Below are 72,089 nucleotides of genomic sequence, written 5' to 3'. Positions count from 1 at the left end.
ACAAGCTATAGCTTGAGCCCACATCCTCACTGACTCAGTATTTGAGAGTAGAGTACCTTATGCTCAGGGTAGGCAGACTTGACTCCTTTCTTTTAGTGAGTGCCAACTCTCCTGTCAAAACAGGGCTGGTCTCAGGAAGGCAGACACATATGCAGAGATTATAAATCATTTTTAAAGAGTATAACAAAAAGCCAGGTGTGGCATCACACACCTGTGACCATCAGTGGAGCAAGCAGAGGCAGGTATCAGTTCCAAGGCATCTGAGTTTGCAAAGCGAGTCCAGGAAATGCAAGCTCACACAGAGAAACTCTGTCTCCAAAAACAAGGGCTTGCACCCCTTGCCAGCTCTTCACACTCACATGTCTGGACATGCCCTAAGTTACATAGTATGACTTCAACCGGGCTATGAGAATGTCCTACCAAGTATGGTGGTAAAGACCTTTAATCCCAGCACTGGGGAGGCAGAGGCAGGAGGATCTCTGTGAGTTTGAGGTCAGCCTGGTCTACAGAGCAAGTCCAAGACAGCCAGGGTTACACAGAGAAACATGTCTAAAAAATCCAAAATAATAATAACAATAATAATAATAAACCAAACATCAGAGCTACACCTGCTGGCACTTTGCTGGGTTCCTTTCACAAGGAAGGCACACAGTAGAGTTTATAGAAAAATGGTAGATGGAAGAAAGATTTAAATCTTTATTTTATTTCAATTTTTAAATCTCCCTTACAAAAATTCTTAATGGGTTGAAAACAAAAAAAGTCAAAAATGGCAGGAGAAACTAGAGAAGACCCATGAGGCAAGGACTAGCTGGAGACACAGGTTTCTATTTTTATTTTGTATAGAGAACATGTAAGAACCTTCTACTGAAGATGAATTGTGTGAAACACTTGAGGAAATATTCTGCACGTCAAGGTCATATCATCACAGTGCTTCTCAGTTGCACATTGCTTCAAAATGTGCTTTCCTAGTTGTGATTGCATATTTACTTTTTAAAAGACACATATGTTGTGTGTGTGTGTGTGTGTGTGTCCATAGATGATAGAAGAGGATAGTGGATCCCTTAAAGTTGGAATTATAGTTGATTAGGGATTGCCTGACATCGATACATTTTAATATCTTATTAAATGTGTAAGATGCATTAAACATACCAAGTTTGGAATTCTTAAAAGGTGATAATTCCCACAAACAGATAAATGTACCATCTGCTTCAGTATTCTTACTTTAGCAGCCCAAGCCTAGAACCCCAGCATTCAGAAGGCTGAGACAGGAGGATCACAAGGTCAAGGCTGGCCTTCCCACCTCTCCATGAATAGGTGCAATTTACTCATCCATTCAGTTAGATCAGCTAAGGCAGCATATAGCCTCCTAGTAGTCATAAGAAACATCATCCTGAAAACACAATGATAAATTTAATTCACCACATGTTGACATAAGCCATTTAGATGAACTTGACAGTATTCATTCAAACTTATGTGTGACCATAGAAAAGAATTATTACATTCGTTAATCATGTTTTCATTTTCTTCCTTGAAAAACAATGCCTCCTTCTACAGATGTTCATAACACATTCATTTCTGTTTTTGAAAATTTGAGCAACATGAAGTAAGGAAAAGTGGGGCCAGTGCTAGAGAGGTAGCTCAGATGCTAAGAGCATTGGCTGCTCTTGTAAAGGTCCTGAGTTCAATTCCCCGCAATCACATAGTGGCTCACAACCACCTATAGTGAGCTCTCATGCCCTCGAATGGCTTGCAGTGGTACATGCAGGCAGAATACTGTATAATAAATAAATAAATAAACAAAAAATCAGAAGGAAGGAAAGAAGGAAGGGAGTGAGGGAGGAAGGAAGGAAGGAAGGAAAGAAGGAAGGAAAGAAGGAAGGAAGGAAGGAAGGAAGGAAGGAAGGAAGGAAGGGCCATGAACAAATTAATACCATAAATTCCTTCTTAAAAATGTTCTTGGATGAGACTGGAGAGGTGGCTCAGAGGTTAAGAGTACTACTCACTATTCTTCCATGAGTTCAATTCCCAGCAACCACATGGTAGTTCACAACCATCTATACTGAGATCTAGTGTGCAGGTAGAATGTTGAATAAATAATAAATAAATCTTTAAAAATTATTGGAAATGTGATCCTCCTGCCTCTGCCTCCTGAGGGCTTACCCTGCAGGTGTGTTCCCCACACCTAGCCTTACCAGGCCACAGAGGAATACACTGCAGCCACTCCTGATGAGTCCATATAGACTGGGATCAGAGGGAAGGGGAGGAGGACCTCCCTTATCAGTGGATTTGGGGAGGGGTACTGGTAGGGGAGAGGGAGTGATGGTGGGATTGGGAGGGGAGATGGGAGGGAGCTACAGGGAGGATACAAAGTGAATAAACTCTAATTAATTAAAATAAAAATAAATTTAAAATTTCAAAAAAGATGTAGCTTTGAAAAAGAAATGCTAATTAACAGACATAAAGAAGAAGAGACAAGTAAACAGATCAACTGTGCTTAGCCTACCTCAGAGAAATTGTATGAATAAAAAGAATGGGCAAGCTGGGTGTATTTTATCATGCCTTTAATTCCAACAACCCTCAGGAGGCAGAGGCAGGTATATCTCATAGAGCTGGACAGTAGTCTGGTCTATGCAATGAATTACAGAATAGTCAGGGGCACATAATATTCTGCAGGAATTAATCAAACAAACAAGAGATAGGAAGAACTGACAGATCTTTGCTTAAGTTTCTTCAAACTATTCATTCCCTCTAGTTATGTACACATCTTCTAGAAACCTGAAGTGCCTCACTTTCAATTGTAACATTGATATGATCTTCCTAAAATGAAATCTATATTTAAACAGTTACAAATAACAGATGAAAGCATCAGCAATGTAAATGTTGGTAAGAAATAGGCAACATAGGGTGTGAGAGTTGGCTCAGCAGTGAAGAGGTTTCGCTGGTCTTGCAAATAACTAGTCCTGATTGCCAGTACTTACATAAATATGGGAATCAGGAACCATCCGGAATTGGAGTGAGTGGCAACAGAGCCCACACAGAATCCTGGGAATCAAACACCACAGACAAGACTAAAAGGGGCAGATCTAACTTTATTATCCATTGTAACAGCATATAAATGACTGAAAGCCCAATCAGAACCTCCCATGCTATCCTCAAGAACCAGGAACAATCAATGCAGTTGGTTCAACTATAAGGAAAAGTGGGAGTTGCGTGGAGAGGCAAGGTCATGTTAGGAGACAGATTGGGAAAGAATCTTCACCAACCCTTTATCTGACAGAGGGCTAATATCCAGTATAAATAAAGAACTAAAGAAGCTGAAAAGTAACAAACCAAGTAATCCAATTAAAAAATGGGGAACATAGCTAAACAGACAACTCTCTATAGAGGAATATCGAATGGCAGAGAAACACAGAAATGCTCAACGTCATTAGCCTTTAGGGAAATGCAAATCAAAACAACCCTGAGATTTCACCTTACACCCAGCAGAATGGCCAAGATCAAAAACTCAAGTGACAACACCTGCTGGAGAGGTTGTGGAGAAAGGGGAACCCTCCTCCACTGCTGGTAGGAATGTAAACTTGTACAACTCTGGAAATCAATCTGGCGCTTTCTCAGACAACTAGGAATAGCGCTTCCTCAAGATCCAGCCATACCACTCCTAGTCACATATCCAAAAGAGGCTCAAGTATACAATAAGAACATTTGCTCAACTATGTTTGTAGCAGCTTTATTTGTAATAGCCAGAAGCTGGAAACATCCCAGATACCCCTCAACTGAAGAATAGATGCAGAAATTGTGGTACATCGACACAATGGAGTATTACTGTGCAATGAAAAATAAGGACATCATGAAATTTGAAGGTAAATGGTGGGACTTGGAAAGGATCATCCTGAGTGATCTTTCCCAGAAGTAGAAAGACACACATCATATATATTCACTCATATAGATATATAACATAGAATAAACCTACTAAAATCTGTACATCTAAAGAAACTAACTAAGAGAGAGGACCCTGAGTAAAATGCTCAATCCCCATCCTGAAAGGCAAAGAGGATGGATATTAGAAGAAGAAAACAGGAAACAACCTAGGAACCTGCCACAGAGGGCCTCTGAAAGGCTCTGCCCTGCAGACTATCAAAGCAGATGCTGAGACTTATGGCCAACTGTTGGGCAGAGTGCATGGAATCTTGTGTAAGAGGTGGGACACAGTAAGACCTGGAGAGGACAGGAACCCCACAAGGAGAGCAACAGAACTAGAAAATTTGAACACAGGGGTCTCCCCAGAGACTCATACTCCAACCAAATACCAGGTATGGAGATAACCTATAACCCCTGTACAGATGTAGCTCATGGCAGTTTAGTGTCCAAGTGGGTTCCATAGTAATGGAAAGAGGGACTGCCTCTGACATAATCTGATTGGCCTGCTCTTTGAACACCTCCCCCTGAGGGGGAAGCAGCCTTACCAGGCCACAGAAGATGACAATGCAGCCACTCCTGATGTGATCTGATAGACTAAGATCAGAAGGAAGGAGTGGAGAACCTCCCTTATGAGTGGACTTGGGGTGGAGCATGGGTTAAGGAGGAGGGAGGGTGGGACTGGGAGGAGAGTAGGGAGGGACTTATGGGGGATACAAAGTGAATAAAGTATTATTAATAAAATTAAATTAAATTAAAAAATCAGAGTTGGCATGAACACTCACTTTCTTTGTTTTTACCCATTCTGATGGAATAAAATTCCTATGAGATCTTTAGGAAGATGCGCTGCTATTCAGATGAATCAATTCCTGATTATATAATTCCTGATTTGATTCAAACAAATTTAGAAGTTAACTTGCTTAGAACTTCCAAAACAATTTTACATTTTTTGGCTGCAATAAATACTTTTGTGGTTCTCCATAAGCCTCACTAAGAGAAGGGCTTGAGATAGATGGTGGCTTCAGATAATCTCGGTCTAGGAATAGCTCCATTCACTCTTGTATACAGTTAAAATATAGGCAAGTTTACTCTTCCAAAAATGCAAATTATAATGGGGCAACCAAGAAATGACTAAATTAAATACAAACCTTGACGTCAATATATATAAATTGTTTCACTGTAATTCCTTATGCCTTGTCAGCATATGGCATAAAATACTGTCAGTCTAAATTCACTTTGTATGTTGGAATGAAAGACAGATAAAATTTTGGTCCTGAACTCACTACAAACTAAGAGATAGCTGGAGAATGTGTAGCCAGGTCAGTCCTAATTGGGCAGACATATATCTTCTTGTAATCTCTTGGACCCTGTTAACCTTTAACTCCTGTCAACCTTTGTCATTCTGAACTTGCCATGAAATTCTATAATGGATACACAAATAGAAAATATTTAGTTTTAATGAAAATACGTGTAACCTGTTAATTTTTTAATTCCTCTTTATCTGTAATCAATTACCTTTTTGACTACGAATTTACTCTTTTGTCTCAGAAATAAAAGAGCTAAGAACAGACCATAAGCAGGACTGAAGCCCGCTGGAAGTTGCTTCATCCATGAGTTGTAAATATGTAAATATGTGTATTGATGTGTTTGCATGAAATATGTCTGTTTTTGTACACGTTACATGAGTCATTTGCTGCCTGTTATGTGCTCCTTTTGCATTATCCATGGAATATGTATATAAATATGTACAGGTTTATATATCTGATCATTTGTCTATGTGATTGTATGTGGGAACCAGCCATAACCGGTGGACAGGGAAGTTGTTCTCCCAAAGGCAGCCTGAATTTGCTGCAGTTTATGCAGAGGAAGTGCTAGCTAAAACCAACATGATCATCATCATCATCATCATCATATGTAAGCTTATGGGAATTTGTTTGAAAAATTTGTTTCAGTGAGTGTGTATGCCTGAGACCTCTTTTCACTCCATTTCTCATTCATTCACAGAGGGCAATGGGACCCTAAATGTCTACCAGCCCTGGGAGCCTGCCTCAGAAAGAGGACAGAGGATGGCCAGTCAGCCCATAGTGGCCTGAAGAAAGTGTCTCAGTAAACAAGCCTGGAGCACTTTGTCAGTCTAATTAAGACCACCTGTTGTTAAGTAATAACAACATTAGGAAAAGAGTAATTTTGGTGGGAGAGCAAAAAGCCTTAAGTGGCTCAAATGGTAAAGCACCAGGCTCTAAGTAAGGAGACTGGGGGTTAGGGTTAATACCTAAATAAAACTACTTTTGACTTCCTCATCAAGATGCTCAAACTAAGTTTAGGTATACAGAAAGATACAAATATCAGTCTCTGACCCTGAATTCATGTGCCACAGTCTTTTCACCCTCAGTAATCACTTCTGGATATTAAAATTTATCAATTATGTTGAGTCTATAGTTTCATCACAAAATTTCTTCCTTCCTTTTTTCTCCTTCCAGGCCTTCCCACATACCCCTGACACACACATACTCACCTTCAAATCAAAAGCTTCTTTCTTCATTGTTACTTCATGTGTGATATATACATGGATTTTGAAATATAAACTGCTTATTTTTTACAATGTTAACTATATGTATGTTTCAAGGATGAACAACATTTCTTTATATGAGAAAACTAAATGTTCTAAGTGATTGTATTTAATTTATAGTTAAATATAGGAATGAAAGTAACCAATGATAATCAATTTTAAAAAACTAAGGAAACACCAAAATGAACAAAATAATGGGAATTTATAAACATCTTTCAGTAAAACCTTAGTATTAAGAGACCCAATCCTACAACAAAGTGACAAGATTGTTAGACAAAACATTTAGACAAAACAATTAGAGTTTTTGCTGCATTCAAAAAAGTTTAATACATCAATGACAGTGATTTTATTTGTTGTTTTTATTATTTCTTTATTTTTTCAATTATAATGTTATTTCAAGCATAATGTAATTTCATCATTACCCCCCTCATTCCTCCTTTGAAACACTCTCATACACTCCTCATTGTTCTTTTGCAAAATTGTGGTGTCTTTTATCATTGTCATTACACACACACACACACACATACACACACACAAACACAAACACACACACACCGTTTTTGAACATAGCATTAGAAACAATAACAAAGAAAAACTATCAGGCAGAAAAATGCTTGCTTAAAAACTACCCCACGCTCAAGAAAAACTGCCAGCACTCACAATTCCTGAATGAAACCTCAGAGGCAGAACTAAGTCCAGAAATTTATACACTGAAATCCCACAATATGTCCTCCAGCATATCAAGCCACTTAAAATCTCCAGCCCCTAGTACTACAGCACAGAATCTCCACATCCCCCCTCAAAAGACTAGCACATCAGTGTTCTGACTGAGAGAAAAATCCTGCTTCTGGAGATGCCTGTCTTCTCTCTATTAATTCCATGTCAACTGCATCATTTCTGATCTAATTCTAATTCCCCAGCGTGCATTGAGGAAAGCAAAGAATCATGAGTTCATATTTTAACTCTTCATTCAACTAAACATTCAAATATAAAATATAAATTGGTAGACTTCTACATGTATAAGATCTAACAAGATTAAATCAAGATGAAGTAAATTATTTAAGCAGACAAATAACAACCAAGACAGAAAAAGTAATTTAAATCTTTCAATTAAAAGAAAAAAATAAAAGAAAGCAAGCATAGGTTTAGATTCAGCATGAATTCTACAAAAGTCTCAAAGAACTCACTGCAATACTCCTTAAAGTATTCCACAGAAGGGAAAAGGAAGAAACACTTCTATATTTTGTTAAGACAACAGTATTATCTTGAAAACAAAAAAATCAACTCCTGAAAAGTAATAACTCAACCTAATACTGTGATAACTAATTAATAACTCAGGTTTTTAAGAACTTCTGTATAGGTATACAGTTATCTGAACAGGAGACATACTAACTTACCTAACATATTATGACCAGAAGCCATGATTATAGACTATGTCAATATCTATGTCAAATATTACTTATTCCCATAACAGTAACTTACATAGTACACTAAACATTCAGAGTTTATCTTGTATTTTCCTATCATTGACTGAATGAAGAGATCAATTGACTTGCTCAACAATATTCTTGATGCTACCCTATTTGAAGGTGATCTCCAAGGCTTATAAGTGTAAATGAGTCCTAAGTTTATATCGTTTGTTTAAAACCCTCCCATTGCATGTATCACCAATACATTGAGGTATGTTCCAGGCTAAGTGCACTGTCTGTGTTCTAAAATTTCATAATGGAAGCAGTTTTGGTTTCACCTTCATCTTACTTTATTAATACTAAATAATACTAAATTAAAAATTGAAAGCAAATTACTTTTCAGTTACTGTTGACTCTAGGACAGGGTATTTATTGTCCACAAAGGGATCTTCTTATGGTCTTGTGTCATAAATATAGATTGTAATTTTGGTGAAATGGCTACTTTGGATATGATCCCCTTGTCTATATCTTATGGTGTTGGACATATTCCATGAATTATAAAAATAAATTGTTACTGAACTTGCTATGTTTTTGCACTGATTAAACTTAAAACTTACAGAATTTTACCTCACATTAGGAAAACATTTGTTGAAATATAGTAAAATTTACTGTCTTCAAAACGGTGCTTTCAGTCCCAAAATCATGTAATTATAGACGTATATGCATATGTTGTAATAGTTCCCTTTTCCATTTTAACTTATACTTTTTATTATAAGATGAAAATGTTTTATTGGCTTGACCACAGTAAATTACTTAACAATAATGTTAGATCCTGGTGCTTCTCTTGCTTATAAGTGAGGCTTACCAGCCATGCTAGAAGTACACCCTTGTTTTTGTCTTGTTTAGATCCCTTTTCAGTTTTCCTCAACAGCATTTTATGGACGGTATAGGCCACTGCATTTGAGATAGAATAATTGGTCATTACAGCAATTCCTTCTGGATTAATCTTCATAGAAGTATATGCTAGGTATGGCTTACAATTTCTACATAGCAAAGCAGCATGCCAGCAATCGGACACACATGGTATATACTCACTCATATAGACATAAGACAAACCCACCAAAATCTATGCATCTAAAGAAACCAAGCAAGAGAGAGGACCCTAACTAAAATGTTCAATCCCCACCTGAAAGGTAAAGAGGATGGACATGAGAAGAAGAAGAAAATAGGAAACAAACTAGGAACATACCACAGAGGGCCTCTGAAAGCCTCTGCCCTGCAGACTATCAAAGCAGATGCTGTGCCTGGTGGCCAACTGTCGGACAGAGTGAATGGAATTTTATGTAAGAAGTGGGAAATAGTAAGAGCAGGAGAGGACAGGAACTCCACAAGGAGAGCAACAGAACAAGAAAATCTGAACACAGGGAACTACCTAGAGACTCATACTTCTACCAAGGACTATTCATGGAGATAACCTAGAACCCCTGCACAGATGTAGCCCATGGCAGGACAGTGTCCAAGTTGGTTACCTAGTAATGGGAAGAGGGACTGCCTCTGACATAATCTGATTGGCCTGCTCTTTGATCACCTCCCCCTGAGGGGGAGCAGCCTTACCAGGGCACAGAAGAGGACAATGCAGCCACTTTTGATGAGAACTGATAGACTAAGATCAGAAAGGAGAAGAGAACCTCCTCTATCAGTGGACTTGGGTAGGGGCATGCATGCAGAAACGGGAGGGAGGGTGGGATCGGGAGGGGAGGAGGGAGGAGCTTATGGGGGGATACAAAATTAATAAAGTGTAATTAATAAAAAAATTAAAAAAAGATAAAAAATGTCAACCCAGGATTTATGGAAGTAAGAATCTCCTGGGTACAGGGTGAATCTAGGTGCCTTGAGAAAATGTTTTAAGCAAGGGATGGTTCTTGACTTTGAATAGAGAAGCTTCCTCCAAAAAAGTTCATCAAATCATTCTAATTTGATACAGACTCTAAATATAATGTGCTGCTTTGCCATGTGTCACACTTCCTTCTAGTTGAAAATATGTTATTTGCCAAGTGGAAAAACATAAATTATTAATATCACTATAGAATACCTGTACATTTTCCTGTGTATGTTGGTTGAAGTTCTGCAAATCAACACCAAATAGTACCCACATTTTAATTAGCTGAGAGTTTTTCTGTAAAACCCACACAGACATTTGTCTTTCTTTCCTTCCTTTCCTCTTCCTTCTCCTCCACTTCTTACTTTTTCTCTTTGCCCAAATGTGTATGGTTCAGCCCAGCAAATGTGGCCAGATCCTTGTGTACTTAGTCCCCAGCACTCTAGCCACTAAGCACAGAGCACCTTAACTACTCAGCCCCCAGCACCCTAAACATTATGTTTAGTGTCCTGCCTGCTCGTGCAACTGCAAGACAGCAGAGGGCGCCAGAATACCCTTTACAAGGTCGTGTACAACCTCAGCCCGGGCAGGGGTAAACCCATCTCCCCAGGATGCGCGCAGGCTGAGTGGGCGAGGAGGCTTGTGCCTCTCTCTTCCTGCCATCCCCCTGCCTGCGGTCGGCCCCCCGCAAGAGCCACTCGAGGATTCCAGGCGGGCGGGCGGTGGACAGGCAACCCCCGCAGCCTCCCAGCGGATGATCAATAATGAGGAGTTCTGGCGAAGAGCTTGAATAAGAAGGATGCTGACCTGGGAAAACCCACAAAGGTACTGGCGCAACTATTGCGGAAGTCCCGCCCCTTCCAGCTTTGATTCCTAATTTGCCCTGCAGAGAGCAGAGACTTCGGGGCTTGGAGGCTCTCAGCCCCCTCCCCCACCTGCCTTTCCACTTCCCGCCATCTCCCAGGCCTCGGACACGGGTACGTAAATACAAAGCTTCTAGTCACAGACCGACCATTATCATTGGTTTCCCACTTGGGAGCGCTCGCTGGTCAGTGAAGTACCAACAGTCCCGAGATGCATGTGGCAAAGGCTCACCAGCCTGAGAACTACAAACATGGCTTCGGAGCAGGGTCTTCTGGGATTGTATCTGAGAACTACAAAAATGGCGTCCGGTACGCGCGATGCCTACCGGGATTGCTTGCAGTCAAGCATCAGCCTCTCTCCCCTTCTCCCCATACACCGTTGCCAGGGTACCGCCTACAAATCCCAGAATACCCCAAGTGCTATACCCACCATCACATGTTGGCGTTTCTAGGTTTAACTCAGGGGTGGTTAGGCGAGTAGCCTGGCAGTAGGTCTAGTAAGCCTTTTCACCATGCTGGTGGCCGCTGTGGCATAAAGTCATCCTCAGAGCCCACACAGCCTTTCCCCTGGTCGGGGTGTATGTAAATCTCCCTGCCAAACCATACTGACCTTGGCATCACAATTGGTCAGAAACTTTGTGATGTCTTCGCCCCGCCCCCTGTCCCAGAAGTTAACACACACTTAGCTGCTGTTTCTGCTGCTCCTGCTACTACAGTAAAAAAGGCCCAGGCTCTGGTAGCTGGAGAAGGAGTCCTTGGGTCTCCTTTAATTACGTCATTGGGAGTCAGACACAGATAATAATTCTCTTTCAAATATTAAAAAAATAACTAAATAAGAGATGTATGAGGCCTCACACGCCTCACGTCCCAGCATTCTTAACAGGCAGTGGGAGGAGCGTCTCTTTGAGTTTTATCCCCCTCCCCCAACAAATTTCACTATCTGATGAATTGTACCATTTTGTTTGATAGTGATTAATACTATAGTTTTAAAATTACATAACGAACAGTGGATAAAGCAGTGTCTACTCTTCAAGATGGACCTAGATTCAATCCCTAACACCTACCACTATCTGTGAATCCAGATCCAAGGTATATCACATCCTCACACACACAGGAAGGCTAAGAGATATTTTTCTAAAAATATAAAATAAAATTTCTTAGTCATGAGAATAAAAGCTCTGCTCTGAGAAGGACTGTGAGAAAGGCAGCAATGACTGATTTAACATCTATGCACCCACAGACACACACACTGATAATAATAATCAGAGGTCCCCTCATTCACACACTCAGAAACCTTATATAAAAGATTAGGATATATGAATCCCTCCCTTAAACAAATCCTTAAATGTCTAAGGTCCTGCCTGGTGTGCTTGCACAAGCCTTTAATACAGGCACATAAGAGGCAAACACAGACCAATCTCTGTGACTTGAATGTATGTCTGGTTGACAAAGAAAATCCAGGATAGACAGGCCTACACAATGAATCTCGGTCTTAAAAAACAAAGCAAAAATAAAATTAAAACAAAAAATCTGAGCCAGGCATGTTGGCACATGTCTCTAATCCCATCTCTCCAGGAAACACAAGCATGCTGCTATGTGAGTTCAATGTCACTGGGGTCCACAAAACAAGGCCAGGACATCACGGCTACCAAGAAAATCCTTGTCTAAAAAACAGGTTCCTTTGCACCCCCACGACTAGATATGTCTGAAATCACATAGTGTGCGTAGGCTATGAGAAAGTCTTGCCATGCATGGTGGCACACATCCTTAGTCCCAGCACATTGGTGGCAGATGAAGGTGGGTCTCTGTGAGTTCAAGGTCAGGCTGGTTTAAAAAGAGAGTCCTGGACTGGCAGCAATGCACTGAGACACTATGCCTCAAAATTAAATCACATTAAATTAAATATTAAATTAAAAGAAAAAAATCAAAGCCTGGACTGTTGGCAGATGCCTCTAATACCAGCATAATGACTGGCAGAGGGAGATGGATCTGTGTTAGTTCAAAGCCTGCCTGGTCTAGAAAGCAGGACAGGTCAGCCAAGGCCATACAGAGAATCTCTTTCTCAAAAAACAACATCCTGGGATATAAACAAAAACCTTCTAATAACGGAAAATCATTTCCTTTTTTTACTTTTTAAATTTTTATTTATATTTTTATAAATTACAGTTTATTCACATTGTATCACTGTAGCCCCATCCTTCATCCTCTCCTTTACCCTCCCTCCAAACTTCCTCCCATTCCCACTCCCAAGTCCATTGATAGGGCAGGTCCTCCTCCACTTCCATCTGACCCTAGCCTATCAGGTCTTATCCGAATTGGATCCATTGTCCTGCTCTGTGGCCTGCTCCCCCCTCAGGGGGGAGGTGATCAAAGAGCCAACCACTGAATTCATGTCAAAGACAGTTCCTGTTCACATTACTAGGGAACTCACTGGGCACGGGTTGTAGGGGTTCTAGATTATTTCCATGCATTGTCCTCGGTTGGAGTATCAGTCTCAGAAAAGAGCACTGTACCCAGTATTTTTTCATCTGTTGCTCTCCTTATGGAACTCCTGTCCACTCAAAAGTATTCCTTAATCGTCAGGGAAATGCAAATCAAAATGAACCCGAGATTTTACATTACACCCATTAGAATGGATAAGATCAAAAACTCAAGTGACAACACATGCTGGAGAAGATGTGCAGAAAGGGGAACACTTCTCACTGCTGGTGGGAATGTAAACTTGTACAACCACTTTGAAAATCAATTTGAACTTTCTCAGAAAATTAGGAATAGTGTTACCTCAAAATCCACTATACCACTCCTAGGCATATACTCAAAAGAGGCTCAAGTACACAATGAGGACATTTACTCAACCATGTTTGTAGCTGCTTTATTTGTAATAGCCAGAAGCTTGAAACAACCCAGGTCCCCCTCCATTGAGGAATGGATACAGGAATTGTGGTACATTTACACAATGGAATACTACTCAGCATTTAAAAAGGAAATCATGAAACTGGCAGGCAAATGGTGGGATCTAGAAAAGATCATTCTGAGTGAGGTATCCCAGAAGCAGAAAGACACATAAGTGGGTACTAGACATAATACAGGATAAAATATACTAATATCTGTATACCCTAAGAATCTAGTCACAAAATAAACATTTTAATCTGTTTTTCATCATAACCTTGGAGGAAGTAAATTATTTACCAGGTTCACTTATAATGTAATGGTCACCAATTGTGGTTGTGTTCTATATTTTGAAACATTGGAGTAGGTATTGAAGTTTGCTGTATGTGTATCTAATCCAATCACAGAAGTTTATTAGGTCATTCTGTTATTTTTTCTATGGCTTCTGTTGATCTAATGCATTTCCCCTTGGTGATAGGTATTTTTCTGCTGCAAAATATAGAATGGGATCTCCATCATCTATGTGATCCATTGCTTATTTATATCAGGTAGGGTGTGATCATGCTTTTCAATGAAGGGTCTCTGAGAAAGCACGGTGCTTTTGTTTTTCATTTTCACAAATACCTTTAAGATGTTTGTTTTCAAGCCTGATTTGGATGTCAGTAGTTAGGCGAAGCTACATTTGAAGTCTTGATTATCATATGTCAGCCTTCTCAGTACAAGTCCACGGGTGGAAGATGTTCCCCCAATGTGTTCTATTTTTACCAACATTATTGTTAAAATGCTTAATAGTGTGTATGTAGGTCTGTATGACTGTATGTATCTATATCTATATCTATATCTATATCTATATGTATGTATGTATTGTTTGATGTTCCATTCTTCATGGTTCCATTATGTACTACATGACACATAATGCTGAAGTACTGCCTTCTGAGAGAATTATCTAGAGGTGCTGAATAATGTAACAGCAATGATATTTATTTCAAAAAAGCATGTTGTGTGTGTGTAATGTTACTATGTGTTCTTAGGCCATGACAGATGTGTGAAGACTTGGTGATAGCTTTGTGGGGTTTATTTTGGTAATTTTTATATGATGTTCAATGTCATGTTGCCAGTTTTGCTTACCACAGACATTCACCACTGAGTTCATTGATACTCAAATAAACTTTATTGAAATATTACATCAGTAAAATATTGTCTTCTATCCAGATTATAAACCTATTGTCCTATAAGGATGGAAGAACATGAAATAATTTGAATAATACATACTATTTCCAAATTAAAATGATATAGTGCTGTCGATTTTTTTTGAATGTGTTAGTTCATTATTAGGAGTAAAGACTTGTTCATAACACTGTCTCAGATCTAAAAGTGAATGTCACAGAATTGTCTCAGTGAGCATAGTTGGTTGTTTAAGCCTGATGATTTGAGTTCAATTTCTGGGTAGCACATATTACTCCTATAGATTTTTCTAATATTTCTATACTTGGGCTATTGTATATACAAATTCACACACCAGCACATACAAAAACATATTTAAACCTAAATAAGGGCCAGTTTGTTCACTGGTCAAAAGACTCTTTAGGTTTCATGTTGAGAACTCATATATGGATATAAACAGATAGTAAACAGCAATAAGTTGTCCTCTCACTGGCACGTACATACTCAAAAATTTTTCAATGTATAAAATTAAAGCAAAGGAGAAAGCTCACTTATTGACAACAGAAATGATTTGCAATTGCCAATAAATGTAGATATTGAAGACTTATTACTGTTTCTTAAAAGAAAAATGGTACCTTTGTACATCTTATTTTATCCTTTCATTCCTTGATTCAAGAATAGGTCATTAAAATACCTTAGCTTGGCTCAACGGTGCATCCCTGTCATCCTAGACCTGGGAGTCCATGGTAAGCCACTCTTTCTGAGACTGTGGTCAGCTTGGTCAACAAAGTGAGTTCTCTTTTGTGTTTGTTCGTTCATTCATTCATTTGTTTGTTTTTTAGACAAAATGTCCTTGTGTAGCCTTGGCTGTCCTAGACTCACTTTGTAGACCTGGCTGGACTCAAATTCAGGCCTCTTCCTCCCTAAGTGCTGGGATTACAGGTGTGTGCCACCATGCCCAGCTCCAAAGATTGAGCTCTAAAACAGGTGTGCTATGTAGAAATATCATGTATTTAAATGATCCCCCAAAATGTACTCTATATCTCAAATTATAGGTTCCCCCCAGGGATAGTGTCCACAGAGCTGGATCCTGGTACTGTTCCTGGTGCTTGACCTCAGAGCCTAGCCCTAGGCTCAGCTGTGGCCCCAAAAGTCTGCTGTCAAATGCTGACTCTGTTGGACTTTCTCTCTGGGACTCAATGTATCCCAGTAGACCCCCTGGGCACCAACTACAACCTGGCAGCATCTTCTATAGAAGGATGCACATGTCCAACTCGCAGGAAACTCTTGACAAAAACAGGCTCCATACCTCTTAGCTCAGTCAGGAACACAGCCCAGGAGTGGCTCCACCCACTGTGGGCGGATGGGGAGGCCCCATCTCCAAATACATCACTTAAGATGAGTAAGCAATACCTTTTTTAAGCAATACCTTTTTTAAGCAATACCTTTTTAAGAATAATATGAAACCAATAACAATAATGCAACAGTGAAAAACAGCAATTTAAAAATACACAAAATGAATGGAATCTTTTCTTTAAGGGGAGCAGGCACTGGGTGCAGCTCAGCTGGCAATTGTACCAACTGTATGTCTACCTCTGGCAGCGAGGACATGGGATTGGGTGCCCCCAAGTACACCACAGTGAAGAGAAATAGTAGCTCATCTGCCAAGTCTACAAGGGCCTGTGTGTCCTCTGATACTAAAGCCAGAGGTTGCACTGGTCCAACTTCTGGCAAGACTGGATATCCCGCAGCTATGAGATTCAGGAGCTCAGCATCCTCTTGGGGCTTAGCATCTGACCCCGAAGCCAGGCTCCATTTCTCCTGTGCCACCAAGGCGTCTTGCATGGGCAGCTCTTCAGTTGAGGCCCCAAGTGGCTCAGAATCTGAGCAAAGAAAGGGGTGAGCCATCATCCGGGATAAAGGAGCAGCCTGAAGGCACAAAGAATGGGGTGAGGTAAATTAAGATGGCCTTTCCATGCCAGGGAATGCACAGTCCCCTCTCCTACCCGCAGGACAGTCGAGTTGACAGACGTCCTCCTCTGCTTCATTGGCCAGAGCTTCAGGAAACTTTCCCTGTGGGACACTGGGCTGGAATCAGCTGCTGCCTCACCAGGTGCCTCCCCCGAGTCTTCTTCCTCCTCCTAATCCTTCTTCTCCTTCTCGGGCTTCAGCTTATCCCAGGCTTATCCATTGCCCGGAGGATCTCCCCAGATTGGCAGTCCAACTCTGCAGTGGGCACATGGATCCTGGCATAGTCTAGCAGCCACCTCATGATGGCCAGGTCCGGGGCCCCACAGAAAAACTGGGGGAATTTCTGCAGCCACTGGGACAAGAATGATAACCTGGCCCTGTGGGTAAGAGCAGGGCAGAGGGACATGGGGTCGGGAGCCTGGCCTCACTTCAGGGCTGCGGGGCAGGGCATGGGTGTCCCCCAAGGCCCTACCTCTCCTGTCCCTCCCTCTGCTGCTCAAAACTCAGGATCCCTGTGGGAAACCTCTGTCCTCTACCAGCAGGCAAGGTCGCGGGGACAGTCCCTAGGGAGAGAACCCCAAAGGCGAGGCTCCTGGCCATTATTGGTCCTCAACCCTGGCCGCCCCAAACAACGCTCCCCTCTCACCTTTCCCTCCACCTCAAGCCCACTCATGTTTTCGTCTGCTAATCCTCCTCACAGTTGGGCCTGAAGGATCTACCTGTGACAGTCCACGGGGATGTCACCCCTAAGGCCCCGTGTCCCCAACCCACCCAGACATCTAGAAGGAACTATTAGAATCTTCCCAGGGAGGGGTTTGGGGGTGCTGGGGGCTCCATCCATAACAAACACTGCAGATGGGGTCCAGAACCTTTTACACAAACAGGGAAAGGACGCTCAGGGAGTGAGAAAGGGTAGTGTGTGACACTCGGTGGGGAAGGGGAATGTCACCTGTTAGAGTCCCACCCCTGCCCCAATCGCCCATGCTTGGCCATGTCACTTTAAGGGGCCAGGCCTTAAAGTCTGAGTCCGGGACTCAGATGTCCAGTTCTGTGAGGACACAGGGCACGGGCCCTGGGAAACAGCAGGAGAAGATCTGAGGGCTGGCTAGATCCCTGGCTGGTCTGTCCAGGCTGCTGTTGCTCTCCTACCTTTTCAGGATCAGGTCCAAAACCATCCAGATAATGGTAAACTTTGGATAAAGGGCCAAAAAGAAGCAGAGGGATACCCTGTTGTCCCTCTGCACAGCCGCGGGCAAACAGGGAATCATCTGCTCCACATAGTCCAAGCCATCATTGCTGAGCATGGGGATGCCATGCAGGAAGGCTCACTCCTTTTCGCTATGAGGTAGGACCAGGGCAGGAGGGAGGCTTTAAGTGTGCAAACCCCCAGGGGCACCAACGACCCCTTTCCCTACACCGAAGCGGGAAGCGGACATGATAAGCACCCCTCAGTGTCCCAACAGGAACACTCTCCCAGGCTGCGACCATGGTAGACGGGGTTGGGGTGGACCAGAAAGCTTCCCTGCTGCAGGGCGGCCCTGGTTACCTTGGTCTCCCAGGGAGGAACAGGCCAGAAATGTGTCAGGGTGAGCACCACGTGTCTCCAGCAGCTGCACAGGCGACCACCGCTGTCTTCTCTGAGACCTGAGCCCCTGGAGGTCTGGAAGCAGAACAGACTCATCTCTCCAGCTCCTCTGGACCGGCTGGTCTGTCCAGACTGCTGTTGCTGCTGCTGGCCTCCCGTTACCTGGCAACCGGGGTTCCGAGTTCCATCGGGAACCGGGCTGAGGAAGCATGGTCACTTCCTGGAGTCACCCTGACAGAGCCTCCCCATCCTGGGCTCTCCCTGGGGGCCACCAGCCCTGCAAGCTCTGCTGATCAACAGTTCCAGAGAGAAATGATGGAGAAGTTGCCTCTCATGACCACTAGAGGGCATAGAGGCACATGAGAGGGTGCAAGGATGAAAAGAACAGCAGCAGCAGAGAGGGATGGCTACCATCCCTCTTTAATCTTTTATTATTATTATTATTATTATTATTATTATTATCATCATCATCATCATCATCATCATCATCATTCCTTTCTTCTTCCCTAGTATACTGCAAACAAATTCACCTTCTTTCATTTACCATACTGAACTAAAATGTTCTCATCTCTCAGCCTTTGAATATGTAAGTTCTTTATCTTTTCTGGGGTGTTAGGTACCTCTTGCTTTCCGCTAGGTTTCATAGTAGAATTTATAATGATGTATACATTTCTTTGCATGGTCTATAGGTTTGTTTATGGTGGATTACCCCATAAGGCTGTAAGCTTATAGAGAAAGAATGGTGTTTTCATGAATCATTTTCTGTGTGTTCAGGATTTAGCACAGTATTGGGTATCTAATTCACAGATACCTAACTATCTGTGGAAGGACAAATAACCTTTTAAACAGTAAATTCCTTTAGTAAAGTCTTCATAATCTGATAGTAATAAAGAATTCCCACCTAAAGGATGGAAGCACATAGCATTTTATTTGTTAATGCCAGCCATTGTGATTTCTGTAAAAAAAAAAAAAAAAAAAAAAAAAAAAAAAAAAAAAAAAAAAAAAAAAAAAACTTTTCCTGAAGTCTTTTTATCTTGTTCTGTTACTGCTGTTACTAGGACAGCCTCATCTATGCCTGTTGCCTTCTCTGTGTTCTCTTTCATTTATCCCATAGCAAGATGCTTCCTTCAAGATTTAGTGAGCTTTAGCATCTGGCTTTATTATATCTAAAGACTATCTGTTTCTGCCTGTTTCGTACAAAAGCCAGGAATATAGCTCAGAGGTAGAACATTTGCTTCACATATAGGAGGTAAGGAAGGAGGAGGAAGGGGAGGAGAAAAAAAGCAACAGGAGAAGCAAAGCATTGCTTTTCTTTATGCAGATGCACTGCCTTAAATACAGGGGTTAACAGTCTTCCTGTCTCTGCCTTCCAAACAAGATAGAAATTTCAGATACAGCAACAGTGCCACTTATTTGGTGTTAGTTTTTAACCTGGTCACTCTCCTGACATTCACTCTGTAAGTGCTTTATATGTAGTTGGTTTTATGTACATATTCATTTCCTTGGAAGAATATATTTTATTAGGTTTTATGAGAGGTCATATCCTCAGAAAATGTCCTAGGCTTTGAATCCTACCATACTTATCCCTAGGAGACCATATCTGGAAAGCTGATTATGTCCTCTTTGTACATCATTTGATGTTATGACTTCAGGATGCATCTTGAACCTTGTTTTCAACAAAATGTTGTAAACATGCCTTAAGCTTAACAGGCATTTTGTGCCTCATGAAAAAAAATCATCATAAAATGTCCTGTCTGAAAAGAGCATCTGAGATCACTGTACAATGCATTCAGTAACTTTCATTTTAGTCACTAACATTATTAGTACTCTTTGTTGTTTTTCTTTACTTTTCTATAGATCCAAGCATGATGACCCTGGTGTAAGGGACTGTGCACACACTGTTAACTCAGAAAATAAAACCACACATTCAAAGCAATCAAAACCCCTAAATATTAATAAGAATTAAGTTTAGATTTAGGGCCCAAACATAATTCAGTTGAAATGTGAGGAAGACTATGAAAAACCATCATTCAGCAAGCTTTTAGAGTATATACTTATGTGTGTGTGTGTGTGTGTGTGTGTATAAATATGATGAAAAGATGCACACATAAACACAATTTAAGAATTCTTGGGCACACAGACAAAAGGTAGAACATCATTAAGCAGGATTTTTTTCCTTTCTGTTTTCTTGCCAGGGAGATTTTGAACATGTTCCTTCCCTTCCTCTCTTCCCCTTCCTTTCACTTTCTTCCTTGCTCAGTGTGAATTTACAAACATTGCACTTGAATGGATGCAATTCTGTGAAAGTATTGCCCAAAGGCCCTCTGTTGCCTCACTTCTAGACCTTGAACACAAAATGCATTCTAGCTATTTTTTTTCTTGAACTGGTGATTTTTCTTGGGGGTGGAGGGGTAGACACCCAGTCATGGTGAATTCCTCATCTATCCCTCCCTCCTACCCCAGCTTATGTCCTTTAGCACTTTTGGAAGCACACTGACAGGGGTTACCCACCCATGAAAACCACAATCATACATGTGCTTTCTAAGATTTTCTAACAAAATTCTTCTAGTTGCCAGACTGAGACCTCATTTAAAAATAATTGGCTTGGTTCTCAAGCAACAATCTCAAGTGCAGCCAGGCAATTAAGTCATGTGCCAAGGTGCTCTGATGGGTATTCTTGGCACAGTGCCAGTATACTGACACAGACCAGGAGATCAGTGGAGCCAAGACTCCTTTTGGGTTCAGTCCACTTCCTAGTTGAAGCCACCTATGGCTCAAAAAGAAGTTTGAGGTATAAGGATGTAGCTCAGTTGATTAGCGCTAGAGCAGAAGTATTAGAAACTCAGGGTCATCTTATAGCTATTTAGTTTCTGGCCAGGCTGGGCTACAGGGGACTATAAACAAATAATAATAATAGTAATAACTACAATACATTTCGGCTAGGAGCATATTTGATAATCATTGTTCCAATCTAGAGCTAACCTCATGTAATCAACTTTCCTCAAAGAGGAATCAAGGAGGCAACAAGGTCCAGCCCAGCAGGATTTTCTGCACACAGACCGCTCTCCAACTGAGAAATTCCAGCAAACAATGTGGAAATGTGTTCTCCTACTGGCAACCAGAGGTGCCCCAGCTTGTATCACTGGGAGCATGGGGCAGGCAAAGTCACCATGGAGCACAGCTGTTTGGTTACTGGCCCACTGAGACTAATACAAGCAAACAAAATCACAAAAAAAACAACACAATAAAAATGCACTGGGTACAATTTGCACAAAGAGCATGGAAGAAGAAGGAACACCAAAACTTAGAAAAGTGGCCTGTCTCTCTATGGGCCCTCTATCCTGTTCCATTAGTGGTGGGCTACCCCCAAATCAGGCTCCAACCAACTACACCAGAGTTTGGAATGGCAACCTGCATTCAGCCATACCAGAGAATGGAGCAGCAACATATCTGTTGATCTCTTCAGACAAGAGGCCAAAGCACCAGCCAAACTCTGCCAGACCAGAGACCACAGCAGCAGCAAACTCTGCCAGATCAGAGTCCAGAACAGTGGACAAGCTCTGCCAGACCCAAGGCCAGAGTAGTGGATAAGCTCTGCCTAACCAGAGACCAGAGTACATTGGCAGAGGTGCCAAGCCTGGAACTACACATATTGTATCCATCCCTTGGCACCTCCTCAGCACTCTCACTGGAGCCTGTGGAGCATGGCTCAAGCTTCCCTGAAATGGGAAAGAATCAAGTCTAGGGAGATAGAAGGATTCTGTCCCATGTCCTCAGTCAGTCCCAGAGACAAATACTAGCAGTGACAGACAAAGCAGTTAAACAAGACACAAACAGCTAGATCCCATTGCTTGTGCAGCAGAAAAATACATAGAGCCAGACAGCAGATCCCACCACTCCTGCAGTGGAAAAAATGTAAGTAGGATATCAGTGAATCTCTGATGCAGGAACTACCTGCATTGTCCTTGTCCAAAGATCCAGAGATCACAGGAAACTGGGTACTCCACCACCCTTTACAGATAGGGGCACATTCATCCTCTCTGAGGTCCAGATATCACAGAAAACTTGGTGCTCAACTCTTTACAGACGTGCCCCTTTGAGGGGGGTCTGGAAAGTGTTCCAGGCCCCATCTGGCCCACAGCTGTCCAAAGCATCTGCTCTAACCTTTCTGCCCACATAGATTACAAATTTTGCCCCAAGGCCCTAAAAAGAAAACTAGAGAAACACAGAGACAGACACAGACAGAGTGCTCACTTACTGGCTATTATTCAGCCCCATGTGCCAGGGGTGCTTGGGAGACTTGGGAATCTAATATGAGAACCCATATGTTATGACCAGATTTTAGGGTCACCAAAGATCACCAGGAGGTGGACCACATATGCAAGAGCAAAGAGTTTTGTTTGGGCTTAAGCTGAGTCTCTCCAACATCACCAACACAGTGGATCAGAGAGGAGAACCCTGAGCAGTTGCACGGCAGGGTTTTGATTATGGTTTTAGGAAGGACCATGAAGTTCCAGTTTAACTGTTACAGGATTGGGTGGCATTGAGCAAGGGCAAGGTTTTTAGAAAATGATTGGCTAGCTAACATAACTAACATTGAAAGAGCTATCTCTAGGAATGTTAGGTATTTTCTGTGTCATTTAATGTTCTACTACAAGGTTGGTAGGCTGCTCAGCACAAATGCTCCACTTTGAGATGAGATATCTTCCCATCCTTGTGGTTATCCTCAGGCTGTTCCTTTGGTAGCGAATCTTACGACATGGCCCAATTCCTGGTGACCTTATGGTAGAATCAGTAATCTGGTGACCTTTAGGTGACCTTTTTAAGCTTAGTTCCTGGTGACCTTTGGGGGTGTCAGGTAAGTTCTCTCAGTATTAAAAGATCCATTTGGATTTTGTGGGAGTTGTAAATGGTATGTCTTGTGTCAGAGAGCACTCCAATATTAAGCTGTGATATAGAAGAGTAGAACTGATGATATAAAAAGAATTTACTATGGCTGAGAAAGTAGTGGTCCCAGTTAGAATTTAGCTGAAGGAAGACTGTCTGTAAAATACTCCACAGATAAGTAGTATGCTAACCAGGCCTGTTAGAATTTAGGATCCTGGATTATCTAGAAATGTGGCAAGGTGAGGTTTTTTAATTTGTAATTTCCTAACATGTGTTTCTTAATTCACGAATGCCAATGAAAACAGACCAGATTTTTGGGTGTACAATTTGGGTCAGGTAGCTTGATCCAGTGAATATTGAATTTCAAATTAAGGGACTGTCCTATGCCTGTATGTACAATCCTCATTGACACAGTTCTGTCAGTTCAAATTTGAACACAGGCTATTGGCTAAAGCTGTGTCTGTCAGGTTACAGTTCTCAGCAGCTAATGTTGAACACAGGGGCAACATCAAAGAGTATCTTATTAATGGCTTTCCCTCTACCACAGAATGGCCTGTGTTTATCAAAGTCAGTATGCCTATGTGTTTTTTTCAAGTAAGAGTTTAAGAGCACTGGCTGCTTTTCCGGAGGTCATGAGTTTAATTCCCAGCAACCACATGGTAGCTTACAACATCTATAATGAGATCTTCTGGTGTGCAAGTGTATATGCATGCAGAAAATTGTATATATACTAAATAAATAAATCTTCAAAAAAGTCAGTTCTTGGTATTATTACATTTTATTTTGTTGATGCATCATTGCTCTAGTCTCCTATTAGTTAATATTCTCTGATAATCTCCAGTCATTAAGAATTTCATTCCTTTTTCCCTAGTGATTATATATTTGTTTTTGTTTAAAGCAATGTCTCCTGTAGATCAGGCTTTCACATGTTAGGTAGTTTATACTTTATTTGAGCATTGAATGTTGCCCCTACTTCCCAGTTCCTATAACATAGTCCTGCAGATTTTTTTTAGTTGGGCCCTGACTGGTGAATGCCAAGTGAGAGAGACCAGTGAATGAATGTCCACTGAACACCCTGATTTTTTGGGGGAGGTGGGCAATTACAAATAAAGAGGGACCTGTGTAAGAATAGAGTTCACTGACCTACTTTGAATCTGGTGTATTCACAACACAGAAAGGGAGGGGGAGGAGGGAAGATGGCAATGAGTCAGGTAATCAATTTTAGATGGTCAATAAAAGTGAAAACTGTACATTTGGGGAAGACATACACAAAGGGAATCTCTTGTGGATTAGTTGCTGAACTTGTTTCTGGAAACAGCAAATTCTGGATAAACTGCTGTGGTAGTGACTAACAGGCATGGTTCCTTCCCCAACACCCCAATTGAAAATGTACAACCTGAGAGAAGAGGTGTGAGTAATACTTTGTGTGTTCTAATATATACTTGAAGTACCTGAAGAATATTAGACCATGAAGCCATTTTCAACTTTTAAAAATAATTTTTGAGATTATAATGAAATTGTTTCAGCCTTCTCATTCCTCTCTACTCTTATGTCTCAAATGCTGGGATGAACCATTAAGGTGGCTGCTTAACAATCAGAGCAGACGTGGCTGTCAGGTTCTCCCAGTATCCCTCAGCCCTTAACTGTTACAAGGTATGGGTGTCAAACACAGTTCTCTAGCCTCGGAGTTGAGCTGCCCTTCACCCAGCTGTCCTTCCTTATGTATTCTAACCTTTTTGGTTACCTGGTCTTTTTCATTTATCATTTATCCTCCTGGCTCTTTGTTCTGGCTCTCCACTTCCCTCTCTCCTCTTGTTTCACATTTCTCACAGTCATGCCAACTGTAGACTATTCCAGATTTCCCTGTGTCTGACTATGTTCTCTCGTCTATCTATAATAAACTTTCTACTCCAACATTCTGAGGTACAGCCATATCTTTTTGTTTTATTTCTCATTTTCATTGAGCTCTCATTAACTACTCCTTGCTTTCAAATTCATGGCCATTTGTTTCTTTAATGGTTGTTACTGTTTGGCTTTGACTGAACTTTGTCTGAAGGACTTCCCAACTATGAGGTAGAGGTGACTGCACTGGACACTGACCATGTAATGGAATGTGCAACATAAATGGCTTGTATCTGGGAAAATGAGCAGGTGCCCTGGTACAGTGGAAGACTGTATTTTAAAACATTTCCAAGATGAGGATGTTGCAGGATATTTGATCCCAGTGTGATCCCTCAGATTGTGAACTGTAAACACCATTGCTCTGTTTGGTGTGGTTGAGCACTAACACAAACCTTAATTCCAAGAACTTTCTGTTTATTGTAAACAGGTGATTATGGTATGGTTCCCTCATCCCTAGAACACACCTTTAATTCAAAAGTTCTCTGTGCATAGGATTTAATAATGTTAACCCTAGGTCAAGAGGCAAAGCAAGAAACCACCTGACATGGATTAAGGAGTAAGAGGAACTTTCAGCTGAAATGTATTTAAGAGAGAGTTTAAAAGTGGAAGGAGGTTTAGCTTGGTAGCTTTTTGGCTTTTTGAGCTTTGATCTAGAAAGCCTTTGGCCTTGGGTTCCTTTGGTCTATCCCCCCTGAGCTGTCATCTGAGCTGGTGAGCTTTTGGGGCTTTTTCCTCTTGGTGAGTAACAGGGTCAGATGGGTGCTTTCTCTGCCTCTCTGCGATAGCAGGTTTTAAAATCAAATAATTGGGATTTTCATTCTTTTATAAAAACACTAGTGTTCTGTGTGCCCATAGGGGTTAGGGCAAAGCTAGAATGCCTCTGCTATCTGCACTATTTGATATCTGATCCACTGGTAGAGTAACTACTACTATCCTGAGACTCAGCTCCATTGTTCAAGCTAATGAGGGACTCTGGGCAGGCCCAGCAGTCAGGAGCAACAGTGGGAAGTAGTTTATGGGTTTGTTCTGGGATTTTCCTCTGATGTAGCTCTAAAGAACTGTGAGAGAGACCAGAGGCCATGTCATGCTGAGTGTGGGGACATTGTCCCCAGGCCAAGAAGAGCAGGCTGCTGAGATATCTCAGCCTGAATTGCTTTGAATGAGACTGACTGTAGTTCAGGCTGTGGTTCTGTGGTGATCTTGGCAGACCCTTGGCCTCTGATCCTTCCTGAATTTTGATTGTCTGGAGAAGTGAAGACTTTGCGGCCTGGGCAGTAGAAAGTCGTGGTGCTTATAATATCACTATCTAGTGTGCACACACAGGCATTGGTTTTGCAGTGGACAGATTGGAAAACTGAAGGTCTCATTTCTAGAAATGATGAATGTTGTGTTCCACACACGGTTTTTTGTAACAAATTTTACAAATAGTTTTGAAACTGGCAGAAAAGAGTTGGCGGTGATCATCCTTCAGCAATAATTGATTATTTGTTTTTGATTTTTTTTTTTGTACTTTGCGTCTACCACTAGGCACAATAGCATGCTTTAGAAAAATTCAATTCCAGGGTACAAAATGAATTTCTGAGATGAAGAATTTTGTCAGGTGAGCCTGGTTTTAGGTAAGTGGATAGGGCAGATTTCGCATCTTGTGACATAATCCATGCATCAGGAAACATATTAAACTATTCTCCAACATTGTTTTGTTTGTGAGTGTTGGCAAGTGCTGGGATGTGCCTGAACCCACAAGGGGCATGAGGGACTGCAAGCCATAGCTTATCATTATGATCACCTCCATTTTCCACTTCCATAGCAAAAGGGCTCTCTGGAAAGGAGGTTAATAGTAGATGGAGGGTCAGAAATATAACAGTTTAGGTGTCACTTTGTGTTTGTCTTGTAGCAGTTGTGAAATCTGTGTTTATTTAATTTGTATTAATTAGAAAATCAAAGGTATCTCTGGTCCAGTGCATATTTTTCATGCTAAAGTTTCCTTACAACTTTTCATGTAAACTTGACGATATTTTAGGCTTTTTTTTTTGGCACATTCTTGATTATTGAAGTTTGTGGTAAGTACAGAAGTCACATCATGCCAGAAAATTATGAGATTCATGACAATAGAATCATCCCTTATTTTTCTGTTTTCCTCTGTTTCTTACAAGGTGGCTTTTCTGATATGATACAGAGATTCTGGATTGTTCTTTAACAATCACATAAAGACAATTTGCACTTATGTCTGTAGAAGGCAGAAGAGACAACATGAAGGTGAGTGATACCAGTTGGCCAGTTTACTCCTTTTCTTTTGACATTTTCTTTTGGTAATCTGTCATTTTCTTCAGAATTTTCATGTGTCCAGTGGTCTCCATATTCTTTAGTTGGATGATTTTATTTTCCTGAAATTATTAAATCAAAACCCTGCCCCATCCCTAATTCTGGGATGAAGGTTGTACCTTTTTAGGAATGTTATATCTTTTATCGGGTAAAATGTTTTTTTGGAAATAGGAGAAGTATAATATCTCAAAGTTAAAAAATCTTTGAAAGTTTACAAATATACCTTAAAGTGTATTTGTTTCTAGATAATAAAGGGCATTCACTTTGATTTTCAGCCTGCCTTTTACAAGCAGCTTTTAAATAAAATCACTGTAAATCCTATGTGCCTGCCTCTGCCTCCCAGGTGGTATATAAAAGGCATGTGCCTCCCAAATGCTGGGATTAAGGCTATGAACCACTAACACCCTGTCATTGTAACTCCTGAATTTAGAAAACAACTAAGTAATATAGAACTGCTTGTCTCTGCTGGGATTACATGCATGGTCTAACACCACGCTGCTCAAATACGTTATATTCACTCAAAATTATTCCAACTGAAACAAGTTTATACTATTGAATTTACTTAAAACATTTTAAACCTCTTTAACTATTTTTAATATGAAATAACAAAAGTATCCTTTTTTATTTAAGAAGAAAACTTTAGTCTTTATTAAGTTAGTTTGGACTGAATGACCAAGCTGTGTGATGAACAGTTACCTTGCTTATTCAGGAGATCTCTACTATTCAAATCTAATCATTATCAATTTTGATAGGATCCACCATTTTTTTTTTCCTGTGGAAACATTCGGTTTTACCAGTGAAGACACCGTTCAATAGTTTTTCAGTGTCTACTCCTTCTGGTTATGCTTACTTTCTTTGTTCTAGAGTATTTATGTGTGGTGTTAAGTTGCTAGTAAGAGATCTCTCTGATTTTTTTTTCAGAATGTAAAAAATAGTGCTATGGCCTGTCTTCTGGTCAACACTTCCATTGTGTACTGTGAGTTTTGATATGTTGTGTATTCATTTCATTGACTTCTAGAAAGTCTTTAATTTCTTTATATCAGTCTTGATCTATTTTTTTATTCAGTAGAGAGTTGTTCAATTCCCATGAGTTTGTAAGCTTTCTAGTGTTTTTATTATCGATGATGTGCTGCTTTAAAACATAGTGGTCTGATAGGATGCAGGAGGTTATTTCTAGTTTCTTATGTCTTTTGATACTTCCACTGTTCAAGTATTTCATCAATTTTGGAGAACAGTATATGAGTTTCTGAGAAGAGGGAATAATCTTTTTGTTTGGGTGGAATGTTCTGTAAACATTATTTGGGTATATTTAGTTTTTGATGTTAGTTAGCTGGAATATTTCTCTGTTCAGTTTGGGCTGGAGGACCTGTCTTTGGTGTGAGTGGTGTACTAAAGTCTTCCCCTATCCGTTTATCAGGGCCAGGATGTGATGCAAGCTGCAGAAGTTTTTCTTTTATAAATTGGGTGCTCTTATGTTTGGGGCATAGATGTTAAGTATTGAAATGTTATCTTGCTGGATATCTTTGAATATGTATTGTACTTTGCCATCTTTTGATTAGTTTTTGTTTGAAGTCTGTTTTGTTAGATATTAAAATTGTTATACCAGCTTGATACTTCAGTCCATTAATTTGGAATATCTTTTTCCAACCCTTTACCTTGAGATATTGTCTATGATTGATGTGAAGCTGTTTTGGTTGTATTTAGCAGAAGGATGAATTCTGTTTTATTATCCATTTTGTGAACCTGTGTCTTCTTATTGGTGAATTTTGGTTAAAGGTATTAAGAGATATCAACAAACAGTGATTGTAAATCCCGGTATTTTGGTAGTGGTGTTAGTTGATTTAGCACCCTGTGTTGGGCTACATTTATAGATACATATGTTTAAATTTGACCTAATCATGAAGCATCTTATTTTCTCCATTTGCTGATTGAAAGTCTCTGGGCATGCTTAATAATTTGTGTTGGCTTCTGTAGTTTATTAAGAGTCAGAAGCACACTGTCTAAGCCCTTCAACTTCTAGCATCTTTACTGAGAATACAAGATTAATTTCAAAGGTCTGCCTTTATTTATTTCTTGGTTGTTTTTTGTTTGTCTATTTGATTGGTTGGTTAGTGTGGTCTGTTTTATTTTATTTTATTTTTTTTCTGTTGAAACTTTTCCAATCCTTTCCTTGTGCTATATGTATAGAGTTTTGATTAATCTCTGGTAAGAGTAATTTCTTTTCTGGTCCAGTCTCTTTGGTGTTTAGTACGCTTCTTTTGCCTTGATAGACATTTAGGTTAAGAAATTTTTCTTGTATGATTTTGTTGAAAATATCATGTGGACCTTTGATCTCATCCTTCTTCTGCTAATCTGATCATTAGCATGTTTTGTCTTTTCATAATGTCCCAGAGTTCCTGGATGTTTTGTGGTAGGGAACTTTTAGATTTAACATTTTCTTTGACACATGTAGCTATTTCATTTTTCTTTCTGTTTTTTATTTTCTATTATTTTATTTTCTTTTCAGACAGGTTTGCTTTTTATAGGCTTTGCCTATGCTAAGCTCCCAAAATGATGGACTGTGATCTGACAGTACCAAACTAAATGAATAAACCCATTCATGAGCTGACATGCTTTTGGTTAGGGGATTTAGTCACAGCAACAAAGTGGCAAATTGGAACAAAAAATTACATGCAAAGACTAATTTCACTGCTGGACAGAACCTTGGAATGTTCTCTTTTTATGGAAAACATCATGATTTAAGATATCAAAAGCATTAGAAAACTGTATACAGAGCTTCATCAGCTGTTCTTGTAAGACCTAGAAAATCAGAGTGTTGAGAATAATGCAGACAGAGGAAGTCCATATCATAGGACAACAGACTCCATGGAAAATTAAGCTAGAGGTCATTTGTGTGATATTTAAACTGCAAATCATACTTACTCTATGTATGCCTTGAGAAATTGAGTAAGGCAGAATTAAAAAATAATAGGTTGGATTTCTTACTTGGAATACTAAATCTGTTGAATGGTTATTTTTAGTGAGACATTCAGGACCACGGTGAAAGAAAAAGACAAGTGGAGCAGAAATAAATGTAAAGTTTTTGGTTTGTTGAGAAAAGCATCACTAGGTAGGTTCAGATGGCAGTCACATGCTGAAAAAGAGACAGTAATTTTCAAGGAGATTATCAACATCAAAGAAAAGGTCATAGGTCTGGATTTGAAATATGGTGTCCATACAGTAATACTCCTCACTGTTAATTCTTCTGTTAATGGAAAGAGTAGGCAGAGTGATTCCTAGTGTCAGGAAGGAACTTCATATAAAACCTGCTCCAAAAGTGGTCCAAGTGTGGTATGGTCCATCCCAATTTGTCCAACCCAATGTAGAATCCAACTTGACAGGCTCACCCATGTTGTGCTGGTTCTAAAAACAAAAAAAAAATGCAAAATTTAAAGTAATAGATTCTTTCTTTGTAGCTTCAATTGAGCACAATTCCAGCCATCTGCGTTTGGCAGAGTCAGATCCCCAGTGAAGATAATATAAAGGTTCATTGCATGAAGTGGTGAGGGTGAAGCCTGAGTTGCATCTTGACACTACAAGTTGTTGAGATACCTAAGTTAGGAGACACCTCCCATAGAGTGCTGCCTATAGGTAGTGGAAGTAACCAAACTGAGAGATGTATGAGATGTTGCAGGGATAGGACCATCTAAGCCTTTTGAAACAGCAACAGGATTTGTTGTTTTCCTTGCTGAACTTCTTTTCTTGGTCCAGTCTTCCCTCACTATATATGCATTCTCAATACTAGAATGGGAAGGGGTATTCTGTGCATCTATGTTGGAATGATGTAACTTACTTCTGATGTTACAAGATGTGGCACCCAAGAGATTCTCTTGTATATCAGAAGAGACTGTGAACATTTGAACAGTATATGAGCTATGGCAGAATTTTAGGATCATTGAAGTTAGACTACATTTTCATATGGAATGACAATAAGCCTATAGTGAATTTGGTCAGAACTTATTTGATTGAATCAAAAAAGCTCCCAGAGAAGATAATGTTTCTGTTTTTGACACTGAAGAAAAAGTTTCTTTGTAGCCTTGGCTGTCCTGAAAGTTGGTATGTAGACCAAAAAGGTTTTCAACTTACAGATGTAACTCCAGTCTAGTGTTGGGCTTAAATTTAGTCCAACACACCTGGCATCAACATCAATATCAACATTGGCTGCTGAGCCTTGTTTTATTTAATTTTAATTTTTTTTTAATTTTGTTTTTTTTTAATTTTAATTTTAATTTTTTTAATTTTGGTTTTTTAAATTTTGTTTTGTTTTGTATATGCAAGAATATGTTGTGCTGATCTTCATCCACATCTTACACTTGAAATTTGGCAGAGAGTATATTTAATTTCTTAGAATGGCATGTACTCATGACACTAACAGTGTTTGAGCTTTCTGAATTATTGAATTGCAGGTGTGTGACATTCTTTCTACCTGTTGTGTTTGTTTTTTTTTTACTTTATTTATTTATTTATTTATTTATTTATTTTATTCACACTTAACTTGTTTTAATTTAAATTTGTTTTTCTATAACTTATTTTCTGACATGAACTCAGCTCTTTGAACACCTCCTCCTGGGGGGTGCACCCTTTTGAGGCCACAGAGGAATATGGTGTAGCCATTCTTGATGAGACCTAATAAGCCAGGTTCAGATAGAAGGAAACGAGTTCCTCCCCTATCAGGAGAATATGGAAAAGGCATAGGGGGAAAAGAAGGAGAGTGGGTGAGACTGGGAGGAGATTATGGAGGGGGCTACAGTGGGTATACAAAGTGAATAAATTGTAATAAATAAATAAATAAAATTTAAAAATAATTTATCCACTTAAGATCCCAATTTTAACCCCCTCCCTTGTCTCTTCCTGGTTTCACTCCTCTGTTCCTCTTTCACCCTTAGCCCATTTCCAATTCTCAGATAGGGGGAGCCCTCCTCTCCTACCATCTGACTCCAGCCTATCAAGGCTCACTAGGACTGCGTGCATTCTCTTCCTTTGTGGTGTGGCAATGCCCCCTCTACCAGGGGTAACTGATCAAAGATCAGGCAACAGAGTCCATGTCAGAGCCAGCCCCTACTCTTCTTAATATGGATCCCACATGAGACTGAGATGCCTATCAGCTACATCTGAGCAGGGGTCTGGTTCCTCTTCATGAATGGTCTTTGGTGGGGGCATCAATCTCTGCAAGTCCCCATGGGCCCATATTTGTTGTCCTTGTTGGTCTTCTTATGGAGGTCCTGCCAGGTCTGGGTCTTTCTACTTTCTATCCCTCTACTCTTTCCTATGATTCTTTGTGCTCTACCCAAAGTTTGGCTATGAGTCTTAGCATCTGCTTTGAACCCCCGCTGGATAGAGTCTTTTGGAGGATATGTATGTTAGGCTCTCATCCTGTTCCCTCTCCTCAGTCACTTCTGGTGTCAATTCTATTTGCCCCTTTGAATAAGAATTGACCATTCTCCATAGGGTCCTCCTTTTTATTTAGCTCCTTTAGGTCTGTGGATTGTAGTATGTTTATCCTATATTATGGCCATTATCCACTTATTAATGAACCATGCATGCCTTTCTGGTTTTGGAATAACTCACTTAGGATGATCATTTCAAGTTCCATCCACTTGTCTGAAAATTTCATGGTTTCCTTTTTTTTTTTTTAAATACCATAGTAGCATTCCATTGTGTAAATGTACCACAATTTCTGTAAAACAATGGTTTGGTTGAGAGACGTGTAGTTTGTTTCCCTATTCTGGCTATTATGAATATAGATGCTATGAACATAGTTGACCGAATATCTTTGTTGAATGGTGGAGCATCTTTTTGATATATATCCAGGAATGGTAGAGCTGTGTCTTTAAGTAACACTATTTTCAATTGTCTGAGAAAACATCAGATTAATTTCTAAAATGGTTGTATAAGTTTGCACTCCCACAGCAATGGAGGAGTGTTCCTCTTTCTTCACATTCTCACTAGCTTGCTGTCACTTCAGGTTTTGATCTTAGCCATGATGGGTTTAAGATGGAATGTCATTTGCATTTCCATGATGACTACAGATATTGAGCATTTAATGTCCACCATTTGATATTCCTCTGTGGAGAAATCTCTGTTTAGTTCTGTACCCCAGTTTTAAATTGGATTATTTGGATTGTTGGAGTTTAATTTCTTGAGCTCTTTATATATATTGTTTATTAGCTCTTTCAGTTGTATGAAGGGTTGGTGAAGATCTTTTGTCAGTCGGTAGGCAGTCATTTTGTTCTATTGACAGAGTTCTTTGCTTCATAGAAGCTTTTTGTTTCATGAGATCCTATTCATTAATTCTTGATCTTAGAGCCAATGTTCTTGGTGTTCTGTTGAGGAAGTTACCTTTTATGCCAATGAGATCAAGACTCTTTCCCACTTTTTCTGGTTTTATGTATCTGGTTTTATGTTGAGGTCTTTGAACAACTTGGACTGTAGTTTGATGCAGGGTGATAAATATGGATCTATTTTCATTTTTCTACATGTAGACTTCCAGTTAGACCAGCAACATTTGTTGAAGGTGCTGTCCTTTTTCCATTGCGTAGTTTTGGCTTCTTTGTCAAAAATCAAGTGTCCATAGGTGTGTGGGTTTATTTATGGGTCTTCACTTCAATTTCGTTCATCCACCATTCTGTTTTTATTTCAGTACTGTGCAGTTTTTTATTACTATTGATTTATATTAGAGCTTGAGATCAGGGATGGTGATACCTACTGAAGATCTGCTATAGTACAGGACTGTTTTAGCTATTCTGGCTTTTTTACTTTTCCATATGAAGCTGAGAATATTTTTTCAAATTCCTTAAGGAATTGTGTTGATATTTTGATGGCAATATCATTTAATCTATAGATTGTTTTTGGTATGATAACATTTTTTACTATGTTGATCCTTCTGACCCATCAGCATGAGAGATATTTCTATCTTCTTGTATCTTTTTCAATTTCTTTCTTCATAGGCTTAAAGTTTTTTTTTTTTTCATGCAGGTTTTTCACTTGCTTGTTGAGGATAACTCCAAGGTACATTACGTTTTTTTTTTTTTTTCCTGCCTATTGTGAAGGGTGTTGTTCTCCTAATTCTTTTTCAGTCCATTCATCTTTTGCATACAGGAGTGCTACTGATTTTTTTTTTTTAGTTAACTTTATGTCCAACCACTTTGATAAAGTATTTTTCAACTGTAGGAGTTCCCTAAAGTAGAATATTTGGGGTCACTTTTATATACTGTCAGATATGTGAATAGCAATACTTTGACTTCTTCCTTATCAATTTGTATCCCCTTGATCTCCTTTAGCTGTCTTATTGCCCTAGATAGGACTTTGAGTACTGTACTGAAGAGATTTGGAGATAGTGTGTGGCCTTGTCTTGTCCTTGAGTTCAGTGGAATTGATTTAACTATCTTTCCATTTAGTTTGATGTTAGCTATAGGATTGTTGTATATTGTCTTTACTATTTTTAGATCTGTGCCTCTGTCCCCAGTCTCTCCAAGACTTTAAACAAGAATAACTGTTGGATATTGTCAAATGTTTTTTCAGCATCTAAGGAAATGATCCTGTTTTTTTTTTCAATTTGTTTATATGACAGATTAAGATTCCCTATATTGAACTATCCCTGCATGCCTGGGATTAAGCCTACTTGGTAATGGTGGATGATATCTTTGATATGTTCTTGGATTTGGTTTGCAATTATTTTATTGAGTATTTTTGCATCATTGTTCTTAAAAGAGATTGATCTGAAGTTCTCTTTCTTTTGGGGGGTCTTTGAGGATTTACCAAGGTGACTGTGGTCTTACAAAGGAGTTTGGTCATGTTGCGTCCATTTCTATTTTGTGGAATAATTTGAAGAATATCGATATTGACTCTTCATTGACTGTCTTGTAGAATTCTGCTCTGAAATCATCTCACTCTTGGCTTTTTTGGTTGCAAGTATTTAGATGGCTGCTTCTATTCCCTTAGGCAGTAAAAGACTATTTAATATCTTTACCTGATTTTGATTCAACTTTGGTAAGTGGAATCTAACAAGAGAATTGTATATTTCATTTAGATTTTTAAATTATGTGGCATATAGGTTTTTGGCATAAGATCTAATGGTTCTTTGGATTTTCTCAGTGTCTGTTATCTCTCTCTCTCTTCCTTTCAGACTGTTGATTTGGATAGTGTCTTTCTGCCATTTACTTAGTTTGACTAAGAGTTTGTCTATGTATTTGATTTTCTCAAAGAACTAGCTCTTGGTTTTGTTGATTCTTTGAATTATTCTCTTTGTTTCTAATTTATTGATTTCAACCCTGAGTTTGGTTAGTCCTAGTAGTCTACTCCTGTTGAGAGTATTTGCTTCTTTTTTCTCGGGCTTTCATGTGTTCCATTCAGTTGCTTGTATGGGATGCCTCCAATAGCTTATGAAGGCCTTTAGTGCTATTAAAACTCCTCTTAGGACTGCTTTCATTGCATCCCATGAGTTTGGGTATGATGTACCTTCATTTTCATTGAATTGTAGGAAGTTCTTTCTTTATTTCTTCCCTGACCTAGATTTCATTGTGTAGAGAGTTGTTCAGTTTCCACATGTGTGTAGGCTTTTGTTATTTCTGTTATTGTTGAGGTCCATCGTTAGCCCATCATGGTCTGATAGGATACAAGATATTATTTCAATCTTGTTGTATCTGTTGAGGCCTGGTTTGTGACCTACTGTATGTTCAGTTTTGGAGAAGGGTCCGTGAGGTGCTGAAAGAAGAAAGATTCTTTTCTGTTTGGGTTAAAAAATTCTCTAGATATCACTTAGGTTCATTTGATTCATGACATCAATTTGTGTCATTATCTCTCAGTTTAAGTCCTTTTCCATTGCTCTGTCCATTGATGATAGTGACATGTTTACCTCTCCCACTATTAATGTATGGTGATTGATATGTTTTTTAAGTTTTATTAATGTTTCTCTTACAAATGTTGGTGTCCTTGTATTTGGTGCATTGTTGCTCAGAATGCAGATGCCATCTTGGTGGAATTTTCCTTTGATGAGTATGAAGTATTCTTCCTCATATTTATTTATTTATTTATTTATTATTTAGGAGCAATAACTGGTATCAGGCAATATTTTCATAGTTTGAAACTATGTGTAACAGCATAGTTTTAAAAAATCTTTCAACATTTTATTGTGTTCTTTTTAAAATTTTATTAATAAGAGTTTATTCACTTTGAATCCCCCCTATACCTCCCTCCTTCCTCCCCTCCCGATCCCACCTTCCATCTTTCCCACCCCTGTCCCTTTCCCAGTCCACTGATAAGGGAGGTCCTCCTACCCTTCACTCTGATCCTAGTCTATCAGGTCTCATTAGGAGTGGCTGCATTGTCTTCTTCTGTGGCCTGGCAAGGCTGATCCCCCCTCAATGCGAGGTAATCAAAGAGCAGGCCAATGAGTTCCTGTCAGAGACAGTCCCTGTTCCCATTACTATAAAACCCACTTGAATACTGAACTGCCATAGGCTACCTATTGTGCAGGGGTTTCAGGCCATCTCCATGAGTGGTCCTTGGCTAGCGTATCAGTTTCACAAAAGACCCCTGTGCCCAGAATTTTTGGAACTGTTGCTGTCCTTGTGGAGCTCCTGTCATCTCAAGGTTTACTATGTCCCAGTTCTTCCATAAGATTCCCTGCACTCTGCCCAAATTTTGGCTATGAGTCTCAGCATCTGTCTTGACAACCTACAGGCTAGAGCCTTTCAAAGGCCCTCTGTGGTAGGCTCCTGTCCTGTCCCTTTGTTCTCCCTCATCTGATGTCCATCCTCTTTGCCTTTCTGCATGGGGTTTGGGCATCTTAGCCAGCATACTCCTTCCTGATTAACTTCCTTAGGTGTACAGGTTTTAGTATTTTTATCCTATATTTTATATCCTATATGCACTTATGAGTGAGTATATACCCTGTGAGTCTTTCTGCTTCTGGGATACCTCACTCAGGATGATCTTTTCCACTTCCCACCATTTACCTGCAAATTTTATTTTATTTTATTTTTTTTTTGCTGGGTAATATTCCATCGTATAGATATACCACAGTTTCTGTATCCATTCCTCAACTGAAGGGCATCTGTGTGGTTTCCAGCTTCTGGCTATTACAAATAAAGTTATTACAAACATAGTTGAGCAGATGTCCCTGTTGAATACTTGAGCACCTTTTGGATATATGCTTAGGAATGGTATAGCTGGATCTTGAGGAGGTGCTATTCCTAATTGTCTGAGAAAGTGTCAGGTTGATTTGTAAAGTGGTTGTATAAGTTTACATTCCCACCAGCAATGAAGGAGGGTTCCCCTTTCTCCAAATCCTATCCAGCATGAGTTGTCACTTGAGTTATTTGTCTCAGTCATTTTGATGGGTGTAAGGTGAAATCTCAGGGTGGTTTTGATTTGCATTTCCCTGATGACTAAGAATGTTGAACATTTCTTTAAGTGTTTCTCTGCCATTCTATATTACTCTATTGAGAATTCTCTGTTTAGCTCTGTACCCCATTTTTTAATTTGGGTTACTTGATTTGTTGGTGTTTAACTTCTTGAAATCTTTATAAATACTGGATATTAACCTTCTGTCAGATATAGGGTTGGTGAAGATCCTTTCCCAATCTGCAGGCAGTGGTTTTGTTTTGACAACAGTTTCCTTTGACTTATAGAGGTTTTTCAGGTTCATGAGGTCCCATTTATTGATTGTTGCTCTTAGAGCCTGTACCGTTGAAGTTCTGTTCAGGAAGTTGTCTCCTGTTCCAATGAGTTCAAGGCTCTTCCTCACTTTTTCTTCTAACAGAGTTATTATGTCTGGTTTTATACTGAGGTCTTTGATCCACCTGAACTTTAGTTTTGTGCATAGTGATAAATATGGATCTTTTTGCATTTTCCTACATGTAGACTTCCAGTTAGACCAGCACCATTTGTTGTAGATGCTATCTTATTTCCATCGTATGGTTTTGGCATCTTTGTAAAAAATCAGGAGTCCATAGTGTGTGGGTGTATTTCTGGGACTTCTATCCGATTCCATTGATCCACTAGTTTGGTGTCTATGCCAGTACCATGCAGTTTTTATTACTGTTGCTCTATAGTACAGCTTGAGATCAGGGATGGAAATACCCCCAGAAGATCTTCTATTATGGAAGATTGTTTTAGCAATTCTGGGTTTCTTGTTATTCCATATGAAGTTGGGAATTTTTATTTCAAGGTCTGTAAAGAATAGTGTTGGTAATTTGATGGGAATTACATTAAATCTGTAGATTGTGTTTGGTAAGAGGACCATTTTTACTATGTTAATCCTGCTAAGCCATGAGCATGAGAGATCTTTCCATCTTCTGATATCTTCTATTTATTTCTTTAGAGACTTGAAATTTTTTCATACAAGTCTTTGACTTGCTTGGTTAGGGTTACACCAATGTACTTTATGTCCTTTCTGACTATTGTGAGGGGTGTTGTTTACCTAATTTCTTTCTCAGCACTTTTGTCTTTTGTATATAGGAGGGCTACTTATTTTTTGAGTTGATTTTGTATCCAGCCACATTGCTGAAAGTGTTTGTCAGCTTTAGGGGTTCCCTGGTAGAATTTTGGGGGTCACTCATGTATACTATCATACCATCTGAAAATAGTGATAATTTGACTTCTTCCTTTCCCATTTGTATCCCCTTAATCTTCTTTAATTGTGTTACTGAGCTAGCAAAAACTTGAGAACTATGTTGAAGAGATATGGAGAGAGTGGGCAGCCTTGCCTTGTCCCTGAATTCAGTGGGATTGCTTTAAGTTTCTCTCCATTTATCTTGATGTTGGCTATAGGCTTGCTGCATATTGCCTTTACTATGTTTGGGTATGCGCCATGTATCCCTGATCTCTCCAATACTTTAAACATGAATGTATGCTGGATTTTTTCAAATGCTTTTTCAGCATCTAAGGAGATTATCATGTGTTTATTTTTCTTTCAATTTGTTAATATGGTGGATCATATTGATGGATTTCCATATACTGAACCACCCCTGCATACCTGGCATGAAGCCTACTTGGTTGTATTGGATGATGTCTTTGATGTGTTCGTGTTCTTGTATTGGGTTTGCAAAGTATTTTGTTGAGTATTTTTGCATCAATGTTCATAAGGGAGATTGGCCTGAAATTGTTTTTATGCTGGGGTATCCAGTGCTGCTTGCTCCTGAATGACTAGGTTCTGGATATGCCATATTGTTCTGTCTTTTGTTGGTTGAGCTTTTACGCTGGCCTCTATCCATTGGGCTATCTTGGGTGTTGGGTGTTAGTTTCTGGTACTTCCTAGAATCCTATGGTGGGTCGAATCCCCTTGGCAGGAAGATGATTTTTCCCAAAGGAGGCCTCCTCATCTTTTTGGGTATGGTCACTGAATGGCAGGTGTTTTTTAATAATTGCCACAGCTCACCTCAGATGTACAGACCTGAGAAATAATTTTGGCCTTTGTTAGTAAAGGGGGCTATTCTCTCACCCAGAGAAGTTCTGGAGACAGCTGCCCTGCTGCTGGGTTTCTTGCTGTAAATTTAGTGAGCTGCTGCTGTAACCTGAATGCCCCGGGGTTTGGTCAGTTTAGTTAGGGATAACTGGTTGTCCCTTGGGGCAGTATCTGGGGGTTGATCTCAGGGAACCCAGGCTTCTGGAGGTCTGAGTTTGGAGCTCTCTTCCCCTGTACCCAAGTTGTAATCAGTGGCACATGAGCATTACTCTCATGTGTGCAGCAAGAGGCTAGAGTCTAGAGCCTGTGGATAATCAGAAACTTTTCTGGAGCGAGGTGTCCTGAGGTAGGGCCAGATATTTCCCCCATCTTTGGGTTTTCTCCCAACAGGGAGACCCAGTCTGTAATGTTGGGGGGGGGCGTGTAGAGTGCATAGGTACTTGCTTTCGAATGGTGGCTCCAAGCTGGTGACTGGACAGGAACCTTGGAACTTTTTCCAAGAATATTCCCATATGTGGTGGTGGTAGTGGTGGTGGTAGTGGTGGTGGTGGGGTCAGCTGAGTGCTCTAAGCTGGGACCTGCTGTTTCCCTCCCTGTGGGGTTTTCTCCCAATAGGGAAACCCAGCCTCTAGTGCCCTGGGGCACACAGTTCTGTCTGTGATGGAGAGTCGTGTGTGTGGGGCTCATGGCTGGAGCCCCACCCAGTGCTGCCTGCCGTGCTCCCACATGTCTGCAGGACCTTTTTCAGGGATAGACTGGGTGATATTCGGTCAGTCCCACTTGTTTCCTTCCCTGTGGGGGTTTTATTGAGACTGGGACTCCCAGTCTCTGGTGCCCTGGGGAGCAAAGTTCAGCCTGGGAAGGTGATCAGGACATGATTCTTGGGTCTGTTTGCTTGAAAAACTTACTCCTGCCACAACAGCCCAGGAAATTTTCCAGGGATTAGTTGGGTGCTCTGAGGTTGAAACCAATTGTTTTTCTCATCATTGGGTTTCTTATCACCTGGTAAACTCAGTCAATGGTGATTGGAGGCCAACAGTTCCAACTATTTGTCACTGTGCAGTCTCTGTTACCCTGCTGATCAGTCACAGTGTGTGATCAGCCCTGCCATTTGAGATCTGTTTTTAAATTTTACTGAATATGAGTATTTTGATTGTATGCATGAATATGAACCTCTTGTGTGCCTGATCCTCACAGTAGTATGATGATGTGTTCAGAACTCATGAACTTATAGCAATTGATAGTAGTGGGTCCCAGTTAAACACTGACAATTGAGCCAAATTATTTGCAAGAGCAGCAAGAGCTCCTCATTGCTGAGCCATCTCTCCTGTCTTATGTTGCTTATTTATGATCATCATTTACATTGCTAATATTTTCATCTTTCTATTTTTAGCTGTTTAAACATGCATTCTCTTTTAGTAAGATCTTATAAAAGTTACAATTTAAGCTAGGGCAGTGCAGATTTCTGGAAAATTAATACACAACTGGAGTGAATGTATAATTCCTTCTGGAAGTTTCAGTAAAGACCTCTGAGTTCTTTCAATCTTTTGTGTTAGTTTGATTGACTTTTAGGGGAGGCTCTGTCTTACTATATAAGTCTGGCTGTCCTATAACTGTTTGCATAGATCATGCTGGCATCCAATTCAATAAGATACACCTGCCTCTACCTCCTGAGTGATGAAATTAAAGGCATGACAGAATACACCCAGCTTGTCCATCATATTTTTTTTGTCGTTAGTAACTGTTCATAAATTTCTCTGATGTGTTACTTAATACTGTTCATCTCTTAATTTCTCTCTCTGTGTCTCTCTGTCTTTCTCTTTCTATTTCACTCTCCTCTCTGTTTGTCTTTGTCCACATTAATTGCCATAACTATTTCAAAGCTATATCCTATCCAAAAGTTCAGATTTGACAAATTAAACTTTGTTATTCAGTTTTCTAAAATGACTTAGTGATAACATTAACACTTCTTTTTTAATAGAAAAGTTTTAATCTTTATTTTTAATCTATATACTACATTATTTAGTAAGGAGGATGTACAAAACAATGATCAAAGAATAATCATGTGTTCTATTCCTTTTCTTTTGTCTGGTCACTCAGAAATATGGTGCTATTGGATATGATTGTTGTTGCTTGCCACTCACATTATTTTTATCCATGTATTCACTGTAGTCCACTTTCCCTTCCACAAATATATGAGCCCCCCTCTTCACATACTGATATGCCACATCCCTGAGCCCTGGTAAAAACATAATATTCAGTACCATGTTGTCTTTGGACTGATGTTACCCATCTGTTCAGTGTCCCCTGATCAACACATCTCATTTGTTGCTATATAAAATATCATGACTGTGTTTTGTCCTTCCATCTTTCTCATGACAGGGTCCTGACCTACTCACCCAAGTAACTGAAAATGATTCATAGATTGCTCAAGTACCCAACTAATGGCTACTTTATATTCATGTCTCACAAACTGATGAAACACAGGTTTTTGAAGCATGCCTTTGTTTTTTTGTTTGTTTGTTTGTTTTTGGTTTTTTTGTCAATCTAACCTTTAGGCTTTTTCATCTCCCCTACTTCACATCACGCACAGCACCCAACTGTATAACATTCGCACTTCTGTGTCAGAAAATAAATGGAAGAAACAGTAGAATTATTTGATTATATTGACAATGACATATAAATTATATTGTTGCCACTGTTTCTGTTGTACAAATGTATGGCATATTTTAGAATTCAGTGACCTTCAATGATGTGCATGTGAAATTCAGCCAAGAAGAGTGGGCCTTGCTGGAACCTTCCCAGAAGCAACTCTACAAAGATGTGATGCTAGAGACCTGTGAAAACCTCACTGCTATAGGTAAGACTGCAATTTTTCTTTCACTTTTAAAATAAAGAGACAACTCTTACTTTGTTATTGATCCTCTACTGTAATTCCAATTGAGAATGAGGAGGAATGTGGTAAATAAATCAGGCATGTTTCTAAGGGTCACAGAAGATAATGATTTAAGTTTTGCCTTAATAATAACATGTTATTTCCAATAATATATATTTTCTCGTACTATATTTTAGGCTACAATTGGGATGACCATAATATTGAAGAACATTTTCAAAGTTCTACAAGTAATAAAAGGTAACTTTATGTGCACACTGATACAGATATGAATCTTAAATTTTAATGTGTCCTGGAAGTTTGGTGTTTTTTGTTTGTTTGTTTATTGGCTGCTTTTTATTTTCTGTTTTTGAAATAGATTTTTTTCTGGGTATCTGTGACTTTCTTAGACTTGCTTGTTAGACCTGCCTGACCTCAAAATAACAAGCAAGATATGCCTGCTTCTGCCTCCACAAGTGCTGGGATTGAAGGCATGTACCAGCACACATGGCTGTGTCCTGGAAGTTTTAAAGAAAAGCAACATTGTAAAAACAGCACTGCTTTACGTGTACTGATGATCATTAAAATCTCATAATTCCATGTACTTCAATGTCAGGTATCTGATTTGTGTTTACAAGGCACTCCCCTAAGATAGAAGAAAATAAAATAATATTGTAACAAAAATACCATTTGAATCATATGGACATTACAGCTACTGACTTGAACTGCCAATCTGTTTAGTCTCATTCTATCTACTCAGATATTGTAAGAGGTATACACACTGAATTGGTGATCAGTATGTGTCCAAAACCTTCTAATAAGCAAAAATTTCATAGTAGAACCAGTGTTACTCATTTTCGTGCAGTAACTTTGTAAAGTTTACTGAAAGAAGCAGCTTATGAGAATCAAGAATATTGTTGTGGAGAAACCTTAATCCCTATATGACATGTCTATGATGAACAAAAAACAAACTGTGTTAATTCAATGTGGGAATCTTTATTATTTTTGTAAATTAAACTGGTATATCATATGTCAAAATGATTCTAAGACACATGAGCATAGGGATATTGAAAGAAGCAGTGTCCCTGTCTTTCTCCAAGAACAATTGATTTGGTAGTAGTCACCACTGTGAGTAAATTTTCTGAATGTGATAAATGGTTACTGTTAATTGGTTTTGCAACTTCACTGAGAATTTATCAGCAAACTCATATTGCTGAAAATACCTATGAATACAAGGATTTTGGAACTTCTTCTGCTTGTACTAGCTCACTTTTTAAATGAAGTGTCATTCATACAGTACAAAACTTTATTGAATGGGATTGCTGGGGTAAAACTCTGAATCCTTGCAATACACTTTATATATAGGAGAAAACTTCTTATAGAAAAATGATGCTATAAAAGTGAATCACATAACAAATGCTCTTATCATCACAGGGATCTTCAAAAATACCCATAATGAAGGGGAATATCATAAATATAAATAAAGTGATAAAAGTTAAAAATTTGATTCTTCTTTACCATTAGGCCAAATTATAAAATTAATTCATATAGAAAAACATATTTATTAGTGTAATGAAATGACTGTGGTAAATCTTTCACATGTACTAATTATCTTTGCAGGCATGAAAGCAGTCATACTGGAGAGAAACCCTTTAAATGCACTCTATGTGGTAAAGCCTTCCCCTATACCACTGATCTCATAGGGCATAAAAGAACACACGCAGGAGAGAAACCTTACAAATGTAATCAATGTGGTAAAGTCTTTGCAAAAAACAGTCACCTCATAAGCCATAGAAGAAAACATACTGGAGAGAAACCTTATGAATGTCACCAGTGTGGTAAAGCCTTTGCACGAAACAGTCATCTCATAAGGCATAAAAGAACACACACTGGAGAGAAACCTTACGAATGTAATGAGTGTGGCAAAGCCTTTGCAGAAAACAGTCATCTCATAAGCCATAAAAGAACACACACTGGAGAGAAATCTTATGAATGTGACGAGTGTGGTAAAGCCTTTGCAGAAAACAGGAATCTCTTAAGCCATAAAAGAATACATACTGGAGAGAAACCTTATGAATGTAACCAGTGTGGTAAAGCCTTTGCACAAAACAGTCATCTCATAATCCATAAAAGAACACACACTGGAGAGAAACCTTATGAATGTAACCAGTGTGGTAAAGCCTTTGCACAAAACAGTGCTCTCATAAGCCATAAAAGAATACATACTGGAGAAAAACCTTATGAATGTAACCAGTGTGGTAAAGCCTTTGCACAAAACAGTCATCTCATAAGCCATAAAAGAACACACACTGGATAGAAACCTTATGAATGTAACCACTGTGGTAAAGCCTTTGCACAAAGCAGTGCTCTCATAAGACATAAAAGAACACATACTGGAAAGAAACCTTATGAATGTACCCAATATGATAAAGCCTTTTCACAGCAGAGTAGTCTCCGAAAACAGGAAAAGACACACAGTGGAGAGAAGCTTGGTGAGGGTAATTAGTGTGATAAAGCCTTTGCATGTAACAATCATCTCCTAAGACAACAACACATTCTGGAGGGAAACCATATGAATATAACTATGTGGCAAAGCCTTTGTACATAACATCTCCTAATACATAAAATAACACATACTGGAAAGATGTCTGACTGTAACCAATGTGAAAAAACTTTTGGACTTCAGAATCATCTTCACACTCATGAAAGAAATCCTAGTGGATAGAAAGCCTGTGAGTGTTTTTAACATGGTGAAACCATTCCACATTTGTATAATCTTCATCATCTTGAAAGGATTCATAATGGAGGAAAAACTCATGAATGTGTTAAAATGGTGAGGCCTTGCACAAATATAGAGTCATCGTCATCATAAAAGTATCCTTACTGGAGAGGGATTCTGTGAGTATAAGCAATGTGGAAAGGTCTTTGTGTTCTTTGGTCCACTGAGATCTAACAGAACTGGAAAACTAACTCAATTGAAATGACCTCCCTTTTCTGAAGGGGAAAGGGAATAGGGGCAATAGGAATGGAGGGTAGTACAGGGGGAAGAGAAGGGAGGGGGACTAAAATTGGAATGTAAAGTAAATAAACTTATTTTTATATACAATGAATGGTAAATATCAATTACATGCAAAATTATTATATAATAAAGTGTTTTGGAAAGGCTTACTGATAATACTGGTTCTCAACATTTACTGTTTTCAGTTACTTCACTTTACACAAGAAACTTTTAGTCTAGTCGATGAATATATAGGGAATGGTGAACTAACACCAGCCAGGAAGTTCTCTGAGAGTATCACAACAGTGGTAGCCTGTAGAAGTTTCTTTGTTTACACATACCTTTTGTTCCAAGGGGTTCTACTGAAAACCATCACAACCCAGACTGAATTTTGAGATGTGAGAGAGGAGGCTTTTTCTTCCATGTATGACCATGCTGTTGGCCTAGCTGTATAATCATGGCAAGGGTGAGTTTTCCCTGCCTGACTTAATCTGGAGAATGCCTTTAGACATAGATGCCACCAACCAAATTTGATAGATGGCCTTTGACACAGATCCCTAATAACTCTTCCCTCCCTTCAAATATAGGATAATTAAGTTCCATGTTCTTGTTCATATGATAGGAATGTACTGTTTACTGCAAATCAAGCATCCTTGAAGTGCTCAGTTTTAAACAATTATCTACACCTATCCTTACAGCATCCCAGTCACTCCCTAAGGGGTATATACCCTCGGTTTTCTGGAATTAAATTTGAACTTACTTCCTGAGGTGGTTCCCAGAGTGTTCTGATCACTGTTATTCTTGTGGGTGTCTTCCAAGCTTTATACCTCATCTTCTGGTCCTCCTTCCTTCCTGGGCTTGTGGGAAACGGCCTCCAGGCAGCAAGAGAACCCCGTTCTCTGAAATGCTTGTGAAAAAATGTTTCACACTTCATAGCATTTAAAATGTCACATGTTTCTGGATGTGAGATGGTAAATCAAACACTGTCTTGGGAGTGGGACTCTTTAAAATGAGTTATACTTAGTGTTTATTTCACAGTAAGCTTGAAGGCAAGCTTCATAGTATGAAATCTTCTGAGGTGAGCACAGTGGCCTATGCAGAAGTAATAAGAGCAGAAATTTTATTTCCCTGTTTTTAATAGCTGAGTAGTGTTCTGATAATATGTGGATGGATGGCAGAGGAGGGGAACTCCTCTTTTGAGTGGACTATGGAAAAGGGTTTGGGGGAAGAGGGAAAGAGGGTGGGACCAGTAGGAGTTGAGAGAGTGGCCTTATATAGGGGTATACAATGAATAAATTGTGAAAAAATAAAAATAATTAATAAAATAAAAATGAATTAGAAAAACAAAACTTGACAGCAAAAATTTGAGTCCAGTCTGGGTACCCGCCCTCCTTCAAAGCAAAGAAAGAAGATATAAAGAAAGGAAAGAAAATTAGAATCTTTGTCTTTGCCATCTTTCTTCCTGGTGAGCTCATTTTTTAATCATTACCTAATGGAGACCATCCTGCTCTCTCTGAAGTTTATATTTCCATAGATGTAGGATTCATACCTGGAACAAATGGCAGAGGTTCGTATTTAATGTATCAAAACAGACCTAGCTGCCAATTTTCTCCCAACAATCCTTCAGTTCTTCCATGTTATATGGTCCTCAAGGCTTGCATAGCCCACCGAATACCATGAATTCTCCTTCCCAGGGCCTGAGGTAACCTCATTCCTTCCTCCCCCATATATAGGCAAAGTATTTTGGCTACCTGGTCCTGTTGAGAGCCATTCAGGAGCAATAGCAAAACATCTGTAGCACTCATTGAATTTGGCTCCCCTGTTAGCATGGTCATGATGATGAGTTTGTCTTGGAAAAGCATAAACCGAAGGGGTGTTTATACTGAGGACTTTGTGCTGTTTTGGAACATAACTCTGTTTGATGCCATTATGATGTCCATATCCCTCATAACACGAGTTGTATGAAAACTCTAAGAATGCTCCTAGCCCCCTCACTGGGCAGTATCCCTGGCATTTAAAGTTTTAACAATGCTTGATCTCTTTTCTCTTGATCTCTTTTCCCAGATCAAGCTGGAGCAGATCAAGCTGGAGCAGATTAATGAATTAACCACTGCCCTTGAAAGAAACCATAGATGTAGGTTGTATCAATGACCATTATACTTAGAAAGAATTTTTTAAAAGATTGTTTAACAATGTTGGAGAAGATGTTTTTGCTAATGTCTGTGATGTACAAAATCTTGGAGAATAATTTAAGGTTAAGAAAAGTACACTCTTTATAGTAAAGCCAGGGATGTTAAGGTTGATAAGCAGAAACAATAGCCAAGGTAGCATTGGCTGACTGCATACTTTCAAGCTGGGCCTGAAACTGAGACCACATTTGATTCCACTATATTTATTTTGTCCTCAACTTCTTAATATGATTTAATAAAAATTACTAATTGTCCTGACCCGCAGAAGTTCATCGGGGTCCTAAGGAGGGGGGTGAAAAGAATGGTGAGACAGAGAGACCTGAAGGAGGCCAAGTCTTCTTGTCTGATCAAAGCCTCATTTATTAGAAATTTTTACCCAACTTATATAGGGAGAAGGCAGGAAAGGGGGAAGGCTTAATTACTGTTGCAGGAGACAGCAAGAGTGCTTCCATGGCTTGAATATTGCACCTGCAAGATACCATAAGGATGTTTTCTTAAGATTTCTCATGGATGCTCTAAAACTGACAGACGGATGTCCTCACAAATCTATCACCCATGACTTAGGATCCTAAATAACTCTTTCACTAAATAGCTTTAGGTTGCCACTAAATGACCTTTGCTCATTATTTGGCTTAGGCTTCAGTAAATAGCTTTGGCTCCAGCAACTAATAAGTAAATGCACACCCCTTAAAGATTTAAAGTACTGGTGCCATTACCATGCCGTTTTTATTACTATTGCTCTAAAGTCCAGCTTTGAGATCTGGGATGAGGATAACCTCTAGAAAATCTTTTCCTGTACAGGCTTGTTTTGTCAATTCTGCATTTATTGTTTTCCCATATGATATTGAGAATTGCCAAGTTTGCAGAGCCATCTCCCTCCGGGCTCCTTATAACATTTTCCCAATTATCTGTTAACTGATTAAACTTGCTGTTAACTTAATGGTGATGCCTAAATTGTAAACTAGACCACAAACGACTCACTTTTCACCAGACCAAGGATCCAATTCTTCATGCTTTATCACCTTGAGCTCTGGACCAAATGTCTAGGGATATAAATTAAGGACCTTAGATTCCAGACCGAATATCTTGGAAAATTATTTAAGGCCTTGAGGTGAAATATGCTGGATCAGACCAAGCCTCCAACAGAAACTCCCTTGCTAATCCAAAAATATTAAATATCAAAAATAGCTTACTCTTGGGGGAACTAGATGATCCTGAACTAGACAACTCCCTGAGCTCAGAAAATAAGGCTTTGAATTTTAATCTTTTATTCCTGAAGTGAGATTTATTGGTTTCCACCCAGAACCCAATACAGTGAAAATATTCAAATGCCCCTGCTATGGTCATGGCTAGGGCAAGTGATCCCTCCTGTAACTTCATGTAGGTTCCTAACCAGACTCTGGAAGTACCCAATAAAGCAGGTCCTGCTCTTCAGCCTCCTGCTCTATAGGTTGGGGTCAATATCCACACACTCACCATATTGCGACTTTGGAACTCGCCTGAAATATCCTCACACAGCAGCCTCAAATGGACCACAGGACACCAGCTTTTAAAAGCTGCTCACCTACAAAGCGTTTGTGCAATATGGCACCAGGAAGAATCCACCCCTTCCTCTGAAGGCATGACCTCACAGTCCTGATTGGCCAGTGAGTATTGAGTGACATGAGCACCTTCTTTATGGTTAGAGTTTACTGAAGGGACAAGGCTTTGTGATTCCTGGCTCATGCTTCCATTTTAGGACCAGACCTTTTCCAGATCTCAGAGATTTTTATTTCAGTATCATTTGTACCTGTCCTCCCCTAGTCTACCTTCTGTCTTCTAGCACTCAGTAGGCACATTCCCTCTTCCTACTGGAATCAAGGTGGATAGATGCACAGCACATTATTCAACCTCCTGTCCCTAAGTGGATGGGTCCCAAGAATATTACAAATTAAACAGAGATTTCAGAAAATGCAATGATATTTTTGTTCTGTGATTTAACGCTACCATCAAATATACTGCAGCTACTTTCCCCCTGGAAGGTCTGAGGCAACCCAGGGGAAAAAAGCAGGAAACACATGATATTTTTGAGCACCACGTTAGCAAGCACTTGTATCCCAATGGGAAAGTGGGGAAAAAAACAAAGCTGTATTAGAAAAAGCTCTCTACATGAAAAGATCTGATAGAATATATTTCTCTGTGTATGTAGGAAGTTAATTTATAAGAATTGCTCAAAGACTATGCAGAGTTAAAGAATCCAGTGGCTGTTGAGACCGTTTGGCTGGATAATTAAGCTTCGTGATCATCAAAATACACCAGAATTCCAAAGACGTAAACTCTAATGGAAGTGAAAAAATGAACTTGCTAGCCAGAGCTAAGGCACATAGAACAAGAGAAAGATTAACCATCTTCAGTTTCCATTATATATTTAGGCTACCACGAGATATGTGGCTTAAGTTAAGGAGGGGGCTCATCACCTCAATAGGTCTAGAGCAAAGAAAAGATAAATTAAATATCTTTAATTTATCTTATTAAATATTTTTAATTTATCTTATTCCAAAAGATAAATTAAAATTTTCATTTATAATACCGAACTATTTGGCTTTTATTTACTTTTATTTACTTATTTATTTGATTTCATTTTTAAATCATTTTTGTTTTATTTTTGTTTTTTGTTATTCTAGACAAGAGTTTCTCTGTGTAGCCTTAGTTGTACCTCTGCCTCCCTGAGTGCTGGGATTACCTGTGTAAACCATGTCAGCAGAGGGAATAATGACATTACCCCACTCTTCCAAATTTGACCTCTATTATTATTCTACAATTGTCTTCTATTATCGACTCTAATGCCAGAACTACTTGGCTGAATCTGCTGCTTGCTGGGGCTGGAACTTGGGACCAATGTTCAATGAAATCTACATAAGCTTCCCTTATTCCAATGTTTTCTTCACTGATTAAGCTTGGATCTGCTGGAACTTGCTCCATATATGACTTTGGGCTCAGAAACCTATATTCTGCTCTCTCCTGAGTGCTGATGTTGAGGGTATATACCACCATGCATGGCTCTAAGCTTTACTTTTATATGATGGAAGCTTTGCCAACGGGAGTATTCCCCGGAGGTCACTACTCCTTTTTTTCCACTTCTCCAAATATTTTCCTAATCCAAACTTACAAAAATCCACATTCTTCCAAAGAAACGCATGGAAAGGACTATTGCAGCTATACCCCAGCTCCTGCTAGCAACTTCATTCATAGTTACAGTTTCCATTGCTTTGAAGAGACACCATGACCACAGCATCTCTTATAAAATAAAACATTAATTTTGGCTGTCTTTTTTCTGAGGTTTACTGCTTTATTGTCATGGTGGGAAACCCGACAAAGTAAAGGCAGGTATAGTTCTGGAGAAGCTACGAGGTTTACATCTTGATCTGAAGCAAAAAAGAGACTGTGAACATGGACTTATTTGAGCATAGAAGACTTCAAAATCTGCCTCCACAGTGACACACTGCTTCAAATTAAAATTCCACAGATCCAGAGTGTTAGGTAAACAAGATGGTAGAAATTGGAGCTCTCTGGGAAGGAGAGAAAGAATAGATGCTGTGGGTATACTGGAGCAGAAAACATCAGGTAATGAAGGGAGAGAAAGGCTACAGGAAAACACAGCTGGAATCAGGATATTTTTGCTGCTTAGAGTGGAAAAAAAGTTTTGTGGCAACTTCATGGAGTCTATAATTGCATCCCTAGTAAAAAGTCCTAGTAACAAAGGATACAGAGTCTGAACTGACCATCTTTTATTGTCAGACAGGGTTTTCAGTGCTGGAATTGTGTTACAATCAATTGATGTCTTGGTTCATTGGCCCTGTAGATATCCCTAAACAAACCAAGCTGATGGTAGTAAAAAAGGTCTCTCTTTCTAAAAACTGAGAAAGGCCCCCATTGCTGAGGCCACTTCCACAGAGCTTTGCTGAATATACAGAAGATGAGCATGTACAGGCTTGGAGTCTTCAACCCTATATTCCAGCCACTTGGGGGAAAGAAAATTCTCTACACACAATGGGAAGAGAAACCTCACCACCAACTGAGCCAGAAAAGTTGTCCTGCGACTTGATGGTACAGAATATTTGGGAGTGCCAAGAGAATATCTGCTTTAAATTGAAGCTAAGGGGATGGGGGGAACCCATGTATTATACTGCCTAGATTTTCAGGAATATCACAGAGACATAATTATCAAACATGGGGTGAAGGAGTCTGGTAATTGGAATTCTGCCTCCTGGCCTTGGCAGATGCAGATCTTAACTAAGTTCCATTTTTCAGAGACAGTCTTGGCAGTCTTTGCAAGCAGGGTGTTCAGAGCATGAGAAGTAGATAGCAAGCTCCCTACAACCCTGAGAACCAGACAGCAAACTTTGTGCAACCCTGAGTGAATTTCTTGGATGCCTTGCCAGGTGGTGCAGATGTGTGGCTACTGTGAAAAAAAAATTGCTTGTACCCTTTGCTTTATAAGTGTTGTTTGCACATTCAGTAAACTAAGACCTTGTTCAAAAAGCCTGTCTTGGTCACCATTCTTCGCCTCTCTGTCCCCACATTTCTACTCCCTCTTTCAGGTAGACCCTGTTTGACTAACCCGTCAAATGGGATGGGTCAATGGGGCTTTTCTAAGTCTGTGCCATGTCTTCTGTGGCTGTATTATGAATATAACTGCAATGAGCATGAGAACTGTGACACTTCACAATACCAATTTCATGTGCATGGAAAATCTAATGAATCCACAGCAATTCTGTCTTTTTATGAGAACTCTACATAATGTAGTCACTATGTGACCATGTTAATGTATGCTGTGTCACTGAACTCAACAGTAAAGTCACTTTGTATCACTTTGTACCTTATATCAAATAATCTTCAGTGGCATGTACTTGTGGTTTATGTGAAATTAATGATTATATAATAATATATTTTACCCTTTCAAACAAGTATAAACACCACCATTAAACATATTTTTTTTTCAGAAGAAAAAGATTTAAAAAATTAACTTTCAATTTGAAGATTGAATTAAAAGCAATCCAAAGAAAATTCCTAATGATTTATTACAGGAAATCTGATTCCAAAACCATGTACTATGTGAAAAACTCAGAATTCTCAATAGGATTATGAGGAAATTTTAGACACACACTTGTACAATGTGACTTCTGTACTTACCTGAAACTACAATAATTAAAAGGTATACAATATTAATGAAAGAATAACTGGATGCAGACAAAACCACAAAACCATAATCCCCTAAATATATTCAAGTTTTCATCAAATGACTTAAGGAAACAGATAGAATGTGAATTTGACCACTGTTACTTATGTATGTAGAAATTAAACAAACTCAGATTTCACAATTCACAAAAAAGTAAATTCAGCATGACAGCCTAAACTGTTATATTATTGGCTTTCCAGCTACCATTATTTATTTCTCTTCCAAAAAGGAGAGGCCCCATGTTCTATACTTCTCTCTGTAAATTGAAGTGGTCAGAAAGTTGGGCTATTTCTCTGTGGCTCCTCAAGTCTTTTTCTGATTCCAAGAAACTCAGCCACAGCGATGTCCACATACAAAACAATGTTGAAGTATACTTTCATGTCAGCTTCCTGACATATAGGTGATAGCACAAGATGTGAAATCTGCTCTATCTATCTGCATAATGCATGCACACTTGAGAAACCTCTGCTGCTCAGCAGTTTCTTTTGTACCTGGAATTGAATTTTCCTGAATCACACAACTGTGGATGGTAGTAGTGGAAAGGTAAAGAGAATCTAATTAAATATTGCCAAAAGGTTGCTTCTGTCTCCTCTGTTCTACCAGTTTCTAAACAAAATGTAAAAATTATCACAGAAAGCTGTAGTTCGGAGGTAATTTTCAGGCTTTTATAAAACTTTCATTTTTTTTCAAACTGTCCTGTTACTGCATATCAAATGCAATGTCAGGGCATGCACACTTAACAAGGATATCATGAGCACCATCACCTCCTATTGCCAGGGTTGCAGCGCCCCCCCACCTCTCAAAGGGATCCTCATTAACATCACCCTGTGTACCAACAGAGCTGTAGTGTGGCTCATTGTATACTATTCCAGTATCAGCAGATCAGACTGAAAGCTCAGCCAACCTGCTTTGGCTGATATGGAGAGTAGACCAACTCTCATCATGGTATGGCATGAGATCTCCTTCACAGTTACCACAGCTGCATCAGAGAAAGATCCAGAAAAGAAGTCTCAGGCTGCCACTTAATGGTGTTCCTGGTTACTAGGACTTCCTACAGTCCATCATTAGCTAAACCACCGAGTTCTGCCTCAGGTCAAGCAACAGCTCCTCTCCTGGGTAAACAGAGATCAAATGACTCAAAAGGCACAGGCCTATCACACCTGCCCTTCCACTCCAAGGTTAGAAAGGGAGATAGTCTAGTAAATTTGGACTTTGGAGAAATTCCTGCAGTCTATTAGAGCACTTATTTCTCTTCCAGGGCATAAGGCCAATTGTGTGCATATTTCATTACACACCAAATGTCCTTGAAATAATTTTCTTTTTCAAAATATAATTTATTTATTACAATTTATTCACTTTGTTTCCCAGCTGAGCCCCCACCCTCATCCCCACAATCCCACCTTCCCTCAGTCCCTCATCTCCTCCCATGCCCCTTCCCCAGTCCACTGATAGGGGAGGATCTCCTACCCTTCAATCTGACGGTAGCCTATCAGGTCTCATCAGGACTGTCTTTCCTAGTCTTCCTCTGTGGCCTGGTAAGGCCGCCCCACCTCATTGGGAGGTGATCAAAGAGCCAGCCACTGAGTTCATGTTAAAGACAGCCCCTGTTCCCCTTACTATGAGGCCCATTTGGAGACTGAGCTGCCATGGGTTCCATCTGTACAGGGTTTTTAGGTTATCTCCATGCATGGATCTTGGTTGGAGAATCAGTTTCAGAAAAGTCCCCTGAGCGCAGATATTTTTTGCTTCTGTTGTTCTCTTTGTAGAGCTCCAGACGTTTCTAGGTCTTTCAATCTCCCCTTCTTTCACCAGATTCCCTGCAATCTGCCCAAAGTGGCTATGAGCCTCAGCATCTGCATTAATATCCTTCTGGGTAGAGTCTTTTAGAGGCCCTCTGTGATAGACTCCTGTCTTGTTCCTTGTTTTCACCTCCTTTCTTTGTCTATCCCATTTGCCTTTCTGAATGAGGATTGATCATTTTTCCCTGGGTCCTCTTCCTTGCCTACCTTCTTTAGGTGTACAGATTTTAGTATGTTTATCCTATATTACATGCCTAATAACCACTTAAAAGTGAGTATATACCATGTGTCTTTCTGCTTCTGGGATACCTCATAATTTCCTTGTTTTTAATTGCTGAGTAGTATTCCTTGTGTAAAAGTAACACTTTAACATCCAAAGCTCCCTCCTTAATAATTCCTCCACTTTCCACAGGTCTTTATAAACACCTGATTTTTCCAGCCTTATAGTTTGACCCTCATGTTCCTCTGACCACAACCTCTACAACTTATAGAGTCTCCATCTTGGGCTCCTAACTGAATGTTTTGCAGGCATCAGGGAAGCAGAATGCAATCTGCTTCAGAAAAGTTAGTCTTCATGTCTTCAAGTTGATTTTATTTCTTTACAGTAGTCACAATCTCAAGCAGGGGTATGTGTCTTGACATGCGTCCTTGTGGGCTCCCATTGCTGCCTATTTAACACATGCAAGATAAACTCAGTCTTGTGGCTTTGTTCAAGTGGTCAGGCACTTTTTAATCATTTGGTATTATCAGTTCTGTCCTGATCATTTTCGGATACTTCCATATTTTTATGGAGATTTTGGCTTAGAAACTTCTTTAAAAACCAATCCTAAATTCCTTAAGCTATCAATCTTCTTCTTCTGGGTCATCTGGGCTGAGTTAAAGATGAACTGAAGATCAACCTTTCCTACCTTACTGCTATTAATGACATGTTTATGGAGCTGAATAGATGGCTCAGTCCCTAGGCACACTGGCTGCTCTTCCACATGACCTAGATTTGATGTCAGGCATCCAAGCCACAGCTCACAATTGCCAGTAACTCTAATCACATGGAGGAGACACGATCTTCTGCTTCAGCTCATACATTGCATGCACTTGGGATACACAGCAATAAAATTTATGTACCTAAATTACATGAATTTTAATAAAAATAACATATACATTAAGAAAACCTCTTTTACAATGTGGAGTCAAATATGCATGTGGGTTTTCACCATTTTCATAGCTGGTGCCCTAGGTGGCCAGAGGAATTCATAAGATACCCTAGACCTGGAAATATACATTATTCTCAGCTATCTGATGTGGGTTCTAGGAAACAAATTTGGGCATGCAAGAGGAGCAGAACTACTAACATTCTATCTCCCAAACATGTCATTACAATAGAGAGGATGAAGATGTTCCATTACTACTTTGGTCTCCTATCACTTGAAGGTTATGTATTCATGCTAGATGGCTGCTGAAGGGCTCAATGGATTTCTTTCCCTCTGTGACTGGACTTCGGACAGTTTCCTATTTTCATTATTATCACAGGTCTCTTAATGTGAGTAAATGTAACAAGAATATTTATTAAAACCAATGTTCAGGAAGATTATATCAGAAACATTTCCATGCTTTGAGATATACTCTTTCATTTTAGGATCTTTTTGAGAGAGGATATCTCTACATATCCATGGCTGTCTGAAATTCACTATGTAGACCACACTGGTCTAAAACTCATATTGGGTTACCAATGTCTTTCAGGTGCTTGGATTACAGGCATGCACCAGTAAGCTAAACTGAGACATATTTTTTAAATGACCTGTTTTTGAACTGCAAAACGAATGAAAAAAAAATATCCACTCATTTTCCAAATCAAAACCAGGACATTAATTCAAAAAGGAACCATCATTGTTTCAATGAACAGAAATACATCTTGAAATCCAATAGCAATAATTTAGTCTGTCAAATCTTTTCATATGTTCTCTTGTGTTATTTTTCTTAGCTTTGTGAATTTCATCCTTTAAAATGTTTGCACTCTGTTAGCATGTAAGTACCTGTGTATGTGGCATTGAGAGGACAGTGTATTGCTGACTATCATCTACATCTCCAATGTGGGTCCTAGAGATGAAACTCAGGCAATTATTTGGTTCAGGTGACCTCAATGGTCCTGACTTAGATTTACAAAGAATTTCTGTATACGCTGGTGTGTGAGTGTGCATATGCCATAGCTTAAATGTAGAAATAAGTGAAAAATTTGGAATAATATGAAACTCCCAGAGATTGATGTCATGTTATCAGGCTTAGCAGCAACCAACTTTACCCACTGAGACAATTCTTTGACACTCACTTGTAGTTCTCATATATGTTATGAACAAGTGTTTACTCCTAGGAATAAATCAATACAGTCCAAAAAATAGAGCTCCAGATCATTTTCATTTACAAATAAAATTAATTCAAATCACCCTGATTTCCTCAATTATTACATGAAAATGTTTACAATGTGAAAAGACATTTTATTTATGTAATATCTCAACTAATCTTATTTGAGCATCATGAAAACAGTTCTGTAGGGAACATTTGTGGTGTCCAAACCTGGCAACTTGACCTCAGTCATCATATAAAGATAGACAAAGGAGACTGCACAAAGTTGTCTCCCAATTTCTACATATCTGTCATGACATAAAAACCCATAATTATGTTCCGCACACACATCAGAAGTGGTTTTGAAATTAATATTCTTGCTGTTACATTATCTAGAATCTTCATATATTTCCTATAGAATGCAGTACTTTAGATGAAATCACAAATGGATAATTAAGAGGAACATGCAGAATCATGGAACATCAAATTATATATTCATATCACAGCAAGCTATGTAGTGAGATATACAATTGATTGCTGATTATATCACTTCATTACATCTCTATGGTAGATGAAAATGCAAAACTTTCATTTACCATATTAAATACATTCATAGGGTGTCTCTTCAGTATGATTCATTCACAATAATAAAACCTATAGAAATGTACAAAGGTTTCATCATACTAAATATATTTATAAGGTTTTCTCTCAAGTATGATTTCTTTATGGTTTGAGGGTCAATGCACCATGCAAAGGCTTTACTACACTGTTTATAGTCTTAGGGTTTCTCTCCAATATGAAAACTTTCATGCCTTCGGAGATCACAGCAACGTGAAAAGGCTTTATCACATGGATTACATCATAGGCTTTCTCTCCAGTGTGTTCTTTTATGCTTTTGGAGACTATTGGGATGTGAAAAGGCTTTATCACATTGATTACATTTGTAGGGTTTTTCTCCAGTATGAATTATTTCATGCCTTTGGAGGTTACTGCAATGTGCAAATGCTTTTCCACATTGATTACATTCATAGGGTTTCTCTGCACTATGAATTCTTTTATGCCGCTGGAGATTAGAACTTCGTGCAAAGGCTTTTCCACATTGATACATATGTAGGCTTTCTCTCCAGTATGAATTCTTTCATGCCTTCGAAGGTCACTGGAATGTGCAATGACTTTACCACATTGACTACATCCATAGGATTTCTTAGCAGCATGAATTCTTTCATGCCTCTTGAGATCACAGCAACGTGCAAAGGCTTTATCACATTGATTACATTCATAGGGCTGCTTTCCAGTATGTGTTCTTTTATGCCTTTGGAGACTACTGGGATGTGAAAAGGCTTTGCCACATTGATTACATTCATAGGGCTTCTCTCCAGTATGAATTCTTTCATGTCTCTGGAGATCACAGAAACGAGAAAATGCTTTATCGCACTGATTACATCCATAGGGTTTCTCTCCAGTATGTGTTCTTTTATGCTTTTGGAGACTACTGAGTTGTGAAAAGGCTTTACCACATCGATGACATTCATAGGGTTTCTCTCCACTATGAGTTCTTTTATGACTCTGGCAGTTACTGCGATCTGCAAAGGCTTTACCACATTGATTACATTCAAAGGGTTTCTCTCCAGTATGTGTCCTTTTATGATTTTGGAAACTACTGTGTCTTGAAAAGGCTTTTTCACATTGATTACATTTGTAGAGTTTCTTTCCATTCTGAATTCTTTCCTGTCTTTGAAGAGATCTATGACATGCAAAGGCTTTACCACACTGATTACATCCGTAGGGCTTCTCTCCAGTATGAATTCTTTCATGCCTCTGGAGATCACAGCAACGTTTAAACGCTTTACCACACTGATTACATTCATAGCGGATCTCACTAGTATGTGGTTTTTCATGGCTGCAAAGATAATTGGTATATGTGTAAGCTTTTTCACATTCATTACAGTGATTCATTACAGTGAATTAAGTTTACAATTTGATCTAAATGTAAAAAGGACTTACATCTTAATGTTTTATCACTTTGTTTACATTTATAATTTCCCCCTTGGTTGTGGAAATTTTGCATTTTGAAGATACCTTTGAGGTAAGAAACATATTACATGGATTGCTTATAGCATCCTTTTTCTTTCTTTCCTCTTTTAAAGAGCATATTTTTATTAATTACAGTTTATTCACCTTGTATCCCAACTGTAGCTCCCTCCACCTGCCCCTAATAATCTCATCCCCCCTCCCTCTTCTCCACCCATGCTCCTCCACCAGTCCACTGGTAGGGGGGTACTTTTTCTATAAGTGTTTTTTCACATATTTGAAAAGAACTAGAACTCATCTATACAATAGTGACTGCATTCATAAATTTTCCTATAGTGGGAGTCACACTACATTTGGAAAGTGAACTAGGGTAAACACAACAATTTCCACAGGGCTAGTAATCTCTAATGTGATTTCTGTGGCTATATTCCCAATTAGTTTCAAAAACTAATTAAGTACAGTAGTTTAATTTATTAATTGTCCCCTGCTTTCATTAGACTTTCTGTCATTAATAATGAATTGATACATGAATAATTATAAATTTAGTGTTGTCACTTTCATGGTTTCTGTTGTACATATGTATAGAATAGTTTAGAATGCAATAACCTATGATGGTGTGCATGTTAACTTCACTCAGGAAAAGTGGGCTTCGTTGGATCCATCCCAAAAGAATCTCTTCAAAGAAGTGATGCTGGAGACCTAAAGGAATCTCACTGCTATTGGGTAGATGGGGAATTTTCTTTAACTGTTTAAATAATAATCTGATTATTATTTATGATTATTATTTAATTATTATTAGTGATTATTACTAAATTAAATGTAAACTTGCATCACATTCACAAAGTCTATTCCAAGTAAGGAATACTACATATCTTCTGGTAAGTATGATTTTTCTTTTCATATCCTTATGGTCAAATGATTTGAGTAACAAATGGAAGATCCTCATATTCACAGTTTGTATTTTGTCTTCAACGACATGTGCTATGGGGATCATTTTTCCTCCACAACAATTTTCTTGACTTTTATACTTTCCATCTAACTAAACTTAGCAAGTTTACTTCAAGTATTTGAGTCACATCAGCTTTTCTATGGAATATTTGCTCTTGAGTAGGTTTTGTACATAAAATTATCACCTATTTAATGAGCTTGCTTTTTCCAATATCTGAATTGTATAAGACTTAAGAGATTAGAATTTCTACGGAGCATCTGTAATGTGGATATGAGTAATGATTTTTATAGAGGAATTTGATTTAGAGACTTGTTGCTCTGGCAAAAGATCACATCAGAAGACCCTCTATTTCTATGTGATCTGGCTGGAATATAACAATACATTAATCCAGTATACAGAGGCAAGAAGATCTGCCTTCAGTGCCAGCCTGGTATAGAGCAATGTCCAGTAAAGAAAAGCTTAGTTTCAGGCATGGTGATACATGTGTTTAATCTCAAACAATGGGTGTAAAAATAGTTGGGAGAAGGAAGCACACATGTTTGAAAGCAATATCTAAGTGAGTGGCAGAAAAGGGGACAAATTCAGAAAAATATTTGACAGAATAGGATACTTTCATCTCTCATGAAATAGAGAGGAAATGAAGCTCCTTAAGGGACACAGCATGGAGAGAGGAGGCAGTTTTTCTGGGACAGTAAAAGAAAGACAGGTTGGAGAGAACTAAGGTGAAGATCAAATGATCAGGAAAATAAGAGCCTAAAGATTAGAAAAGACTGCTGGAGTTAGTTTGAGGCCAAACAAAGCAATTCAGAGGATGGGAGAAAAGCCAGATTTAATAAGTTAGCTAGGAAAGGAGTTTGAGCCAGAACAGCTGAACTGAATCAGCCATCTATACGCTCAGAAAGAAAGGGTGTGCATATTAAGCAGTAATTCACAGAGGCTGAAAATATTCTATGCTTAAGATAGATTGTATGGAACCTAGAAGCTGCCCTGCCCAGGTCTAGGGCAGCAGACAGGGGCAGTAGTCTTCAGATAGAGCAATGACTACATGTGAATTAAAGTCCTTTTCACAGCAATATCTGTTAAGCAAGTGTTTCATCATCTTCTTTCTTAGAGAAATGCCTTGAAAACATAAATCAGACACCTGACTGTGAGGAAAATGGGTTTGGGAGAATTTAATATTCCTTAATATACTTAAACTAGTGCTTTTTCTCTATTGTTTTTATTTAAAACTTCTGGGACACATTAAAAAAAATTTTTCACAGGAATATTTACACCAGTTTCCACAAGAAAATTACCTTCCATGTCTTCTAAAATGTTGACAATGTGCTTCAGTATGGTCTTCCCAATTGTAGCCTAAAATATATACCAGAAAGTGTATGACATATTATTCAAAATTAGGCAAAATTTAAGTTACTATTTTCAGTGAATCTTAAAAACATGTGTGATTTATTCTTCCTCATTCCAATTGAAATTTCATAAGAGCATCAATAAGAAAAAACAAAAACAATAACAACAGATGTCCTCTTTTTCTTAATAGTGAAAGAAAATTCACTGTCTTACCTAGAGCTGTAAGGTGTTTGTAGGTCTCCAGCATGACATCTTTGTAGAGACTCTTCTGGGAAGGATCTAGCAAAGCCCACTCTTCCGGAGTGAAATTAACATCCACTTCTTCATAGGTTATTGATTTCTAAAATATCCCATACGTGAGTATCACAGAAAGCATGGCAATGCATGCTGTATATGTATACTTAATAGACAATGTATTCCTATAATTCCAGTGCTTCTCTTACTTATCTCCTCACATAGACGTTGATGTAATGAATTAATGTAATTACCAAGTCATTTTAGAAGGAAACTAAATGATGAGGTTCACCTTGTCATCTCTGGACCCTTTGACTAAAATATAGCTTTTCAAAGGAAATGCCAATTAAAAGACATAAAGAGAGACAAGCAAATAGATGAACAGTACAGATGGCACATCACAGAAATGCTATGCTCAATTACTAACTACAAAAAATATGGGCAAGCAGGATGTATTGGCTCATGCCTTTAACGCTAGCACTCAGGCGGAGGTCTGTGTATCTCATTAAGATAGATGCCGGCCTTCCTTTCAAACAAGTTTCATGACTTCCAGAGGTACATTTAAGATCTGAATCCACTGCAAAAATCATTCAAAAAGAAAGATACAAAGAACTCAATGGTTTATATATTCACTACAGTTTTATATCTAACTTCCAGAAACCTGAAGTGTCCCAGGTTAAACTGTAACAGTAATAAAAACTTATTAAAAGGGAATGCGTGTTCAAACAGGTACAAATGGACAGATGAAATAAGCAACATAAGGCAGTTGAAGTGGCTCAGCAATGAAAAGCTCTTGTTGGTCCTGCAAATAATTGGGCTCAATTGCCAGTGTTTAAATGGAAGCTCACATCTATCCATTACTCCAAATTCAGGAGTTCTGAGACCATCTGCTGACTATTGGGAAGACCTGGTACAAAAGAGGTGCATATTCATACATACAGGCCAAATACTACCCTTATTCGCCCGTTAAAACAAAACAAAACAAAACAAACACAGGAGGCAAGAAGAATGTCACACACCTACAATCCAATGACTCAGAAATACAGGCAGTGTTAATGTGATGAATACATGACAACCTGAGAAACAAAATATACACTCCGACAAATATCAAAATTCAAGTGTGGATGTGAAGACCAGCAAAATAGAATATGCTTGACATGTACTAGACCCTACATACCAGGCCCATCAGCCTATATATCGAAACAAAATGTGCATATTGGACTACATTTGATCCCAGCCCTCTGCAGCCAGAGGGAGGTAGACCTCTAAGTGTGAAGCCTGGCTGAATTTCATACCTACATTCAGGACAGCCAACGCTACACAAAGAAACTTGGTCTCCAAAAACAACAAAATTAAACATGTAAAAACCTCAGGATACCAAAATAGCCTAGCACTGAATAGCAATTGCTTTGAGTCTTTCCTATATAATTTTGGGATAGAGTTGATAAAGGTGAAAGCATGAGAACATAACAAGGGGTCAGAATGATCAATTTCAATCACAACACAGTAGACACAAACACCAGGAACTGGGTTGAGATCATAGACACTCAAATCCAATCCCCAATCTAGACAGGTTCCTCCTCCAAAAGCTTTCCTAAGTTCCCCCAAAGAAACACACAAAGAAGAAACAAATGTTCAGTGATATTCTCCTACTTGTTTCTGTGGAGCTTTTCCCACTCTCTGTTACAGAAGACCCAATTCTCATGGTTGCCCCTAGCACTACAAAGAACACCAGTGGCAGCTTCCCCTTTCTTCTGTCCTGTAGATTACACACTCCCAATCTCTGTTCTGCTTCTGTAATCTCACCCCCAACTCCTCTGCTCAACCATAGGCCATACTTGCATGGAGACCAAGGTGGAATACCAGAAATCTTCCTCACTATCTTTGTTACCACAAACCCAATTCCAGGATCTTCCCTACTGTTCCAACTGAACACATGTTGCACCTCTCCCTCCATACCATCCCAGCAAACATAACACCTCTCTTGGCATGAATACATGCCAAGCAGGTCATTAAAATATCAAGACTCAGCCAACACACTTTCTGGAACTTCAGAGTGCTAGCAGAACCTCAAGCACAAAACTCCCACCCAAAAAACCTGCACTTAGACCTATAATCACCCCAAATCCAGATCTCTAGACACCAGCATAGGAATAGATTCAAGAACAGTCAGGCAATATGTCACCACCTTAGCTCAGCTATATTACCATAGCAGGACCTAAATCTATCTGAGAATTACAAAACATTCTACAGAAACACAAAAAAATATACCTTCTCGTCATTTCATGACACATCCTCTAAAATTGACTACATATTCACACACAATGTAAATCTTAATAGAAAATTAAAATAACATCTTATATCCTGTCAGACCACCATGGTTTAAAGCTGGATAAAAATAGCATCAGAAAGAATCATAAAAACATTACAAACTCATGGTAAGTGAATAATCTTCTACTGAATGAAAAATGGGTTAAAACAAATGAAAAAAATAAAGACTATAGAATCCAATAAAAATAAATACATACTGTATGCAAACTCATGGAATACAATGAGGAATGAAAGTGGTGCTAAGAGAAAACTTCATAGCACAAAGTGCCTACATAGAGATATTGGAGAGATCTCATACTATCAACTTAAAAACACACCTGAAAAGTCTAGAACAAAAATATGTAAGCACACAAAAAAGGAGTAGACATCAAGAAACTATCAAATTGAGGGCAGAAATCAATAAAATAGAAAGAGAAGATAAAGAACCAATGAAACAAAAAGTTGGTTCTTTGAGAAAAATCAACAAGACAGACAAACCCTTATCTAAATTAAATAAGTACTTATCTAATCTAAGTAAAAGACAGAGAGAAAATAACCAAAGTAATAGAATCAGAAATTGTGTTACAAATGTATGTTCCTTTAAAATCCCACTCATGTTATGTGAATGTGTTTTTCTTTTAACCCCAGGTGTGGAGCACGAGGCTGCTTCAATTTGTCCACAGCTGTTAATTCTGATTGTCTCGTGCTCTAGCAGGCATGTGTTTTTGCCAACTGCACATAGTTTAATTCTGAGTCTTCTGGAGAGGGTACACATGCGAGAGCCATAAGAGGGCCTGGGGTATTTGAAGAAGAAAGAATGCTGCTCTTCATGATGCTTTTCACCCACACTGCTACTGTGTTTGTCATTGCTGGTTTGTTGGACTGCTGAATATCCTCATGATTAAGAGGTATTGCCCCAAAGAACTTGACCACAATAAACCATAGGAGGCAGCTTTATTAAAGAGACCTATATCTCTTTTCCCTCTAGCCTTCTTTCTCTTTTACCTAGTGTTGGGGTGTTTGAAGGAATAATGGTTGTAAGGGAAGTAGAGGCATAATAACCCAAATAAAATATATTATAAAAAATCGTGCCAAGCTGTTTGCTGTTTGAGTAGACTTCTGGAATCCAGATGGCTGAGACTGGTATTGCCCTAAAGAAGCCAACAACCCTAACCAGCATTAAGTAGCTGGAGAGGTCTGAGTTCCTTGTCTGTACAAACCAGTTTTCTCTCCTAACTAGGGGTAGTGGGTGGAAGGGGGATAGAGGTATTTAAGAATCCTAAATTTATTAGGTTTTTCAAAAAGCAAAGCCTATAATTTTGCTCTCAGCAATGTGAAATATATATCCTCGAGGAAACATATTTAGGTCATCTTTTGTCTTATCTTTCACTTGCTTGGATTGTGGCATTACAGAGGTTCATGCTCATTTCTTTCCAAAACAATACTTTTGCTTTGCAAAAAAAAAAAAAAAGAGAGAAGAAAATAAACAAAAAGCTAAAATGGTACTCATGCCCTTTACCATTCAAAGAAATCCTTTCCAGTGCCTCACCCTTCAGGGCACTGTACTTGTGCCCTTCCTTCAAAATACATATTCCTGCTTGGCTCCATCTGAAAATCCAGCACCCACTCGTGTTTCCCTGGACATCTCTTGTCATAAGGAAGAGTACTCAGACTCCAGAGATGAACTTCTGGAAGTATCTACATACCTGACTTCAAGATATATTACATACCCAAACTTATGGGACACAATAGTAGCAGTGCTAAGAGGAAAGTCCACAGCACTAAGTGCCTTCAAGAAGAAATTTAAAACATCTCATAAAAGCAACTTAACAGTTCACCTGAAATCCTGTAAAAGTAAAAGTAGACACTTCCAAGAGGAATAGAAGGCTAGAAATAATCAAAATCAGGGCTAAAATTAATAAATTAGAAACAAAACAATTGAAAGAATCAATTAAATGAAGAGCTGTGTTTTTTTTTTTTTTTTTTGAGAAAATCAACAAGATAGACAAACCCTTCACCAGGCTAAGTAAAAGAGAGAGTCACTACCCAAATCAACAAAATAGGAAATGAAAAGGGGGACATAACTGACTTTGAGGAAATCCAAACAATCAGTAGGTCTTACTTCAAAACCTATATGCCACAAAATTTGAAAATAGAAATAAAATGTACAATTTTCTTTATCAATTCCACTTACCAAAGCTGTATCAAGACCAGGTAAATAAATTAAGTAGTCCTATGTCACCTAAGCTGTCATCAAAAGTCTCTCACCCAAAAAATTCCCAGGAACAAATGGTTTCAGTACAGAATTCTACCAGACCTTCAAAGAAGAGCTAACTCTAATTCTCTTCAAACTATTCCACACAATAGAAACAGAGGGAACATTTACAAACTCATTCTATGAAGCCACAGTCACCTTGATAACTAAAACACACGAAGACCCCACAAAGAAAGAGAATTTCTGGCCACTATTAGGAACATTGATGCAAAAATACTCAATAAAATGCTTGCATACCAAATCCAAGAGCACATCAAAGATATCATCCACTATGACCAAGTAGGTTTCATCCCAGGAATGCAGAGGTGGTTCAAGATACAGGACTCTATCAATGTAATCCACCATATAAACAAACTGAAAGAAAAAAAAAAAACAACACATGATACTCTCCTTAGATCCTGAAAAAGTATTTGAAGAAATTCAACATATATTTATGTTTAAGGTCCTGGAGTGATCAGGGATACAATGCACATATCTAAACATATAAAGTCAATGTACAGCAAGGCTATAGGCAACATTAAACTAAACACAGAGAAACCTAAATCAACCTCACTGAAATCAGGGACAAGACAAGGCTGCCCACTCTATCCATATCTCATCAACATACTTTTTGAAGTCCATGCTAGAGCAATATGACAATTAAAGGAGATCAAGGGGATTTGGTTTGGAAAGGAAGAAGTCAAAGCATCACTATTTGCAGATGTTATGATAGTGTAGATGAGTGACCACAAAAATTCTACAAGGGAAATCGTACAACTAATAAACACATTCAGCAAAGTGGCTGTATACAAAATAACTCAAATAAAAAATCAGTAGCTGTCTGTACACAAAAGACAAATAGGCTGAGAAAGAAATTAGGGAAACAACACCCTTCACAACAGCCACAAAGGACATAAAGTACCTTTGGTGTAACTCTAACTAAGCAAGTCAAAGACTTGTATGAAAGAAAAACTTAAAGTCTCTAAAGAAAGAAATAGATGAAGATATCAGAAGATGGAAAGATCTCCCATGTTTATGGCTTGACAGGATTAGCATAGTAAAAATGGCCATCTGACCAAAAGCAATCTACAGATTCAATGCAATTCCCAACACAAACCTTGAAAGAAACATTCTCAATTTCATATTGAATAACAAGAAACCCATAATCAGTAAAACAATCCCCTACAATAAAAGATATTCTATGGGTATCTCCATCCCTGATTTCAAGCTGTATTATAGAGCAACAGTAATAAAAACTGCACAATGGCATAGAAATAGAATTGTAGATCAATGGAATCAAATAGAAGACCCAGAAATAAACCCACACAATTATGGATACCTGATTTCTGACAAAGGAGCCAAAACCATACAATGGAAAAAAAAAAAAAGACAGCATCTTTAACCTATGGTGCTGATCTAACTGTATATCTACATGTAAAAAATGCAAATAAATCCATACTTATCACCTTACACAAAATTAAAGTCCAAGTAGATCAAAGACCTCAATATAAAACCAAACACACTAAATTTACCAGAAGAAAAAGTGGGGAAGAGCCTTGAACTCATTGGCACATGAAACAATTTCCTGAACAGAAAAACAGCACAGCCTCTAAGATCAACAATCAATAAATGGGACTTCATGAAACTGAAAAACTTCTGTAAAGCAAAGGCCAATATCATCAGAACAAAATACAGCTTATAGAATGGGAAAGTATCTTTACCAACCCTATATCTGATAGATAGCTAATATCCAGTATATATAAAGAACTCAAGAAGTTAAACAGCAATAAGCCAAGTAATCCAATTATAAAATGGGGTACAGAGACAAAGAGAGAATTCTCAATAGAGAATAAAACAAGAAATAAAATAAATATAAGATCAAAAAATCAAGTGACAACACATGCTGGAGAGGATGTGGAGAAAAAGGAACCCTCTTCTATTGCTGGTGGGAATATAAACTTCTACAACCACTTTGGAAATCAATCCAGCTCTTTCTCAGACAATTAGGAATATTGCTACATCAAGATCCAGCTATTCCAATAATAGGCATATATCCAAAATACCCTCAAGTACACAACAAGGACATTTGTTCAACCATGTTTTTAGCAGATTTATCCATAATATCCACAATTTGAAAACAACCCAGATGTCCCTCAGTTGAGGAATGGATACAGAAATTGTGGTGCATTTACACAATGAGCTAGTACTCAGCAATTAAAAACAAGGAATCATGAAATTTGTAGGCAAATGGTAGAAACTAGAAAGATGATCCTGAGTGAGGAATCCTAGAAGCAGAAAGAAACAAATAGTATATACTCACTTAAAACTGTATATTAGTCATATAATATAGAATAATCATACTAAAATATGTACACCTAAAGAAGCTAAGCAGGAAGGAGGACCTTTGGTAACATGCTCAATCCTCATTCAGAAAAGCAAATGGGATGGACATTGGAAGAGGGTGAACACAAGGAACAAGATAGGAGCCTACCACAGAGGGCCTCTGAAAAACTCTACCCAGCAGGGTATTAAAGCAGACACTGACAATCATAGCCAAACTTTGGGTAGAGGGCAGTGAATCTTATGAAAGAAGGGGGAGATAGAAAGACCTAGAGGGGAGCTCCAGAAGAAGAGCAACAGAACCAAAAAATCAGGGCACAAGGGTCTTTTCTGAAATTAAAACTCCAACCAAGGTCCACGTATGGAGATAACCTAGAACTCCTCCACAGAGGGAGCTCAGTCTCCAAGTGGGATCACTAGTAAGGGGAACAGGGACTGTCTCTGTCATGAACTCAGTGGCTGACTCTTTGATCATCTCCCCCGGAGGGCGAAGCAGCTTTGCCAGTCCACAGAGGAAGACAATGCAGACAGTCCAAATGAGAACTGATAGGCTAGGGTCAGATGGAAGGAAAGGAGGACAGGCCCCATCAGTGTACTGGGGAATAGGCATGGGAGGAGAAGAAGGAGGGAGGGCATATTGGGTGTGAATGAGGAAGGGGTTACCACTGGGATACAAAGTGAATAAATTGCAATAAATACAAAAAGAAGGAAAGATATATTATAGATAAATATTAATACAATCTGGCATAGAAATAGGGTTATTGATCAATGGAATAAAATCAGAGACCCAGAAATAAACCCACATTCCTACACAATTGCTTTTTAACAAAGGAGCCAAAACCATACAATGGAAAATTATAGCAACTTAAACAAATGTTGCTATGTGAAATGGATGTCCACATGTAGAAAAATGCAAATAGATCCATATTTACTACCCTGCATAAAACTAAAGTCCAAGTGGGTCAAAGACCTCAACATAAACGCAGACACACTAAATCTCTTAGACAAAAAATTATGGAAGAGCCTTGAACTCATTGGCACAGGAAAGAACTGCCTGGAAAGGACACCAACAGTACAGGCTCTAAGAGCAACAATCAATAAATGGGACCTCATAAAACTGAAACGCTTCTGTAAAGCAAAGGACAGTGTCATCAGAACAAAATGACAGCCTACAGATTGGGAAAGGATCTTCACCAAACGTACACCTGACCGATGGATAACATCCAGAGTATATAAAGAACTCAAGAAGTTAAACACCCCAAAACCACATAATCAATTTTAACAATTGGGTACAGAGCTAAACAGAAAATAGTCAACAAAGGAATACTGAATGGCAGAGAAGCACTTAAAGAAATGCTCAACATCCTTAGTCATCAGGGAAATACAAATCAAAATTGACCTGAGTTTTTACCTTACACCCATCAGAATGGCTAAGTTCAAAACTCTAGTGACAACACATGCTAGAGAGGTTGTTGAGAAAGGGGAACTCTACTCCATTGCTGGAGGGATGTCAACTTGTAAACCACTTTGAAAATCATTCTGGTGTTTTCCCAGAAAATTAGCAATAGTGCTACCTCAACATCCAGCTAGACCACTCCTGGGAATATATCTGAAAGGATGCTCAACCATACAACAAGGACATTTGCTCACCTATGATCATAGCCGCTTTATTCCAGAACCTGGAAAAAACCTAGTTGTCTGTCATCTGAGGAATGGATATGGAAACTGTGTTACATTTACACAATGGAATACTACTGAGCCATTAAAAACAAGGAAATCATAAAATTTGCAGGCAACTGGATGGCACTAGATAAGATGATCCTGAGTGAGGTAACCCAGAAGCAGAAAGCCTCACATGGTATATAATCATTTATAAGTGGATATTAGCCATATAATATAGTATAAACATACTAAAAGTCATAGTCCTAAAAAAGGTAAACAACAAGGAGAACCCTAGGGAAGAAGCTTAATCCTCATTCAGAAGGGCAAACAGGATAGACATCAGAAGTGGGAGAGGACAGTAGCCTTACTTACCTGTGCATACATTTCTTGCCTTCTATCCAAATATGCTATTACCCCAAGGATCAAATAGCCTCTTTTTTCACTGTTCCAACCCTTAAACTCCACTATCTTGCAACTATGAGAAATACTGTTTTTCTTTACCAATGAGTGTATTCTTTTTAATTTTATTTTATTTAATTCATTTATTCACCTTTTATCCCAGCTGTAGCCCCCTCCTCCATCCATTCCCAATCCCACTCTCCCTCCCTCTTCTCATGTGCCCTTCCTCAAGTCCACTGATAGGGGAGATCCTCCTCTCCTTCTGTCTGAAACTAGGTATTGGGTCTTGTCAGGACTGGTTGCATTGTCTTCCTCTGTAGCCTGGCAAGGTGATCAAAGAGCCAGCCACCAAGTTCATGTCAGAGACAGTCCCTGCTCCCTTACTAGGGAATCTGCTTGGAGACTGAGTTGCCATCAGCTACATCTGAGCAGAGGTTCTAGGTTATCTCCATGTATGGTCCTTGGTTGGCCTACCAGTCTCAGAAAAGACCCCTGTGACCAGATATTTTTGGTACTGTTGCTCTTCTTCTGGATCTCCTGTCCCCTCCAGGTCTTACTATCTCCCCCTTCCTTCATAAGATTCTCTGCACTCTGTCCAAAGTATGGTTATGAGTCTCAGCATCTGCTTTGATACCCTGCTGGGCAGAGACTTTCAGAGGCCCTCTGTGTCTCTCTTTCAGAGGCTCCTGTCCAGTTCGCTGTTTTCTCCTTCTTCCAATGTCGGTCTCCCATTTGCCTTTGTGAGTGAGGACTAATCATCTTACCCAGGGTGAAAATGTTACTTTTGCAGAAAGGTTCTATGCACAATACTGGATGAGAAAAGTAATATTCAGTCTTACCGAGATATGAACTATGTAAGCTACAATAATGACCAGGCTGAAAGTTATGCCCACTGGTGAAATTGTGGCACAAATATTATGGAAGTATCCAACCACTTTTTAAATTGAATTTTATGTCCTTTCCATAAGATGGAACCCACGCCTGATACTGTCATTAAGGCCAAGAACCAGAGAGCAGATAAATCATGAGCCCTAGAAGAAAACCTACTAATATTAACCTATTAAATTGATATAGAGATAAAATGATTCCTAATGACACACAGTTGTATCAACTGTATCAACCCTCATCTGAGCAGCTTCTTCCCACAGTAGATAGTAATTAACAAGGAAATCTATGACTTGTCCAGGAAGAGTATCAGATATTTTGGAATTCTCAGCTCTCACTTTGGATGTCTATGTCACTAACTGAGGTGGCATCCTCAGAGGCCTGTTCCTGCACAGGTGTTAATTTCAAGTCAAGGGCCCTTTATAACAACCTCTTGCAGTTTCGATTAGAAGCTGCTTTTTACAT

The 72,089-nt window shown here is 39.0% G+C and overlaps 2 protein-coding genes across 2 annotated transcripts; one reads left to right on the top strand and one right to left on the bottom strand.

Annotated features, from left to right (window-relative positions):
* Positions 1-44,296: 44,296 nt before the first annotated feature.
* LOC132651240 (zinc finger protein 436-like) lies at positions 44,297-45,070 on the top strand (the record flags this gene model as incomplete). Its single annotated transcript, XM_060376485.1, is given in 1 exon segment — positions 44,297-45,070. A coding segment is annotated over 1 exon segment (774 nt), but the record flags the coding sequence as incomplete, so codon positions are not given.
* A 13,615-nt stretch (positions 45,071-58,685) lies between these two features.
* Positions 58,686-62,960, bottom strand: LOC132651203 (zinc finger protein 846-like; the record flags this gene model as incomplete). Its single annotated transcript, XM_060376455.1, has 3 exons — positions 62,952-62,960; positions 61,753-61,880; positions 58,686-58,860 (listed from the first exon to the last, which is right to left on the bottom strand). Coding segments are annotated over exons 1-3 (312 nt in total), but the record flags the coding sequence as incomplete, so codon positions are not given.
* Between the last annotated feature and the right edge of the window lie 9,129 nt (positions 62,961-72,089).

Source organism: Meriones unguiculatus (genome assembly GCF_030254825.1).
Source record: "Meriones unguiculatus strain TT.TT164.6M chromosome 13 unlocalized genomic scaffold, Bangor_MerUng_6.1 Chr13_unordered_Scaffold_41, whole genome shotgun sequence".
NCBI classification, from domain to species: domain Eukaryota; kingdom Metazoa; phylum Chordata; class Mammalia; order Rodentia; family Muridae; genus Meriones; species Meriones unguiculatus.
This window is presented reverse-complemented; position numbering and strand designations above follow the sequence as displayed.